This window comes from Lactuca virosa, chromosome 3 (assembly GCF_052849685.1).
Source record: "Lactuca virosa cultivar CGN04683 chromosome 3, Lactuca_virosa_CGN04683_v6, whole genome shotgun sequence".
NCBI lineage: Eukaryota > Viridiplantae > Streptophyta > Magnoliopsida > Asterales > Asteraceae > Lactuca > Lactuca virosa.
In genome coordinates, this window is record NC_136428.1 from 169,173,015 (window position 1) to 169,245,103 (window position 72,089).

Here is a 72,089-nt window from a genome sequence, read left to right on the forward strand (position 1 = left end):
GATAGCTAGTAATGATACTTTATATCATGATCCCCGACAGGTCACTCTATGATCGAGGGGTATATGCAAGTCGCGTATAATTTGGTGTTGGTGAAATCGTCGTGTGAGTGGCTGTACCCTAACCCCACTACTAGACATGGAACAGGAGTCAGGATGGAATTATTCGCTTTAAGTCTTTAGTACTTGACTATAATTAACCCTGATGTATACACAAAGTCGTCACAGCTCACCGGTAATGATCTTAAGGTCATATACGAGTGTCTTTGATTTGATTTGAACAAGGGAGTATTTTAACTACTTTTTGAAAGACGGTAATTTTAGCAAGCATACCAAATTCATTACAAACATATGGTACTTAAACGTTTTTGTTTGTTGGAAACATTAAAAAAGTCCTAATAAGGTTTCCTTGTTGCTCCTGCTGGTTTGTTCATCACACTCCTCCTGCTCCCCCGTCATTCTTCTCAGTTGGACAGTCTCTCTTGAAGTGTCCCATTCCACCGCATAGGTGGCATACTGGACTTACACTGGCATTGGGGACTGAAGCGATGCGTTGGGTCTGGGTCCTGCAGAAGCGGGAAGTATGTCCATTCTTGTTGCAATTTTTACAGTGCGGCACTCGGAAAACTGTTGGATTAGGTGTCTAAGCCCATAACTATAATTGGTATGTACTTGAATTGATAGCAGCACAGTCCTTTCGGGTTGCCCTCAACCTAGTAACTGGACAAGGAAATTATGAAATGAGAGATATTAATTTATAAGATTAATAAATTAATATAAATGATTTATTAATATGTTAATGGATTAATATATTAATTATAAATCATTATGCTTAATTAATAGTTAGCCAGAAATTAATCAGAATTAATTTTGGGGTTAAAAGTATTAATTATAAAGTGCAGGGACTAGTTTGGAATTATTTAATAGTTGAGTGGAAGGCTCCAGAACCTCCTTGGAAGGAGGTGGACGAAATCTATAGGGGAAACCCTAAGGATTTCGTCCAAGGGGTTTAGGATAAGGCCCTTGGGTTTGCTTAGGCCCTAAGCAAAGGAGCATTAGGGTTTTCCCTAAACCCTAGATCCCTCAGCTATATAAGGAGCCTCCTAGCTCACAATTTCGGCCATTCCTACCTTGGAAGAAACCCTAGGCGGAAAATTGCATACTCCCTCTCTCTCTCCTTCTAGTTTCCTTCTTGCTAGTTCTTGGGTGTGATTCCATTAGAGGCATTACATTTGTGGTGCTAAGCTTCCAAGAAGATCAAGATCAAGATCAAGAGGATTGTCAATTGTTTGCTATAACAATTGAAAGGTATGTAACTCTTAAACCCTAGTTTGTTAATTTCGAAATTAGCCTCTCTCCTCTAGGGTTCTTGTTTTGCAATTCAAAGTTATATGTTCAATAGTTAAAACATAGATCCAAAGTAGGTTGCATGTGAACTTAGGAATTGTTTTTCTAGTTTATTTGTTTTACCCAAAACCCATCAGTGGTATCAGAGCCATTGTTTGTTTTAAATTGAATTGCTATAATAGTTGAATTGCAAATTAGGGTTTATAGCCATTAACCCTAAATGCCAAATTTTCGATTTTAGGGTTTTGGTTCAAAGGGTTTTCGAAAAACCCTAGCCTCCATGAACCCTAATCGAAATTAGGGTTAGGGTTTTGGAAAACCCTAGCCTCCTCCCTTGATTTTTGAAATATGCTAGTATTTTTTGGGTTTCCTTGTTTTGGATAATAGTTGCCTTATTGGATAATTGAGAAAAATAAGGAAATTATCCTATCCCCATATTTTTGAAATCTATAAGGGATATGAATTAGGATTAAATTAATTGTTTAATTTAATTAGATAATCCTTACAAGATTTAATAAATTAGTTAAAAGTTAATTAATAGATAAATATTAAATCTAGTTATTTGGTTTATTTTAAATTTAAAATTAATGTCTTAATTTTCGAAATTTATATATAAACCTTAAAGTTTTAAAAAGTTTAAAACACACCTTATATATGTATTATAATTAAAAGTTTAATATTATATATGTATAAGAATATGGTCAGTCAAATCGCTAGTATGCCTCATTCACGAAGCTAGTCTATAAGGGGGGTATAAGGAAACTGCCTATAAAATGGTAGTTGAATGGGTGTCCACTCTCACCCACCGCTTCCTTGATTAGTGGAGGGTCGATAGCAGAACGGGTTTGATAGGACAACTACATCTCATTAAAATTATAATGTTATTAAAGAAAGTACTAGAACATTATTTTACAAAAATCCCAACTCTAGTTACTTTAGGAAAAATGTGAAAAGTATGCTAATCCATGAAATTGCACATTATGCTTTATTGGCCGTTAGTGGAGCGTGTGTGGTTAACCAGCACACTAAAAGGCACTAATAAAGAGTAGTAATGGGTATCTCATAATTGTCATTTTGATGGAGCATGTGTGGTTTACCAGCACATCAATAGTTAATGATAAAGACAATGAGGTTACCAAGCACATTTGCATGGTTATTCACATCTTGTTTGTGATCCTCGGCATCCCAGTCACAAATAGAAGAGCATAATCTGAGATTAAAACATGCCATTGAATAGTTTCAATGTATCTCAAAAGAATTAGGAATTTCACTTCGTTTATTTCGTCTAATGGTGGAATTGGTGAATCGTCATTCACCTACCTTTATGAAATTTACACTTGGATCTCGGCATCCCATTTCTAAGTTGTGAATCTTCATAGTTGGATCCTAACCTTGATATTATATCTTTGGGTTATTATATTAAGGTATCTTGAAATCTAACTAAAACTTTCTTTCTTTTTAGATGTCTACTCCTGGAAACACTTCTGCTTCATCCTCCTCCAACCACAACTTCTCTTTGCTCAACATTTGCTCCAAAGTCGTTATGGATGGCTCTAACTATAACGATTGGATGCATAACATCAAGATGGCGCTTCGATTTGAGGACAAAGAATATGTCCTTGAAAAGGAGCTCAAAGAGCTTGATGAGTCAAAAGCTACTCCTGAAGAATACGCTGCCTACAAGAAACATTACGACGATGCTACCAAAGTGGCATGCATCATGGTGGCAACCATGTCCCCAGAACTGCAGAGGTACTATGAGGACTACTGGCCTTTTGAGATGGACAAGGACTTTATGGAAAAGTACCATAAGCGAGCTCGTCAAGAAAAGTTTGAAGTAGTCAAGTCACTCATGGCTTGCAAGATGAAAGAAGGGGAGTCGGTTGTGTCTCATGTGCAAAGAATGCAACGCTACATAGAGCGTTTGGTCAAGCTCAACATTCACTTTGATGAGGAATTGGCCATTGACATGGTCTTGAACTCACTACCTGATTGTTATGGTCAGTTTATTCTAACTTACCATTTGAACAACACTGAGCAGACTCTGGCCCAATTGCACAACTTGTTGCAGACAGCTGAAGCAGGGATGAAGGGTAAAAGTATAGCCTCCACTCCTGCAAGTGCCCCTGTCTTGGCCATTGGACTGGGAAAGGGGAAAAAGAGGAAAGGTCCTCCTAAGCAAAACTGGAAGAGCAAGGATCAAGTTGGGTCATCTAGTAATGGCCCAAAGGCTAAGCCCAATGCTACCACTCCCCATGTTTCTGATCCAAAGGAGGCCGTTTGCTTTTATTGCAATCAAAATGGGCATTGGAAGAGATCATGCCCACAATATCTGCAAGACATTAAAGATGGCAAAGTAAAGCCATCTTCGGCAGGTATTTACACTATTTCTTCTAATAACTCATTATCTTCTCGTTCATGGGTCCTTGATACAGGATGTGGTTTTCACATCTGTTCTGATTCACAGGGGCTAAAGGAAAGTGAGGAGATAGTGCACCAGGTCGTAAGACAGTTGGGTGCAAATGGATCTTCAAGAAGAAGACAGACATGGATGGAAATGTGCACACATTCAAGGCTCGACTGGTTGCAAAAGGTTTCACTCAAACCCCAGGGGTTGACTATGATGAGACCTTCTCGCCAGTAGCTAAGATTAAATCTATTAGGATATTGCTCGCCATAGCTGCCTTTCACGACTATGAAATCTGGCAGATGGATGTCAAGACTGCTTTCCTTAATGGGAAGTTGGCTGAGGATGTTTACATGAATCAGCCAGAAGGTTTTGTTGATGCAAAGTTTCCCAATAGAGTGTGCAGGCTTGAGAAATCCATTTATGGATTGAAACAAGCATCTCGCAGCTGGAATCTTTGCTTCCATGAGAAAGTCAAAGAGTTTGGTTTCTCTAGAAGTAAAGATGAGTTTTGTGTGTATATCAAGGCTAGTGGGAGTATAGTAACTTTTCTGGTGTTATATGTCGATGACATATTACTCATTGGTAACGACGTTCCAACCTTGAAAGATGTTAAGTCTTGGCTTGGAAACTGTTTTGCCATGAAAGACCTTGGAGAAGCTGCCTATATTCTTGGGATTAGAATATTGAGAGATAGAAAGAAGAGACTAATTGGACTTAGTCAGAGCACATACTTGGATAAGGTACTAAAGAGGTTTAGTATGGAAAATTCCAAGAAGGGAGAGCTACATATCCAAAGCAATACCAAATTGAGTAAGACTCAATGCCCGAGTACAGATGAGGAAATAGCAGACATGAGTCGTGTACCTTATGCTTCCGCTGCCGGATCGATCATGTACGCTATGACATGTACTCGCCCTGATGTGGCATTTGCTTTGAGCATGGTCAGTCGTTATCAGGGAAACCCGGGTAGAGCTCATTGGATATCGGTTAAGAATATACTCAAGTATTTGCGAAGGACAAACGACTGGGTCCTTGTGCTTGGTGGCAATGATATTTTGAGAGTAGATGGTTACAGTGATGCCAGTTTTCAAACGGATAGAGATAACTTCCGTTCTCAATCTGGCTGGGTATTTTTACTGAATGGAGGAGCGGTTACTTGGAAAAGTTCCAAGCTAGATACGGTGGCTGATTCTACTTGTGAATCAGAGTACATAGCAGCGAATGAAGCGTCGAAAGAAGCAGCTTGGTTAAGGAACTTCATCGGAGATCTCGGAGTTGTTCCTACCATCCAGGAGCCTATGGAACTGTTCGGCGATAATGAAGGAGCGGTTGCCTTGACAAAGGAACCAAAAGATCATGGTAAAACCAGACATATCGACAGAAAGTACCATTTTATCAGACATAGAGTAGAAGAAGGCCATCTTGTAGTAAAGAAGGTGTCATCTGAAGATAACCCAGCAGATCCCCTCACAAAGGGTCTGAGTAGGGCTAAGCATATTCAACATGCTCGGAGCATAGGACTGAAAGATGATATTAGTTTTAGTAGTTAGATTAGTTTTGTTCTGAAACTTGTAACAAAGTAAATGTAATTGACTTTTGGTGATTAAATAATAAAGTATTGTTTATAAGTTTGGTTACTGCCTTTTGTCGATTGTTTGTTATTGTGTTTCATATTTTGCATGTTTTAATTCCCGAATAATTTGATTATTCAAACTCCATAGTCGCTCGTACTTTTGGAAGTAAGTAGTGAATTAAGACTGTCATGAACTGGATTGTAGATTGTCTAAGGATAGATATGGCAATAGAATTGTTGCAACGTTCATGAGTACTCAGAAATTGAGATTTGAGTATTGGATAAACCCTCGCTCAGAGTATCACATCATGGAATTCATCACGAGTAATACTGAGACGATAATATCTTATAATCTTAAAACGAAGATATATGAGTTGTAATTTACAAAGTCGGTTATACATTGGTGATATGAAAACACATCAGTAACTTGGTGTTATAAAACGTATTGTCATGTATAATTTGATGAGTAAGAGATACAAGCATATGAGTCAACGTTTATTCGTTCCTTTTGCCCTAACCGAAAAAGCGATATCTGTGGGCCCCTCGATGATTTGGTGTTGACTTATGTGTTGGGCCCAGCCAGGACTAAATTGATGTGTTCAATTAGAAGTCCTACATCATCACAAATCAGAAATCGGGAAACATAGATTCTGGACAAAGAGATTGATTACGTTCCATGTCTTATGTCTGGGGATATCTTGCAGAACGAAGGATTATATGATCACTTATCTAAGGACACGTAACTGACTGGGTCAGAGTTCAGCAGCAGCTTTTGGAAGCTACAATTTGCTGGTCAAATTTAGAAGGCATACTAGCAATTATAGTTACAGACTTATCCAAGTGGGAGACTGTTGGATTAGGTGTCTAAGCCCATAACTATAATTGGTATGTACTTGAATTGATTGCAGCACAGTCCTTTTGGGTTGCCCTCAACCTAGCAACTGGACAAGGAAATTATGAAAGGAGAGATATTAATTTATAAGATTAATAAATTAATATAAATGATTTATTAATATGTTAATGGATTAATATATTAATTAGAAATCATTATGTTTAATTAATAGTTAGCCAGAAATTAATCAGAATTAATTTTGGGGTTAAAAGTATTAATTATAAAGTGCAGGGACTAGTTTGCAATTATTTAATAGTTGAGTGGAAGGCTCCAGAACCTCCTTGGAAGGAGGTGGACGAAATCTATAGGGGAAACCCTAAGGATTTCGTCCAAGGGGTTTAGGATAAGGCCCTTGGGTTTGCTTAGGCCATAAGCAAAGGAGCATTAGGGTTTTCCCTAAGCCCTAGATCCCTCAGCTATATAAGGAGCCTCCTAGCTCACAATTTCGGCCACTCCTACCTTGGAAGAAACCATAGGCCGAAAATTGCATACTCTCTCTCTCTCTCTCTCTCTCTCTCTCTCTCTCTCTCCTTCTAGTTTCCTTCTTGCTAGTTCTTGGGTGTGATTCCATTAGAGGCATTACATTTGTGGTGCTAAGCTTCCAAGAAGATCAAGATCAAGATCAAGAGGATTGTCAATTGTTTGCTATAACAATTGAAAAGGTATGTAACTCTTAAACCCTAGTTTGTTAATTTCGAAATTCGCCTTTCTCCTCTAGGGTTCTTGTTTTGCAATTCAAAGTTATATGTTCAATAGTTAAAACATAGATCCAAAGTAGGTTGCATGTGAACTTAGGAATTGTTTTTCTAGTTTATTTGTTTTACCCAAAACCCATCACAAACCCCATTGTGATGGTAGCCACACTTGTTACACTTTGGGAGTGTTCCCATATATTGTCTGACCGATGCATGGGTGACAGACCTTGTGGCTATTGTCGAGGCATGAGTCGTGACTGCTGTTGTAATTACAGGGGAAGCCACGGATTGTTGTCTCTTTATGCGTTTTTGAGATAGGTTGCACTTCTTTTTGTCCCAAAACTCTCGTTTCTTGTTCTTAGGTTTGTGGCCTGAGGCGCCTTCGTTGGTGGACGCCCGCTGGTGTTTTTGATTGTTATTGCGGTTAGTATTTCCGACACCATCTCCGCGCCCGCTGGCGTGGTTAGCATTGAGTTGCGTCATGACGGCTGCCACGGCTGTCGTGACTGCAGCTTGAAAAGTAACATAGTCTATCTGCAGGGTTGGCGCGTTGCTAGTTGGTTGGTTACCTCTTGGTGAAGACATAATTTTGTTTCATGATGAAGAACGATTTCGTGAGTGGGGATGATTACCTCAAGTGCATTCTTACAATTTATATTCACATATATAAATTTCGCACATTGCTGCACTATTCTTAGTGTTTCTGCTAAACACTCCCGAGATGGAGTTACGGAAATGGGTAGAAGTAGGTTTTGTACGAATGTTACGTTTACCCATCCTAGTTACTATCTTTGCCAAAACACTCTTAGCTGAGGAGTTCTGATGGAATCCGATGTATTAGTGCTGGTATGATCACACCCTATAGGTCTACGAAGAAGGCACCTTTCAACCAAAATGTTTTAAAGGTGAGACGATAATGTGTCGTTAGAAAGGGCTATGCATCGTGTGTTATCTAACTAAGTTTATCTTAGTTCTAAGTGTATTGTATTTCGATTTTTATGGTTCTGAAAGCAATTCCTAATGAAAGTCTATAATAAACCCATGTATTTTAGTAGTTATGTATCCAAGTGAAACCTTGTAATTTGATCCAAGCTAGGTCCTTCTTACGACCACTTGATGTATGTTTAGTTGCATGAGTAAGACTTAATAGGCCTTTGAGCCTAATGGGTCTGCCGTAAGCCTATTTTGTTGATATGATTCTAGTAATTATGGTTTCAGAGAAAATTTTGACCTCGATGTAGGTCTACATCACATCCATGCAAGGAAAAGTTTTGACAGCAAATAGATCCCCCGATTGGTATAACCACTTAAATCGCAGTGTTGAGCTTACACATAGAAAAGAGTAGCGCCAACGCATACTCATAAACCTACTCTACAAGGTCTTGTGAGCAGCATGAACTCTATTCGCGACGATCCGTCCCTTGTGATGCCTGAGACAAAGTTGATGCACCTTGCAGCTCTGCCAATCGACGCTTGGCTACAACCATTCTCTCTTCGAGTGCCCTGCGTCTACCCTGTTACTCCTTTGCCTCCGCCCGAGCGGCGATAAGGTCCTTAAGAAGTTGGTCTCTGAAATAGCAGTCTCTTTCCAAGTCTCAGGTACGTGAGATGGTAGTGTCTGTAGTAGCGCGCAGTTTCCAAACTCGATTTGCAGTCTCCCTGTTTTAATCCCCGATGTTCGCGATCTGTCAGGTCTTCGCCGGGAGGGCTCTGTCAGTCGGTCCCCCGTGGTTGAGGTCATAGCAACCTCGTTGGTCTCCAAATGGTAATCGTTGTCCTTGCTGTCGACTCCAACCCTCGATCACGGTTGCCCAACGGGGCACAGGTCCGATGTAGTCGAAACGGTTCACGGGAACCCTGGCTATGTATGGAGGGTTGATCACCTCCAGCACCCCTTCTGATTCTTCTCATAACCATCCACCATTTCCCCTGGTTGGGAAAGTAGGGGTCGCTCGGTAAGTAGAATCTTGCTATGTTATACGTGCGAGAATAGGAGGGGTGGGAAGCATATATTAGTCGTATTCCTAGAAATACGTATAAGGGTTTGATCCTCATTAGTTACTTCTATAATGACATAGTGTATACTAATTACATATATAACAAAGATATGATAGACCTTCGAATAAGTGATCCTACCTTAGGTCCACATCCAAACAAGGAAAAGGAAGTAAGGCAATGACCACAGATTCTAAGTCTATGATCTCTAAGTTGTATATAACTTTAGAGTATCCACTTAGTGACTATAGACCTATTAATAGGGATCTGTTTAGTTTTCACATAAGTTATAATATTTCAAAATACTCCTATAGTATTTTAAATGTTATGTTTGGTTCTTAGTAACTTTCTTGTATGGGAAGTTTTTAGGCTTGTTGCTCACTACGACCATGCCCCGGCATACATTAGTCACACCTCGGATAAATATAGTTGATAAGACTATATTCATCCCAAGTCTGATTACATATCCCAAGGTCTACTCGTAGTGTCCAACTCCTCGTTTTACTTTTGTATTGTCCTAGATATGATACTATACTAGTATGTATATATGTACTCATACTTTTAACAAGAAACTATTTCATTTCTAAAAGTATAATTGTTTTGAAATTGTTTAATCAGAGACTTTTAGTCCCAACGTATTTATAGTTGTATATCTTATGTGGTTCGATATACTAAGTTCACTATAAACAATGCTCTGATACCAATCTGTCACACCCCCACACCAAGGATGGCGGAAACGTCCGGGGGTGGCGGACTTCATATATAGTATCACAACAACGAGTATAATAGTGATCAAAGCAATACAACCAATCATAAATATAATAGGAAAAGAATTACATGGTTTCAAGTGTTACATATTTCAATGATTGATTACAACATGAAATAAAAATAGCTGTTCAACGCCGCAGCGTTCCATCCTCAAAAGCTTGTGGTTACCTGGTTTCGTTGATTTCCTGAGAATACAAGTAGTTTTGAAAAAGTGTCAACAATTAAGTTGGTGAGTTCATAAGATTTTTAGATGAGGAGTTTGGAAACCGATCTTTGTAATGAAATGTGTGATACCAAGAAAAATCCAATATTATCCTTATAAAATGCATTGTAGTCTTAAAAGTCAAGACCAACATGTACAAGCATTTTTCCATACTTAAAGTAATTTATGCAAGTTTAAATCGACATAAACTCGTTTAATTTTTGAAGTAAAACCCGTAAATCTTATGTTTTGTTAATACCCCATGTGAGTGATGTGTAGTCTTTAATTCCAAGACCAAAAGTGTATAAGTAATATCCATACTTATTGATATAAAAGTGATTTTAAATCGACATAAAACCCTTTTTGATTTATAAAATCCCCGTAAACTTTATGTGTTGTTAACTCCCTATGTGAGTCGCTATAACCATACTATGACTAATGAACCTGCCACGACGTTTCTCAGGCGTCGAAATAGATAATGACACTTGTCACCCCAGAGCTGCCGGTCTAGCTGTTGCATGCAGCTCAGGTGTGGTTTGTCAAACCCAATATAGATCTATACACAACTATCACGTTCTCCCTACAAGAGACTCTGGTTATAACTACCAGGAATTTTAAACCGTACTCTAGGAGTACTAAAAAGAATGTCTCACAATTTACGTTAACAAGTTTACGTGTAGTGTGCGTGAGTGTAAAACCTTTTTCTGTGGGAATAAAACCTTCCGCAATGTGTTTGTTGTGTTAATGGAAACATAAACTATACCTATTATAGCTTATCAAAAACATTTTGTAATGGTAGAAATCTTCTTTGTATATGATGTAAACCTTTATAATGAGGTAAAAGACATGTAATATAAACAACATGTATTTATATATGATAATACACACCTTGCTCAGCAAGTTACAAGGTGTAAATGAGTTATTAACAATTTACTAGTTTTATCTTTTCTGTTCCTGTTCTTGGAATAATTATAGAAAAATCATACGGAGTCGAAAACTGATTCCGTAAATTTTGAGAGTTTAGACATTGTGTGTAGTTTGTTCATAATTTTTATTATGATTTTTAGGAGTCTATAACTGGTGTTTAAATGTTCATATTCACAGACTGGTCCGAATTCGTTTCTGAAATGATAGGCAGTTTTGTAAAAATCACCATAAATTGTAGAAAAATCGTATGGAGATGTACAAGTAGTCATTTTAAAGGTATGAACCTGAACTAGTTTCATATTAAACAGTTTTGAAAGATATTAAGTTTAAGATGGTCAAAACAGTCCGTGAATAAGACTCAACGTTTCTGATGAAAGCTGTTGTTTGAATTTAGTTAAGTTTTTGGTGTTTTAACTTGTATTCCCCCCCTAAAACTTGATGAAAACATGAAAATGTAGGGGTATGAACTCACCTTGAGTGAATTCAGTAGATGGATGATGAAGAAAAGAAGTGTTCAACTCAAGAACACTTGGGAGATGCTTGAAGATTTGAAGATCTAACAATAATTATGACGATATTTGTGTAAGCAATCCATGATTTGGATGAAATATAGTAGAATATCTAAGTGTAGGAGGAAGATACTTACCAAATGTGGAGGAAAAACTCAAGACCAGCCTTTGAATCTCGAATTTTAGAGAGAGAAAGTGAAATAGATGTGTTTGTTCTTCTTGAGAAAAAGTGAATATAATGGGAGGAGAGATAAGGATTTCTCTAGCTTTTGTTCAAGTTTATGGCTGAAAAATAGTGTAAAAAGGACAATGATTGACTAGGTATGGGTGAATAGTGACTAGGGATGGTCATGGAGTGGGTATGGGAGGTAACTTGTGTCCTTGCCCAAAGGATAAGTCAACACTCCACCTAAATATCTCACCTAATAGATTTTATTCTTGGACAAGGATTTTCCCCAAAATATAATTAAAAAATGAATATTTAGGGTCTCTTATGTTAAAATATAAGTTTGGGTGAAAATCCCGCGTTAAAATCACGAAAAACGGGCTTAAAACGAAGTCGTGGTCGAAAACCGGGCAAAGAGGCGAAGTCTGCGATGCTTCTCGGATTGGGGCCGAAGGTGCGAGGGGGAGGGACCGAAGGTCCGAGGTCTCGGTTCGGTCTGCTGAGCTTCGGTCCGAGAGGGTGTAGTTCGCTTCTGACAAGTTCGGTACTAAGAGGTTCGGCTCCTTAAGAGGTTTCGGCTCCTTAAGAGGGTTCGGCTCCTTAAAGCTGTTTTTCGCGTAAACTTCCGTTTTCGAGCGGTTTTCGACTAAATTAAGGGTCGGGATTCCCCGAGTGATTATAAAAAGTTGAGAGAGATTTTGAGAGAGATTTGGGAGAGATTTCACACACTTGGAGAGATTTCTCATACAGAGAGAGATTTGGGAGAGATTTCACATACTTGGAGAGATTTCTCATACACATAGAGATTTGGGAGAGATTTCACATACGTGCAGAGATTTCTCATACAGAGAGAGATTTGGGAGAGATTTCACATACTTGGAGAGATGTGGGAGAGATTTCACACACTTGGAGAGATTTCTTATACAGAGAGAGATTTGGGAGAGATTTCACATACTTGGAGAGATTAGGGAAGATTTCACATTCTTGGAGAGATTTCTCATACTTAGAGAGATTTGGGAGAGATTTGAGAGAGATTTCACACACTTGGAGAGATTTTTCATACAGAGAGAGATTTGGGAGAGATTTCACATATTTGGAGAGATTTGGGAGAGATTTCACATACGTCGAGAGATTTCTCATACAGAGAGAGATTTAGGAGAGATTTCACATACTTGGAGAGATTTGGGAGAGATTTCTCATACTTAGAGAGATTTGGGAGAGATTTGAGAGAGATTTCACACACTTGGAGAGATTTCTCATACAGAGAGAGATTTGGGAGAGATTTCACACACTTGGAGAGATTTCTCATACAGAGAGAGATTTGGGAGAGATTTTGTTTGCGACCTTTTTGAGTGTTTGGCTTTGTAACGCAAGGTTTTTACATCCCGTTAAGTCTCGTTATGATTGTTATATGCTCCCGAGGGTTAAGGAATAATGTTTTATCGAGTAGTTTCATCACTTGCCCTGATTAGGGTTTAGAATTTCCGAACACGTGAAAACTCTAAGTAATACTTTGTATTAAGATTGCGAGTTGTACAATAAGAAACATAATGGAAACCCTAATATACAAGGGTTAGATGAGTTGACCGGTTTGACTTGTTGACTTTAGTTGACTTTGACTTGGCCAAAAGTTGACGGTTGTCACATAATGGCATCATAAAGCATCATAAATCATTTAGCACATAAAAACAATTTAGGCATCTTACCCAAATAAGCTAGTGCTTGTGTCTATTCAGGTGTACTACCTAAAATATATTAGACACACTCCCCACGATCATCGCTTAGCATTCTAGGTTTAAGTCCAGAAATAAATCCGTCAGTTTGCTTAAACTAATGCTCTGATACCAAATATGACATCCCCATTTTCACGGCCAGAAAAGACTGATTTGTTTATGCTTATTTACAAATTAGAGTATCCTTTTTGAGAAATAGTATTGCGGAATTTGTTCCCATAAAACATGATAATGATATTATCAAAGCATTTATGATGAAATAAATTTTATTTATATTAAAACATTGGGATGTCATGGTCAATACAGAAACATAAGCATAACGAAATATTATAAACCTTATAGTAATTAAACTAGTGGCCTAATATTCCTTGAATCTCTCAGCAGAATGTATATTTCATATAGCCACCTGTGATACAATAAATTGAGTGGGTCGGGTTAGGAAACATGGTGAGTACATAGGGGTTTCAATCCCACAATGTGATAATAGTGTATAACTCAAACCTGTAAATCCAACTATTATCATTAACACGGATATATCATATCTCAAAAACAATTTATCCCATCTCGTCGATTCCCACGTATAGATCCTATACAACAATCTTACAAGATCTAGCCTAAAGGATCAATATGAACAACAAACTGACAACGCTGCTTTGGAAGTTCATGTTGTAAGCATTCTAACACTCCTATGGTGTACATGCAACCCTATAAACCTTGGATCTATGTTTTCTCTATTATACATGCAAATATTAACTATTCCAAGGTTTCATCCTAACTAGCATATTATGAAGCACCTATACTACAAAATTCTAGTTAGATGACACACCTTTTGATGTAGCTTGATGTCTTCAAGCTTTAAGAGCTTAGCCCCAATAGTTAAAAGCTCCATGGACCATCCATGAAAGCTTAGCCCAACCTAAATGAACTTGGCCCATTCCATATATATAAGAGTCCATATTTAATTAGTTCTTTTTGATCACTTAATTAATTCTAAATTAATTCTTGATCAATACAAATTAAATAATATGATTCCATATTAATATATTAGAACTTATAATATATTAATATAAATCATAAATATACTATTATCAAAAGACTATCCATATAAATTGTGTCGGTGAAGTGCAACCCAAATGGACCATACCGGGTCGGGTCAAGTACATACCAAATATAGTTATGGACTTAGACATTAATCCAACAGTCTCCCACTTGGATAAGTCTAAAACTATTATTGAGTATGACTTCAAAACCTAACTGGCAATCGTAGTTCTTAAAGCCGCCGTCGAACTCTGACCTTGTCAATGACTTGTCCATTAGATAAGGGATCATATATTCCTCCATTCTAGATCATATGGACTGACACATGGATTACAATCATTCTCTCTATCTATTTGTTGTTTCCCGATTTCCAATTTATGATGACTGACTGATTGAACAAATCAAATCAGTCCTGGCTTGGCCAAGCACTCACATGTGTCATCACTAAATCATCGAGGGGCCCACAGATATCGCTTTTATCCTGAAGGTAAAAGGAATGGATAAACTTCGACTCATATGGCTTGTTCTACTACTTGTTGAATCATACACAAAGGCACGTTTTATAACATCAAGTTACCAAATGCGTTTTCGTGCAATCAATGTATAACCAACTCATAGTAACAACTCATATCTCTAGGTTTGAAGAATATAAAATATTATCGTCTCATGATCACTCGTGATAAAATCCATGAAGTGATTCAAATGAGCGCGAGTTGAATCCAATACTCAGAACTTATGAGCACTCATGAGTGTGGTAGCACCACTTTGTCCACCAACTTGGACCTCTACAAACCAACCCATGACAGTCTTGATTCATATCTACTTCCAACATATGACCGACTGTGGATGGTTTGAATAACTTAATCATTCAGGAAGAGCGACTTAGTTATTCTGGAAGTCAAAACATGCAAAGTGAAACACAAGAATAAATGAATCAAATATGGTATCAAACCCTATGAATATAAATAAACACTTTTGTTTATCACCATACTGATTACTCATTATTCATGGTTTCAGTTTTATCAACTTTATACTTGAATTAAAAACACTAGTTGTCCCATGCTCCAAGCATGTACACTATGTTTTTCTTAAACAATAGCTTTGCCATACACCAAGTATGCACTCTATGTTTGTCTATGATCCTTACTTTGTGAAATAAACCAATTGAACATAATTTCAATGATTCTAATTTCACACTCCCAAATCCTTATCGAAAAATGTGAGAATTTCAAATTCCTATCATTTATCGAAATCTGTTTAGATTTTAAACTTATATGCACTGACCCTCCTGTAATGAATATGTACAAAGTCACAAAGACTTGTCAACAGTCATTATAAGTTATTCCAATGGAGATCAACTCCATGGAAACTAAGTCTCATATTCAAAGTACATTGCTTTGGACATGCTTCTTGCATTAAGTTTTCTAATCTTACACATATAACTTCCACTTATGGAGACAACTCCATATTCGCATTTTGACTATCACTTCTGAATAAGAGATGCCTCTTTTCAGAATATGTCAATATGGTCCTTCCAAAATTAGCACTATACTTCCAACTGTCCCTGAGCAACCAATCTTTGGTAAACCTCAGATTGTCCTCGACAATTGCTTAATCATTTTAGTCATATCCAATTCTAGACCTTTTCCCTTCTTAATGCCTCTGGGCATTTGGAAAAATTTAGAAATGACAAATATTATAGCACATGCAATCGATCCTGTACCCAAAGCAAATGGTACACGATTCATGATGTCACACATAAAGACATGATTCTAGACCAGTCTTTTGCTACAATATTTTTATTTGCCATGTTTTCAAATTTTGACTATGAAGAGGGATGCCGTAATCATAATCGAATTTTGAGAACGCAATATATAGAATTTCACTAAGTTGAACCAATCCAACATGAAATTCATATATATATATATATATATATATATATATATATATATATATATATATATATATATATATATATATATATATATATATATATATATATATATATATATATATATATTCTTGACTAAAGATGATTAAGGTCTCAATCTAAGCCTTTAGAACTGAAATGAAGTATATCCTCTCCCTTAATTATAGCAAAACAACTTTTTCAATCCCTGCAGCCTTACGAATTGAAACTTTTGTTTTCTATAATTAACATTGCTAACTAGCAACACTAACAATAATTATCATGCTCCCACTAACATGATGATTATTAGCATAACACTTTTGCTCCCACTAGCTTTGACATGTACTCAGAAATCAGCTGGACTTCTAGAAATCAATACTTTATTGACTTTCTTACCAAAGTTCAGATTTCTGATACGAGATGCTTTGATAAAACTTTATCAAAATCATACACCTTTCCTTAGATAGCATGCATGTGTGTCTAAACAATTTTAGAACTATGAAAAGGGATGTCGTAATCATAGTCTCAATTGTTTAGACCTTTTGCCATCTGCTTCAAATCTACTTGGTGGAAGTGTTTCCTCACCATCATTTTCATGAATCGGAGAGAAACCTTATGACCCTTAGATTTTATGGTGTATGTGTTCTTATCCATGTGAATCGTCAAAACCATAGTCACAAGACAAGGATAATGACAAATCCAAACTCATATGGACTGAACTTATGCAATCTTAACTTCTTGCCACCTGGCAGTACAGGTCCTGCCATTGCTTCCAAGTTGTTATGCAACCAATTGAGAACTTTCAGAACTCCTATGCAAAGCCAACTTTAACTGGAATGGGCACAAAATATGTCAACACGATAGGTTATAAACCTCAAGTCGTGTGCTAGTGAAGAACCTCAGGTTTTATTCTTGATTAGTTCTTGAAATTCTTTTTAGGATCTTTAAGACTCCCACTATCCTCTTGACATATAAGACTATCTTGCCAAATATTCAAGCGATAGTGCGGATTCTTTATCAAGACAAACACTTCACACAATTGGCCTTAGTTGGTCTGTGTTTTATCCAAAACATCACAACTTACCAATTTCAAATGTACAAGAGTAGGACACTTTTACTCTTACATTTGACAAGTGTTTTAAACCTTTCTTTAAGATATGTCACTCAAGTTACAATCTTGGAGTATGACTCTAAGAATTGTTTTGGAACGAAGTATGACTCATCTTCCTGATCTAACCATTTCAACAATTCATGACTCCTCTTCTTAGTCATAAGAATGCACTAAGATGACCTTTAGAGGACTAATTGTGATATGATTTCTAAATCATTTAGATGATCACAAACATGATACTAAAGTACTCTCCCATCTTTTCAGATTTGAGAAACTTTTATCTTTCTGCCTAATTTGATTCTTCCCATTCGTTCTGCCATACATTGAGACTTTTCCAATGTTTCAGAATTATACTTAGACTTGTAAGTATAACCATATTTACTAAACTTTAGTAAATCAAATAGTCTTAACGAGCTTTGTGGTGGACATGACTAGTGCACAAGAATGTGTACTCGATCCCTTTAGTCCTTCACTTGACTCACACATCCATGTGAACAAGTAATTAGTCTTGATTTTCCAATGCTTGAAAGTTCTCATTCATCATACTATTCAACTTGCATGATTCCAAGTTTCGGTCCAATTGAAACTTGGGTGATGAGGAACTTTCCTGATTTGGTAAATTTAGACACTACCATAAATGAAAGAATCAAATCCATTTTCCAATATTGCTGTCAGTGGAATCATATAAGCAACAATTTTCCACAAATGCCATTGTAAGGATACTTCAAATAAATAAAATTAAACAATTTTCTTTTATTTTAAAACTCTACGGAAAAACTTATCCTTACAATCCACATGGAAAATTGTTGTTATCTATTCCTTAGCAATATATCATAACTTCTTAAGCAACTTCTCAAAATTCTGATGCGATCGAAATCCACCTTCGCGATCAGAATCAACATATACTTCCTTTAAGATTTCTCTCTATTCTTTGATTCTTAAAACATCAACATGTGACCCAGTCACATCATGTAATGAGGATCTCAGAATAGAACTTAACAGAGTTAGATAATGGGCTCTACCTGATGTAGAGTCAAACTTATTGACTTTAACATCCTTAGGTAAATTTGGCAGCTTTGCAATCACCGCCCCTTCCTTTGGCAAAATAAACATATGGACCCTTTGGTAATGGGACTATCTCAGACTTAGCCTTTCTCTTTACCATTTGTTCAACCGGGTTGACTATGGCCAATCCCTTTCCATTGGGAAGATAATGCTTTTTCTGGATTTCCAGTGTCACCATTGTCACTGTCCATAAAGTTTTTGGGAAGTTGATCTTCTAATCAAATTTGCTTTACTATCGTTCCAAATCATTGCTGATTCAGCAGCACCAAGCAAATAGATATGATCATTAAGGTTCATGTCATAGTCTGTTTCATAGTAGTCCCAAAGGAACTCACTATGTGACTTAGAAAGTGATTGAACATCCAACTTTCTCAAGACTTTGACACCCAACTCTCCCGGCTTGTCAATATGTGACTTCATCTCTAAGATGTGATCACACATAGACCTTGCTTGCCATTAGGGCTTGAGTGACCTTGAACTTGTGGGTTAGGGAGAATAATTGGAGGAGGTGGAGGAAGAGAAGTATGACTTCCATGAGCCAAACTCGGGAAGTCATATTCATTAGGAAAGCTTGGTTTGGGAATATCATTGTTGTCTAAACCAGACATCAACAATGGGAGAAATTCACGTAAAGTTGATTTAAGTCCTTAATATAACACCCAATATGATATATTAAGGCTAGGACCCAACAAACTATTTTATAACTTGGAAGAGGGATGCCGTAATCCAAGCTATAAAATATTTGAAGGTAGGTGAATGACGATTCACCAATTTCCACCAAGATAAACGAAATGTATTATTAGGTTTTAATTGGTTTTGAAACTCCTAGATTCTTTTGAGATTCATTGAACTTTTCAATGGCATGTTTCAATCTCGAGTGTGCCCTTCAGGTTTTTTGACTGGGATGCCGAGGATCACAAAACAAGGTGTGAAGTAACCATGCAAATATACTTGGTACCCTTAATATTTACCCCTCAATCGATGTGCCGGTTAACCACACACGCTCCAACGATACTATGATAAACATTAAGTTACCCTTTGCCTACCTTGTTAAGTACAGGTTAGTGTGCCGGTTAACCACACACGCTCCACTAACAGCTTAAACAAAGTGCAAAGTGTAATTTCATGGATTAGCACTTTAAAAAAGAAAACTTTTGAGCTCCAAAATTTTATGACAAAATTTGTAACTCCTTAAAACATTTAGATCAAACTTTTAAAACTAATAAAATAATCATATCATTTTATCTTTTACTAAATTTGACCTAATTCAACTCATATAGCAAATGATTTAAATTTTACAAATAATTAGTTTTTCACAAAACAAGTAATTATCTTAAAATTTGATAAACTTCATGTTTTTTTCCTCTTTTTTTTCCAACTTTGACAATCAAACATTTGCATGAATATAATAGAAAACAACACATGGCTCTGATACCACTGTTGGGTTTTGAGCATTCTAACACTCCTATGGTGTACATGCAACCCTATAAACCTTGGATCTATGTTTTCTCTATTATACATGCAAATATTAACTATTCCAAGGTTTCATCCTAACTAGCATATTATGAAGCACCTATACTACAAAGTTCTAGTTAGATGACATACCTTTTGATGTAGCTTGATGTTTTCAAGCTTTAAGAGCTTAGCCCCAATAGTGTGGAAGCCTCAAATGGAATCACAAATCACCAAAACACCTTGGAAGAACTTGAGAGAATATGTATGCACACTAAAATCGGCCCACTCTTATTTTCACACACTTGTGCCAATTTTGTGAGCCAAGGACCCCTTTATATATTATGGAGGATTAGGGTTACATCCATGTAAACCCTAATACCCATGACCTTTCATTTACATAGGATCCATGGGTTAAAAGCTCCATGGACCATCCATGAAAGCTTAGCCCAACCTAAATGAACTTGGCCCATTCCATATATATAAGAGTCCATATTTAATTAGTTCTTTTTGATCACTTAATTAATTCTAAATTAATTCTTGATTAATACTAATTAAATAATATGATTCCATATTAATATATTAGAACTTATAATATATTAATATAAATCATAAATATACTATTCTCAAAAGACTATCCATATAAATTGTGCCGGTGAAGTGCAACCCAAATGGACCATGCCGGGTCGGGTCAAGTACATACCAAATATAGTTATGGACTTAGACATTAATCCAACAGTCTCCCATTTGGATAAGTCTAAAACTATTATTGAGTATGACTTCAAAACCTAACTAGCAATCGTAGCTCTTAAAGCCGTTGTCGAACTCTGAGCTTGTCAATGACTTGTCCATTAGATAAGGGATCATATATTCCTCTATTCTAGATATCATATGGACTGACACATGGATTATAATCATTCTCTCTGTCCATTTGTTGTTTCCCGATTTTCGATTTATGATGACTGACTGATTGAACAAATCAAATCAGTCCTGGCTTGGCCAAGCACTCACATGTGTCATCGCTAAATCATCGAGGGGCCCACAGATATCGCTTTTATCCTGAAGGTAAAAGGAATGGATAAACTTCGACTCATATGGCTTGTTCTACTACTTGTTGAATCATACACAAAGGCACTTTTTATAACATCGAGTTACCAAATGCGTTTTCGTGCAATCAATGTATAACCAACTCATAATAACAACTCATATCTCTAGGTTTGAAGAATATAAGATATTATCGTCTCATGATCACTCGTGATAAAATCCATGAAGTGATTCAAATGAGCGCGGGTTGAATCCAATACTCAGAACTTATGAGCACTCATGAGTGTTGTAGCACCACTTTGTCCACCAACTTGGACCTCTACAAACCAACCCATGACAGTCTTGATTCATATCTACTTCCAACATATGACCGACTGTGGATGGTTTGAATAACTTAATTATTCATGAAGAGCGACTTAGTTATTCTGGAAGTCAAAACATGCAAAATGAAACACAAGAATAAATGAATCAAATATGGTATCAAACCCTATGAATATAAATAAACACTTTTATTTATCACCATACTGATTACTCATTATTCATTGTTTCGGTTTTATCAACTTTATACTTGAATTAAAAACACTAGTTGTCCCATGCTCCAAGCATGTACACTATGTTTTTCTTAAACAATAGCTTTGCCATACACCAAGTATGCACTCTATGTTTGTCTATGATCCTTACTTTGTGAAATAAACCAATTGAACACAAATTCAATGATTCTAATTTCACACTCCCAAATCCTTATCGAAAAATGTGAGAATTTCAAATTCCTATCATTTATCGAAATCTGTTTAGATTTTAAACTTATATGCACTGACCCTCCTGTAATGAATATGTACAAAGTCACAAAGACTTGTCAACAGTCATTATAAGTTATTCCAATGGAGATCAACTCCATGGAAACTAAGTCTCATATTCAAAGTACATTGCTTTGGACATGCTTCTTGCATTAAGTTTTCTAATCTTACACAGATAACTTCCACCTATGGAGACAACTCCATATTCTTATTTTGACTATCACTTCTGAATAAGAGATGCCTCTTTTCAGAATATGTCAATATGGTCCTTCCAAAATTAGCACTATACTTCCAACTGTCCCTGAGCAACCAATCTTTGGTAAACCTCAGATTGTCCTCGACAATTGCTTAATCATTTTAGTCATATCTAATTCTAGACCTTTTCCCTTCTTAATGCCTTTGGGCATTTGGAAAAATTTAGAAATGACAAATATTATAGCACATGCAATCGATCCTGTACCCAAAGCAAATGGTACACGATTCATGATGTCTCATATAAAGACATGATTCTAGACCAGTCTTTTGCTACAATATTTTTATTTGTCATGTTTTCAAAATTTGACTATGAAGAGGGATGCCGTAATCATAATCGAATTTTGAGAACGCAATATATAGAATTTCCCTAAGTTGAACCAATCCAACATGAAATTCATATATATATTCTTGACTAAAGATGATTAAGGTCTCAATCTAAGCCTTTAGAACTGAAATGAAGTATATCCTCTCCCTTAATTATAGCAAAACAACTTTTTCAATCCCTGCAGCCTCACCAATTGAAACTTTTGTTTTCTATAATTAACATTGCTAACTTGCAACACTAACAATAATTATCATGCTCCCACTAATATGATGATTATTAGCATAACACTTATGCTCCCACTAGCTTTGACATGTACTCAGAAATCAGCTGGAGTTCTAGAAATCAACACTTTATTGACTTTCTTACCAAAGTTCAGATTTCTGATACGAGATGCTTTGATAAAACTTTATCAAAATCATACACCTTTCCTTAGATAGCATGCATGTGTGTCTAAACAATTTCAGAACTATGAAAAGGGATGCCATAATCATAGTCTCAATTATTTAGACCTTTTGCCATCTGCTTCAAATCTACTTGGTGGAAGTGTTTCCTCACCATCATTTTCATGAATCGGAGAGAAACCTTATGACCCTTAGATTTTATGGTGTATGTGTTCTTATCCATGTGAATCGTCAAAACCATAGTCACAAGACAAGGATAATGACAAATCCAAACTCATATGGACTGAACTTATGCAATCTTAACTTCTTGCCACCTGGCAGTACAGGGCCTGCCATTGCTTCCAAGTTGTTATGCAACCAATTGAGAACTTTCAGAAGTCCTATGCAAAGCCAACTTTAACTGGAATGGGCACAGAATATGTCAACACGATAGGTTATAAACCTCAAGTCGTGTGCTAGTGAAGAACCTCAGGTTTTATTCTTGATTAATTCTTGAAATTCTTTTTAGGATCTTTAAGACTCCCATTATCCTCTTGACATATAAGACTATCTTGCCAAATATTCAAGAGATAGTGCGGATTCTTTATCAAGACAAACACTTCACACAATTGGCCTTAGTTGGTCTTTGTTTTATCCAAAACATCACAACTTACCAATTTCAAATGTACAAGAGTAGGACACTTTGACTCTTACATTTGACAAGTGTTTTAAACCTTTCTTTAAGATATGTCACTCAAGTTACAATCTTGGAGTATGACTCTAAGAATTGTTTTGGAACGAAGTATGACTCATCTTCCTGATCTAACCATTTCAACAATTCATGACTCCTCTTCTTAGTCATAAGAATGCACTAAGATGACCTTTAGAGGACTAATTGTGATATGATTTCTAAATCATTAAGATGATCACAAACATGATACTAAAGTACTCTCCCATCTTTTCAGATTTGAGAAACTTTTATCTTTCTGCCTAATTTGATTCTTCCCATTCGTTCTGCCATACATTGAGACTTTTCCAATGTTTCAGAATTATACTTAAACTTGTAAGTATAACCATAATTACTAAACTTTAGTAAATTAAATAGTCTTAACGAGCTTTGTGGTGGACATGACCAGTGCACAAGAATGTGTACTCGATCCCTTTAGTCCTTCACTTGACTCACACATCCATGTGAACAAGTAATTAGTCTTGATTTTCCAATGCTTGAAAGTTCTCATTCATCATATTATTCAACTTGCATGATTCCAAGTTTCGGTCCAATTGAAACTTGGGTGATGAGGAACTTTCCTGATTTGGTAAATTTAGACACTACCACAAATGAAAGAATCAAATCCATTTTCCAATATTGCTGTCAGTGGAATCATATAAGCAACAATTTTCCACAAATGTCATTGTAAGGATACTTCAAATAAATAAAATTAAACAATTTTCTTTTATTTTAAAACTTTGCGGAAAAACTTATCCTTACAATCCACATGGAAAATTGTTGTTATCTATTCCTTAGCAATATATCATAACTTCTTAAGCAACTGCTCAAAATTCTGATGCGATCAAAATCCACCTTCGCGGTCAGAATCAACATATACTTCCTTTAAGATTTCTCTCTATTCTTTGATTCTTAAAACATCAACATGTGACCCAGTCACATCATGTAATGAGGATCTCAGAATAGAACTTAACAGAGTTAGATAATGGGCTCTACCTGATGTAGAGTCAAACTTATTGACTTTAACATCCTTAGGTAAATTTGGCAGCTTTGCAATCAACGCCCCTTCCTTTGGCAAAATAAACATATGGACCCTTTGGTAATGGGACTATCTCAGACTTAGCCTTTCTCTTTACCATTTGGTCAACCGGGTTGACTATGGCCAATCCCTTTCCATTGGGAAGAGAATGCTTTTTCTGGATTTCCAGTGTCACCATTGTCACTGTCCATAAAGTTTTTGGGAAGTTGATCTTCTAATCAAATTTGCTTTACTATCGTTCCAAATCATTGCTGATTCAGCAGCACCAAGCAAATAGATATGATCATTAAGGTTCATGTCATAGTCTGTTTCATAGTAGTCCCAAAGGAACTCACTATGTGACTTAGAAAGTGATTGAACATCCAACTTTCTCAAGACTTTGACACCCAACTCTCCCGGCTTGTCAATATGTGACTTCATCTCTAAGATGTGATCACACATAGACCTTGCTTGCCATTAGGGCTTGAGTGACCTTGAACTTGTGGGTTAGGGAGAATAATTGGAGGAGGTGGAGGAAGAGAAGTATGACTTCCATGAGCCAAACTCGGGAAGTCATATTCATTAGGAAAGCTTGGTTTGGGAATATCATTGTTGTCTAAACCAGACATCAACAATGGGAGAAATTCACGTAAAGTTGATTTAAGTCCTTAATATAACACCCAATATGATATATTAAGGCTAGGACCCAACAAACTATTTTATAACTTGGAAGAGGGATGCCGTAATCCAAGCTATAAAATATTTGAAGGTAGGTGAATGACGATTCACCAATTTCCACCAAGATAAACGAAATGTATTATTAGGTTTTAATTGGTTTTGAAACTCCTAGATTCTTTTGAGATTCATTGAACTTTTCAATGGCATGTTTCAATCTCGAGTGTGCCCTTCAGGTTTTTTGACTGGGATGCCGAGGATCACAAAACAAGGTGTGAAGTAACCATGCAAATATACTTGGTACCCTTAATATTTACCCCTCAATCGATGTGCCGGTTAACCACACACGCTCCAACGATACTATGATAAACATTAAGTTACCCTTTGCCTACCTTGTTAAGTACAGGTTAGTGTGCCGGTTAACCACACACGCTCCACTAACAGCTTAAACAAAGTGCAAAGTGTGATTTCATGGATTAGCACTTTAAAAAAGAAAACTTTTGAGCTCTAAAATTTTATGACAAAATTTGTAACTCCTTAAAACATTTAGATCAAACTTTTAAAACTAATAAAATAATCATATCTTTTTATCTTTTACTAAATTTGACCTAATTCAACTCATATAGCAAATGATTTAAATTTTACAAATAATTAGTTTTTCACAAAACAAGTAATTATCTTAAAATTTGACAAACTTCATGTTTTTTTTCCTCTTTTTTTTTCCAACTTTGACAATCAAACATTTGCATGAATATAATAGAAAACAACCCATGGCTCTGATACCACTGTTGGGTTTTGAGCATTCTAACACTCCTATGGTGTACATGCAACCCTATAAACCTTGGATCTATGTTTTCTCTATTATACATGCAAATATTAACTATTCCAAGGTTTCATCCTAACTAGCATATTATGAAGCACCTATACTACAAAAGTTCTAGTTAGATGACATACCTTTTGATGTAGCTTGATGTCTTCAAGATTTAAGAGCTTAGCCCCAATAGTGTGGAAGCCTCAAATGGAATCACAAATCACCAAAACACCTTGGAAGAACTTGAGAGAATATGTATGCACACTAAAATCGGCCCACTCTTATTTTCACACACTTGTGCCAATTTTGTGAGCCAAGGACCCCTTTTTATATTATGGAGGATTAGGGTTACATCCATGTAAACCCTAATACCCATGACCTTTCATTTACATAGGATCCATGGGTTAAAAGCTCCATGGACCATCCATGAAAGCTTAGCCCAACCTAAATGAACTTGGCCCATTCCATATATATAAGAGTCCATATTTAATTAGTTCTTTTTGATCACTTAATTAATTCTAAATTAATTCTTGATCAATACTAATTAAATAATATGATTCCATATTAATATATTAGAACTTATAATATATTAATATAAATCATAAATATACTATTCTCAAAAGACTATCCATATAAATTGTGCCGGTGAAGTGCAACCCAAATGGACCATGCCGGGTCGGGTCAAGTACATACCAAATATAGTTATGGACTTAGACATTAATCCAACAAAAGAAGCACCAGATGAGCGAGCGCATAGTGGGTCAGGTGTCCTCTTTTGATTATGATAGCCAGGGATTGTTGACCATTCATCGGAGATTGGTTTCCGTATCTGGCAGGAACTCGTCACATTCTAATGGAAGAGGTGCACAAGTTGAAGTTTTCTATTCCCCCAGGTGTGACTAAGATGTATATAGACCTCCAACTAGATTATTGTTAGCCCTGAAAGAAGTGGGATATGGTCTGGTATGTGGAGAGGTGGTTGACTTACTAGAAAGTCAAGACCGAGCATCAGCCACCTCATGGCAAGTTGGATCTGTTGCGTGTTCCCTTCACGAAATGGGAAGAGATCACGATGGACTTCATCACAAAGTTAGCACGGATAGCGTGATGCGTGGATTCTATTTGGGTCATCATGGATCGATGGAACAAGAGTGAGCCTTTTATTCCTATTTAAGAGAGCAACTCTACAGAGAAATTGGTAGATGTATATATCTGTGAGGTGGTGGCACGACATAGGGTTCCGGTATCAGTGGTTTCAGATTGGGATGTACGCTATACTTCCAAATTTTGGAAGATATTCCATAAGGATTAGGGTACTCGACTGCACTTCAACACGACTTTTCATCCTTAGTCTAAGGGACAGAGTGAGCGGACTATTTAGACTTTGGAGGATTTGCTTCGGGTATGTGTGCTGGATTTTCGCGGTAGCGAGGATATGTATCTTCCATTAGCTGAGTTTTCTTACAACAATAGCTACCACGCAAGTATTGATCGACTTCCTCTTGAGATTCTCTATAGGAAGAAGTGTGGGAACTTGATTTATCAGGGCGAGGTTGGTCAGCAAGTTATGGATAGCATGGAGGTGGTGCTCTAGATTACCGAGTTGATCCAAACAGTTTGTGGGACATTGCAGCCCGCGTAAAACCGGCAGAAGAGTTATGATGATAGGCGCCGATTGGATTTAGAGTTTCAAGCTAGAGATACGGTACTCTTGAATGTGTCACCTTGGAAAGGTGTCATCCGGTTTAGGAAGCAGGGCAAGTTGTGCCCCAAATATATTAGTCCTTTCAAGGTTATTGCCTGGGTGGGCAGTTTTGCATACTGTTTGGAGCTACCCGAAGAGCTTAGTCATATTCACAACACTTCTCACGCTTCTCAGCCGTAGAAGTGTTTCAATGATGACGATGTAGTGGTGCCATTGGTGGATATTTAGGTGGATAAGCGCATGAACTACATAGAGAAACCGGGTGCGATCTTCGATAGGAAGAAAAAGACTCTGCAGAACAAGGAGGTGGGTTTAGTGAAGGTGCAATGGCAGCACCGAAAAGGCTCAAAGTGGACATGGGACCCAGATGAGAAGATGAGGGAGCATTATGCAAAGTTATTTGCAGAGGTAGACTTTGAGGACAAAGTTTGATTCAAGTGGGGGAGAGTTGTAACATCTGTTTCTAGGTATTTTCATTTTCAACTTAAAAGTAACAAAATATTGCAAAATTGGCCGTTATGCTGGGTGTACATGAAGTGTACACTGGGCGTAAATCATTAAGTGGAACGCGGACTCCGTCGAGTACGTTGGGTGTACTCATACAGATACCGAACCCTAAACTTTAGGGTTGAGCCCCTATTAAAGGACCTTAAGTCCCTTGAGGCCTATCCATATTCAGACTCCAACCTCCTCAACCAGTGTTTTGCAGCCATACTCCTTGATTAACCTGTGTGAGTGTATTTTGTGTGTTCATGGTGTATAGTGAAGGAGTAGAAAATTTTCTTTGAGGATTGTTGTGGCTAGAGCTTGAAGATCTAGGGCTTTCATATCTTTTGCAAACTTCCGGAGGTATAAAGTTCCCACCTTTATGGCTCTGTGTCTTAGATCTAGACTAGCTTACAATATTTAAAGCTTTTGGTCCCATGCTTTTGGTTCTTATGAGTAAAATCTACTCCAGAGCTTCTTGTGGTCATATATTGTCATTTCTAAGGATTTAAGTTATAAAAATGGGGTCTTGATGGTTTCTTTTCACCCATGTAAGGGTTTGAAGTCATTAAAGGGTGATTTGGACCTAGGGCTTGAATTTAAGCTCCATTAAGCCATGAAAAAGGTTAAATTTGATGAATTTATCTTTTAAGACATTCCCTATACTAAGATCTGTGAGTTGGACATTTATTCTTTAGGTATTAATATCTTAAAAGTAGATTTTGGCATCAGTGGGTTTACGTAGGGCGTGTAATCCATGAGCACGCAACACGTAACGAGATTTCCTTATTTTCCATTTCTATGAGAGATTGGAACGCAGGACGTAAGGAGAGAGTACATATGGCATACTTCCAAAAGTGCACTTGGGCCATTCTTGGGCCTTGGGCCATATTTAGTTGGGTCTAGTTAGGAAAGGGTAGAATGCTCTTTGACCCTTAGTGAGGAGATTTTGTAGCAGCTGCGTGTGTCAGATTTCGTTCACCTTCAGATTGAGGTGAGTTTCCTCATAGTATTTGCGGGTCGAAGGAACTAATGTCGGCCCATTGGTTTATGATACTAGGATGCTAGTTGTAGGTGTGAATCTTGCATGTGTTTGTATGTATACCGAGCGGGGCCCGATGCCGGTGGGGCTTGATGAATGTGTTGGACGGGGCCACTACATGTTATTGGTAGATCTGTAGTGGGCAGGGACCGTTATATGTATGGTATGTGGTATTTTTGAGAAATCACTAAGCTTTGTGCATATAGTTTATGTTTATGGTTTCAGGTAGCTCTGTTTCGAAGGGGAAAGGCCTGACATGATGGCACCACATCCACCAACGTCTCGCTTTCTATGATTTTGATTTGTACTCTGATAACTATTTTCTACATTGTCACACTTTTATTGGCTTATGAAATGAATGTTTGAATGTTTTGGTTAACTTAAAAAAAATTTACTTAGTGTTTTTGAGACGTTACAACATTGCGGTTACATAATATTTTATCGTTTTTGTATTTTATTGAGCACATGAAACAATCACACACTAAAGCTCAAAGGGTAAGAAAATCACCTTATTTCATTGTTTGATAATGATGTATGAGTCTTTCCAATGTTTTGTTTTGCTTCATATATAGGAAATGATTGATAGCAATAGGATAAAGCTGATATGTAACAAGGTGAACCTACAAAATACTATGGGGACAACAAAGTGCAAAGGTAATTTCATATTTAAACCTTCTTTAAACTTGGAAGAATCACATGTATATTACATGTGATTCACATGTAAATTACATGTGATTCACAAAATCAATTACATGTGATTCACAAGTAAATTACATGTGATTCACAAGTAAATCACATTTAACTCACATATAAATCAAATTTAATTCACATGTAAAACATAAGTGAATCACATATGAATTACATGCGGTTCACATTGAACTCACATGTGAATCATTCACATATCACATATGAATTACATGTGATTCACATGTAAATCACATGTAAAGAACATATTAATCACAAGTGAATCACATATAAATCACATGTGATTCACATGTAATTCACATATTAATCACATGTAATTCATATTTAAATCACAAGTGGATCACATATGAATTACATGTAATTAACATATAAATCACATGTAATTCACATATGAATCACGTGTAAGTCACAAGTGAATCACATACGAATATGCATTATGTGTGAGTGTTCTTTGTTAATTATTTTTAAAATTTTCTTGTGATATTCGCATTTGAATCTTAAAAGATACAATCACATGTGAATGATATGATATATATTGAAGAAATGTTAAAATTTTCTTGTGATATTCGCATTTGAATCTTGTAGATTTTGAATACTTTGAGGAAAATATTGAAGAAATGTTAAAAGTGATAAATTGAAGAAGTTATGGAATTCTTGTCACGAATACATGAAAACTTTTTGAAAATTTGTAGCATTTTTTGTTTTCTTATCGTGTATTGAATAAAATCCATGTGTTGTTGTATTTATAAATTAGTAAATAAAATGAGTTTTTTATGATTTACTTATGAATGTTACGGTATAATAAATATGCATATATGCATATAAAATGTTAATTTTTTGGTTAAAAAAATTGTAGGTTTCTTTTTTTCTAAAAAAAATATTTCAGTTTCTTTTAATATATTGATTTTTAAAATTTTACTATTTTTTTTAAACAAAATAGTTTTAAAAAAAAACTATTTTTTCAATTCTTTTTAAGAAAAATAATATTTCCAATAACACAAAAATTAAACATTAAATGAGATTGGTAAAATAACGATGATACCCTTAATGAGTTAATTTTGATCTAATGTTCCACATTTAGTTCTCGGATTCTCAAGAAAGTATGAGTTCTCAACGGATTTCACTATATATATATATATATATATATATATATATATATATATATATATATATATATATATATATATATATATATATATATATATATATATATATATATATATATAGGCTTTGGATCCTGTGAGAAACAAAATGTTCGTCATAAATTGTGAAAATAAATCAAATGCATGTTTTTTGACGAAGCAAAGACATAAATCATTAGATGATACAAAAACAATATAATTTACAAAAAATCACCCGAAAAATGGTTCAAAGATTAATTTTTGTTGGGATTAGTCACAAAAATTGTCAAAAAAGAGAATGCTCGCCATAACTGCCTTTCATGATCACCTAAGGGGTTGATTATGATGAGACATTCTCAACAGTGGCTAAGATAAAATTTATTAGGATAATGCTCGCCATAGCTGCCTTTCATGATCATGAAATTTGGTGGATGGATGTCAAGACCGCTTTCCTTAATGGGAAGTTGGCTGAAGATGTTTACATGTCTCAGCCATAGGGTTTTGTTTATTCAAAGTTTCTCAATAGAGTGTGTAAGCTTGAGAAATTCATCTATGGATTGAAACAAGCATCTCACAGCTGGAATCTTTGCTTCAATGAAAAAGTCAAAGAATTTGGTTTTTCTAGGAGTGAGGATGAGTCTTGCATGTATGTCAAAGCTAGTGGAAGTATAGTAACTTTTCTAGTATTGTATGTTAATGACATACTGCTAATGGGAAATGACATTCCAATTGCAAGAAGTGAAATACTGGCTTGGAAAGTGTTTCGCTATGAAGGATCTAGAAGAGCTACCCATTCAAAGACATCCCAAATTGAGTAAGACTCAAAGCCCAAGTATAGATGAAGAGATAGTTGATATGAGTCGAGTTCATTATGCTTCGGCTATAGGATCGATCGTGTACGCTATGACATGTACTCGCCCTAATGTGTCCTTTGCTTTGAGCATGATCAATCGCTATGAGGGAAATCCTGGTAGAGCTCATTGGACAACAGTTAAGAAGATTCTCAAGTATTTGCAAAGGACAAAGGACATGATTCTAGTCCTTGGTGGCAATGATGCGTTGAGAGTGACTGGGTATAGTGAAGCTAGCTTTCAAACAGATAGAGACAACTTTCGTTCTCAATCTGGCTGGGTATTTACATTAAATGGAGGAGCAGTTACTTGGAAAAGTTCCAAGCAAGACACAATGGCAGATTCTACCTGTGAGTCAGAGTATATAGCAGCAAGTGAAGCATCAAATGGTGCAGCATGGTTGAAGAACTTCATCGGAGATCATGGGGTTGGTCCAGCTATTCAAAAACTAATGGAACTTTTCTACGATAATGAACCGAGAGATCATGGCAAATCAAGACATATCGACAGAAAATACCATTATATCATACATAGAGTTGAAGAAGGTCATCTCATAATGAAAAGATTCTCGTCAGAATATAATCCTACAGATCCTCTCACAAAGGCTTTGAGTAGGATTAAGCACATACAAAATGTCACACCCCGATCCTTGTCGGAATCGATCAAGGCGTGATATATTGTTCAAAGTCTCATGACAACTAGGTTATAATGTGATTAGATTCAATTAAGTACTAAGTATGCAAACAAGATCCACAACATACAAGTACAAATACAAATGCAAACCACATTTATTACATCAAATTTAAATTGTCTTGTGGATTTCTAAGGCACAACCTATTTTTCATCATTCTTCATTCTTCAAATCTGCATCATGGGTAAAAGCAGATCAACTACGAGAGTTGGTGAGTAATCAAATTTTAGTAGAGAAAATTGTGAAGTTGAAACATTTATAATTTGAAATCTGTTTTCTTTTGAAGTCGCCAAACAATTGTATTTGAGATAACGGTTTATAAATCAAAAATTGATTAACAATTGATAACAACAACAATAAGTCCTCACCCTATATATATACATATGTATATATATAAATATATATAGGATGGAGCATCTAATCATCATACACACTCAACCACGTGTGATCAATCACCTTAGCGTCCCAAGGCGGGGTGGTCAACCCAATAGCGCTATTATTGTCCATAACGTACCTCAAGAATACGGGCATAGTCATGGAGATTAGACTAAAAATGGTAATGCACTACAAGTACATGTAGCGTAAACAAACAATAGTTATACAATTAATGACCCACGTATAAATGTCCCAACAATGTCTCAATTGTGATAAAACAATAAAATGAAGTTGGAATATATTAGAACCACATGATACACCCCAAAAGTATTGAAAATTATAAAGTATGGGGTAGATTACTCACTTTAGTCCCAAAACGAAATGCGTGTGTCGTACGATAGACGATTCGGGTCAAAATGGCGTAGAACCTAATATAATTAATAGTTTTGGTTTAGGAACTGCTAAACAAGAATGGAGTATTAATACAAATAATTACACACGTATTCTTATATTAGATGAATTAACAATAATTCATTTTGATTATAATATTAAGGTATTTATTTGTTAAATGAATTTTAAATTGAATTACTTACTTTGCATAATTAATTTATATTTTCAATTTAGGCCAGATTTTAATAATTTCTTATTAAAATAATAACTTGCCCATTTATAATTATTTACAGATTTTAACAATTATTTATATGAAATAATCATTAAAATGCATTTTTACATGCTTAAATACTTAGGAAAATAGTTTTAAATAGTAAACAGTATTGAAAAATTATGAAATTATTAGGAAATCGTTATTTCATACAATATGAATTACTGTAAAATTTATATATTTTTCTGAACTGTTTTAGTATTTATTTAATATTTTAATGATTAAACAACACAAAATTCGGGAAAAATAGTAAATGATTCTCAAAAAATCTGTAAAATTAACCATAGTTTTATAACATGATGTAGAGCCCAGTGTATAAGTTTCAGATATTTGTGACTATGGGAAGTATTTTTTATATATTTCATTATTAATTAATCAATAAAATCATAAATAATAGTAAACAGTAATATAAATGCATGAAACTTCATATATCATGTTTAATCAGTATACAGGTCATCCCAGAATTTTCTCATAATTTATTGAATGCAACAAGTATTTTATGTGAATTATTGCCCTACTTTATTGAAATAATTATGATAATTCAATAAAAATAAGTTATTTTCTGAAAATTTCCAGAACTTCTTATTTTATTGATGGTATTCTGAGAAAAATCAGGTTTATGAAAAAAATGAGTTTTAGATATTTTGGTGGATTTAATTTGTTTCTTGTATGAATTTGAAACTTTTAACAACATACCTTGATGAATGCTTCAAGAGGGATGAAAATTTGAGTATAATAGATTGTTCTTGGATGGAATATGAGTATTCTTGGAGGAAATTTCGAGATTGAGAGTGAGAGAAAGAATAGAGAAGATTTAAGTGGTGAAGAGAATAATGTGTTGGGAGAAAAAGGAAAGGAAAGTGGATGGGAGGTGTGAGTGGGAGACCATGGGAATAATCTTTTTGCTTTTGGTGGTCTTCATAATTTCCCACTAACACAAGCATCTTTTACATAATTAATATATGAGTTTTATAAAATTTAAAGTAAAGTTTATAAAAAATAGAGTTTTATAAAATTTAATGTAAAGTTTATAAAAATGGAGTTTTATAAAAGATAGGTTATTATTTGATTATAACAATCTACTTTGATTTGAAGTTTAATTAGAGAATTCAAGTTTGATTCTTTTAATTTAATTAGAGCATTATACTTTGATTTGATTTTAATATGGTATCATAATTTACTTTGATTATAGTTATAACGTTGTACAATACTATGTTGCTATTAACGTCAAGTTATATCATATTGTATGGGTTTTGATCCTATTAGCGTCAAGTAATCTTGAGTAGGGTTTATTAAATTTCCAATTGGGTTGGGTTGACCCGAATCCATTTTAGGCGGATGTCACAGTCTCCCCTACTTTAGGAAATTTCGTCCCGAAATTTAAGAAGAGAGTACCTTAAGAGAAAAGTTGTGGGTATTTGGTACGCATATGATCCTCACGCTCCCATGTATACTCAGGTCCACGTGCCGACTGCCACCTGACCTTAACCAGGGGAATGCGACTTCTTTTGAGTTGCTTTTCCTTTCGGTCGGCAATTTCCAAGGGTTTCTCGGTAAATTGCATTGTCTCGTCGATTTGGATATCCTCGAGAGGAACATGAAGGTTCTCGTCTGCTAAACACTTCTTGAGGTTGGCTATATGAAATACTGGGTGAACTTTCTTAAGCTCTGTTGGTAGATCCAACTCGTAGGCTACTGGTCCGATCCTTTTTATGATCTTAAACGGGCCTACATAGCGTGGTGCCAATTTACCCTTACGTCCAAATCGAACCACACCTTTCCATGGGGACACTTTTAACATGACCATGTCACCTACGGTAAATTCAAGCGGTTTGCGTCGCTTGTCGGCATAACTCTTTTGTCGGCTACGAGATGCGAGAAGGTTATCGCGAATCTGAGTGATTTTGTCGGTTGTTTCCTGGATAAGCTCAGGACCAACGATTGGAGAATCCACTGTTGCGCGAATCACGTGGGACTCACCGATTTCATGCCAGCAAATAGGAGATCGGCATTTACGGCCATACAATGCCTCAAATGGTGGCATCTTGATGCTAGAATGATAACTGTTATTATAGGAGAATTCCACCAACGGTAAATGAGAGTCCCAGTTTCCTCCGAAATCCAAGACACACGCCCTCAACATATCTTCGAGTGTTTGAATTGTCCTCTCAGATTGACCATCGGTCTGAGGATGATAGGCGGTACTGAGATCGAGGCGGGTTCCCATGGCTGTTTGAAGTGATTGCCAAAACCGAGAGAGAAATCTCCCATCACGATCTGAAATGATGCTGAGAGGAATGCCATGCCGACTAACTATCTCGTTGATGTAAATCCGAGCAAGTTTTTCGACTTTGAAATTTTCCCGGATGGGAAGGAAATGAGCGGATTTGGTCAAACGGTCAATGATTATCCAAATGCTGTCGTGTCCTTTTGTGGTACGGGGAAGTTTGGTTACGAAATCCATGGCGATCGCTTCCCATTTCCACCTGGGGATTTCTGGTTGGACCAATAGTCCAGAGGGTCGTTGATGTTCTACTTTGACCCTGGAACATGTAAGACATTTGGCCACGAATAAAGCAATATCCTTTTTCATTCCCGACCACCAATAATTGGTTCTCAGGCCATGATACATCTTGTCAGTGCCCGGATGAATGGAATATCGGGTTTTATGGATTTCTTCCATCAGGAATATGCGAAGATTGTCACGATCTGGGATCCAGATGCGATCTTGATAATAGAAAATACCATCAGATTTGGTTTCCAACTCCCCATCAATTCCCGTGGGCATGTCATTTTCGGTAATTGCCGAGTGTTGGGCTCCTCGAATTCGGTCGCTGAGATTGGACAAGATAGGAGAACATATTAGATGAAATGCATGGGCATGTTCTTTTCGGCTTAACGCGTCGGCTACGACGTTTGCCTTGCCCGGATGATAGCGTATTTCACACTCGTAATCATTTAGGAGTTCGACCCATCGTCTTTGCCTCATATTGAGTTCCTTTTGATTAAGAATATGTTGCAAGCTCTTGTGGTCGGTGAAAATTACGCATTTAGTGCCGTAAAGGTAATGCCTCCAAATTTTAAGAGCGAAAATCACGGCATCGAGCTCCAAATCATGAGTCGTATAATTCCTTTCGTGGATTTTGAGTTGTCGTGATGCGTAAGCTATAACCTTTCCCCTTTGCATCAAAACACAACCTAGACCGAGATTGGAGGCATCGCAGAATACCACGAAATCTTCGGATCCTTCAGGGAGTGTAAGAATCAGAGCGTCACACAAACTTTGTTTAAGGGTTTGGAAAGCGTATTCCTGCTTGGGTCCCCAATCAAATGGTGTACCCTTGCAAGTGAGAGAAGTAAGCGGTAAAGCAATCTTTGAGAAATTTGAAATGAAACGCCGGTAATAGCCGGCTAAACCAAGGAAGGACCGAATTTCCTTGGGGGTACGGGGGGCTTTCCAATTCTGGACTGCTTCAACTTTTGCGGGATCAACTAAAATACCCTTGTCACTTACAATATGACCAAGGAATTGTACCTCATTTAACCAAAACTCACATTTCGAAAATTTGGCGTAGAGCCGATTTCCTTGCAACGTTTGGAGAGTTAGGCGAAGGTGTCTTTCATGCTCTGCCCTTGTCTTTGAGTAAATGAGGATGTCATCAATAAAGACGATAACAAAACGGTCGAGATAAGGTTTAAATACCCGATTCATCAAGTCCATGAATACGGCAGGGGCATTTGTTAGGCCGAAAGGCATAACGGTGAACTCGTAATTACCATAGCGGGTTCGGAAAGCGGTTTTGGGGATGTCTTCTTCCCGTACTCGAAGTTGGTGATAACCCGAGCGAAGGTCAATTTTTGAGAAGCATGAAGCTCCTTGAAGCTGATCAAAAAGGTCGTCGATCCGAGGTAACGGATATCGGTTCTTGATGGTTAATTTATTTAACTCCCGATAATCGATACACATACGAAACGAACCATCTTTCTTTTTAATGAAGAGAACCGGGGCTCCCCAGGGTGAAGTACTAGGGCAGATAAATCCCTTATCGGTTAGTTATTGGAGCTGACTTGCCAATTCTTGCATCTCGGTTGGAGCCAACCGATATGGAGACTTGGCTATGGGAGTAGCCTCAGGAACAAGATCGATGCGGAACTCTAGCTCACGTACTGGAGGGAGTCCAGATACGTCATCGGGAAAGATGTCGGGAAAGTCTCGTACTATCGGAATATCTTCAATCTTCTTTTCTTTGACCTTTGTTTCCACCACATGGGCTAAGAAAGCCATGTATTCTTTTCGTAGATATGATCGAGCTTGAGTACATGACATAAGACTAAGCTTTTTCGAATGAGTCTCGCCATAAATACGAAGACTTTGACCGTCGGCGAGAGGAATACGAATGAACTTATCGTAACATACTATTTCAGCATGGTTTTGGGATAGCCAATCCATTCCTACGATGATGTCGAAGCTACCAAGTTCCATAGGAACTAAATTGACAGAAAATTTATGACCGGAAAAATCGAAAGTGCAATCTTGGATGACTGCATTGAGTGAAACGTATTTTCCATCGGCGACTTCTACGGTAAAGTACTCATTAAGAATCGTGCGAGGTGTGTGAAGTATGGGCTCAAATTCCAAAGACACAAAACTTTTATCGGCACCTGAATCAAAAAGTACTGACACGTAGCAGTTATTTATGAGAAACGTACCATTTACGACCTTGTTATCGGTCTTTGCTTGGGTTGCGGTAATGACAAAGGCTCGGCCTTTGGGAGCTGGAACCTGCATTGTTGGATTTGCCTGGGCTTGGGTGTTGATGATATTGACTAACCTAGGACACGCGTTTTTGAAATGGGTGGGGTCACCACAGTTGAAGCATGTTCTAGTTGGATACCGGGTTTGTGTTTGCTGATTTGAGGGTAGATAGAGTGGTCGCTGAGTTTTTGGTGCACGACATGTGTCCGCCAAGTGGCCATAGCGACCACAATTCGTACAGAGGCGACACGGGCTAGTGGTCATATGGTGATAGTTACAGTGGTTACAGAGGGGGTGAGGTCCGGTATACGGCTTTTTATTTGGTTGGGCTGGTGGGGTGACTTGGGTGATAGGAGTAGCAGGGGTAATAACAGCATGGTTGTGGTGATGACTTTTCCGCTTCTTTTTGTCATGTCGGTGGGAGGACTCGGACTTGACAATTTGGGGGGTCTCAGGGGTCGACTTTTCAGTTGACATCTTTGAACCCTTGCGTGGGAGGACACCATCGTTCACATTGTCCTCGTTGAGTTGACCTGCTATTTCAATGGCGGATTCTAGGGTAGATGGCCTGCTGCTGGTCACCGAATCACGGATCTGGCGTGGTAACCCTTTGATGTAGCGGCATATTGCAGTTTTCATAGGTTGAACCATGTGAGGTAGGAGTCTCGAGAGATCATGGAATCTATTGGTGTAGGTCGCGTTGTCGCCTCCCTCCTGTTTCAGATTCCAGAATTCATCCTCGAGAGTTTGCAATTCGCTGTCAGGGCAGAACTTCTGCATCATGCGTTCTTTTAGTTTTGACCAGGTCATTCCCAAGGCAACAGCCTCTCCCTTTGCCTGTTTTTCTAGGTTCCACCATGTGAGAGCATGACCTAGGAGGCACCCTGTAGCATGACGGACCATCAGGTCCTCAGGACACTCGCTATGGATGAAAGTACTCTCCATTTCTTCAATCCATGTGAGGAGTGAGGTGGCACCATCGGTGCCTTTGAAGTAAGGCGGATTGCAGTTACGAAAGTGCTTGAACGAGCAACGAGGAGTTGTTGCTGGAGCTTGTGGCTGAAGAGAATGAAGTTGGGTTGCAATTGTTGGGATGACGTTTGCTACCTCCTTGGCGACCAGGGCAGCTAGCCTTCTGTTGTTGCGAGCAGCGTATGGGGGTCGTAATGCCATCTACGAGAAACACGCATATGGACTTGTGAGTTATTTGTAAATTGATTATGGAAATAAAGTTTTTAGACATTGTTGGGTAAAATAATTGTAAAACACTTGTTGGGCCATGGTTAGGAGTGTTGGGCACCTTTTGGGCTTTCCATGGTTACTAAATGTGAAACATGTAGCACTTGCGTGGGCCCCCACAAAACTAAGTTTTCACATTTCTTTCCCACTTCTAGGCCCATTAGGGAACTTAATAGTCCAATGAGTTGGCCATTTTGGAGTGTATCCTTTCGGATACGTTTGATAAGGTCGGGTATTTTGATGGCTCAAAAGTAATGTGAATGACGCGCTTTGGCCTATAGGTTTGGGAACTCTCGCCTTTGGTCCCCAGATAAGCAAACTGGTCCCTCGGTTGATTGGGATGTATACGAATGCTTACCTAGTCAGGACTTTCGGGCTACCGGCACCTCCCCCTTCCAGTTACTACGCGTCCATTACTATGATCCTACCCAACTAGAGTGGATGACTTTGAATTTCCTATGAGCTCTAAGGAATACATATATGTATATACATTTTGTTAAACAACATGAGTATGTGTGTGATTTTCAGAGAAAGTGGAGAATATTCACAAGTGTATGCACACATATAAGTGTCAGGAGTAATACGTATGCACATAAGGGAGCAATTAACACACAAAGGTATTCCTAGGATTTTCTAAGTGCGAATTGCATACAGTTGTGTGTGCATTTTATAAACTAGCATACGAGAGGACCCTAGAGGCTATAGACTAGGTCAAGGCAATTAACCTAATTCCCTATAGTCAAGGGCTCTGATACCAATCTGTCACACCCCGATCCTTGTCGGAATCGATCAAGGCGTGATATATTGTTCAAAGTCTCATGACAACTAGGTTATAATGTGATTAGATTCAATTAAGTACTAAGTATGCAAACAAGATCCACAACATACAAGTACAAATACAAATGCAAACCACATTTATTACATCAAATTTAAATTGTCTTGTGGATTTCTAAGGCACAACCTATTTTTCATCATTCTTCATTCTTCAAATCTGCATCATGGGTAAAAACAGATCAACTACGAGAGTTGGTGAGTAATCAAATTTTAGTAGAGAAAATTGTGAAGTTGAAACATTTATAATTTGAAATCTGTTTTCTTTTGAAGTCGCCAAACAATTGTATTTGAGATAACGGTTTATAAATCAAAAATTGATTAACAATTGATAACAACAACAATAAGTCCTCACCCTATATATATACATATGTATATATATAAATATATATAGGATGGAGCATCTAATCATCATACACACTCAACCACGTGTGATCAATCACCTTAGCGTCCCAAGGTGGGGTGGTCAACCCAATAGCGCTATTATTGTCCATAACGTACCTCAAGAATACGGGCATAGTCATGGAGATTAGACTAAAAATGGTAATGCACTACAAGTACATGTAGCGTAAACAAACAATAGTTATACAATTAATGACCCACGTATAAATGTCCCAACAATGTCTCAATTGTGATAAAACAATAAAATGAAGTTGGAATATATTAGAACCACATGATACACCCCAAAAGTATTGAAAATTATAAAGTATGGGGTAGATTACTCACTTTAGTCCCAAAACGAAATGCGTGTGTCGTACGATAGACGATTCGGGTCAAAATGGCGTAGAACCTAATATAATTAATAGTTTTGGTTTAGGAACTGCTAAACAAGAATGGAGTATTAATACAAATAATTACACACGTATTCTTATATTAGATGAATTAACAATAATTCATTTTGATTATAATATTAAGGTATTTATTTGTTAAATGAATTTTAAATTGAATTACTTACTTTGCATAATTAATTTATATTTTCAATTTAGGCCAGATTTTAATAATTTCTTATTAAAATAATAACTTGCCCATTTATAATTATTTACAGATTTTAACAATTATTTATATGAAATAATCATTAAAATGCATTTTTACATGCTTAAATACTTAGGAAAATAGTTTTAAATAGTAAACAGTATTGAAAAATTATGAAATTATTAGGAAATCGTTATTTCATACAATATGAATTACTGTAAAATTTATATATTTTTCTGAACTGTTTTAGTATTTATTTAATATTTTAATGATTAAACAACACAAAATTCGGGAAAAATAGTAAATGATTCTCAAAAAATCTGTAAAATTAACCATAGTTTTATAACATGATGTAGAGCCCAGTGTATAAGTTTCAGATATTTGTGACTATGGGAAGTATTTTTTATATATTTCATTATTAATTAATCAATAAAATCATAAATAATAGTAAACAGTAATATAAATGCATGAAACTTCATATATCATGTTTAATCAGTATACAGGTCATCCCAGAATTTTCTCATAATTTATTGAATGCAACAAGTATTTTATGTGAATTATTGCCCTACTTTATTGAAATAATTATGATAATTCAATAAAAATAAGTTATTTTCTGAAAATTTCCAGAACTTCTTATTTTATTGATGGTATTCTGAGAAAAATCAGGTTTATGAAAAAAATGAGTTTTAGATATTTTGGTGGATTTAATTTGTTTCTTGTATGAATTTGAAGCTTTTAACAACATACCTTGATGAATGCTTCAAGAGGGATGAAAATTTGAGTATAATAGATTGTTCTTGGATGGAATATGAGTATTCTTGGAGGAAATTTCGAGATTGAGAGTGAGAGAAAGAATAGAGAAGATTTAAGTGGTGAAGAGAATAATGTGTTGGGAGAAAAAGGAAAGGAAAGTGGATGGGAGGTGTGAGTGGGAGACCATGGGAATAATCTTTTTGCTTTTGGTGGTCTTCATAATTTCCCACTAACACAAGCATCTTTTACATAATTAATATATGAGTTTTATAAAATTTAAAGTAAAGTTTATAAAAAATAGAGTTTTATAAAATTTAATGTAAAGTTTATAAAAATGGAGTTTTATAAAAGATAGGTTATTATTTGATTATAACAATCTACTTTGATTTGAAGTTTAATTAGAGAATTCAAGTTTGATTCTTTTAATTTAATTAGAGCATTATACTTTGATTTGATTTTAATATGGTATCATAATTTACTTTGATTATAGTTATAACGTTGTACAATACTATGTTGCTATTAACGTCAAGTTATATCATATTGTATGGGTTTTGATCCTATTAGCGTCAAGTAATCTTGAGTAGGGTTTATTAAATTTCCAATTGGGTTGGGTTGACCCGAATCCATTTTAGGCGGATGTCACACAAAATGTTATGAGCATTAGATTGAGAGATGACGTTAGTTTTAGTAGTTAGATGATTAGTTTGAAACTTTTAACAAAATAAATGTAATTGCATTTTTGTGATTAAATAATAGAGATTATTTATGAGTTTGGTTACTAGCTTTGTCAGCTATTTATTCTTGTGTTTCGTTTTACCTGTTTTACTTCCTAAATAATTTAATTATTCAAATTCCACAGTCGTTAATACTTTTGGAAGTAAGTAGTGAATTAAGACTATTATGAATTGGATTGTAGATTTCCTAAGGGAGTTAGACATGGCAATTGTACTACTAAAACATTCATGAGTACTTAGAAATGGAGATTTAAGTATTGGACAAACCATGCTCAGAGAATTACTTCATGGATTATATCACGAGTAATTTTGAGACGATAATATCTTATATTCTTGAAACAAAGATATATGAGTTATGATTTACAAGTCGGTTGTGCATTGGTGTTGCATAAACACATTAGTAACAAGATGTTATAAAACACAATGTCATGCATGATTTGGTGAGTAAAGGATACAAGCATATAAGTCAAAGTTCATTTGTTCCTTTTGCCATTACGGGAAAAGCAATATCTTTGGGCTCCTTAGTGATTTGGTGTTGACTTATAGTGCTGGGCCCAACCAAGACTCAATTAATGTGTTCAATTTGAAGTCTTATGTCGTCATCACAAACCAAGAAATCGGGAAACAAAATTTAGAAAATGATATTGATTCTAATCAATGTCTCATGTCTATATGATATCTTGCAGAACAGAGGAATATTTGACCACTTATCTAATGACCCATGTCTGTTTAGATCAGAGTTCGGCAGTTGCTTCGGAATGCACACTTTGCTGTTTAATTTGATAGTGGTAATTTAGTTATACACTTATCCAAGTGGAATACTGTTGGATTAGGTGTCTAATACATTAACTAAATTATTATAAACTTAAATTATTAGTAAAGTCCTTTTGGGTTGCCCTCAAACCTTGTAAGAGACTAAAATGCTATTTGGAGAAAGAGATTGGTTTATTAATTTATTATATGATTAATAAATTAATTAGAAATCAAAATAAATAATTTATTAATATGTTTTGAGAAAAATATATTAATTAGAAATTATATTGTTTGATTATAAATTAATCAGAAATTAATTGAAATTAATTTTGAGATTAATTGGAATAACTAAAAGGGGAAGCACTAAAGGTGACAATGTTAAAAAGTTGAACATTAAGCAACTCTAGAATGTCCCTAATGGGGGAAGAAAATTCTAGAGAAGTTCTAGAGTTTCTAGAGCCTTTCTTGGGCTCTAAGGAAACTTGAGGGGAAAAGAAAAGGGATAAAGCTTATCCAAGGAAACCTGCCTTATCCAAGCCCCCTTGATCACCTATATAAACCCTTCACCACCTTCATATTTTCGGTCATCCAATATACCAAGGAAGAACCGAAAATCCTCTCCATTCTCCTCTCTCTTCAATAGCCTCCAACTTCTAGTGTTTGGGTGTGAGCCATTAGAGGCACGAGATTTCTGGTGTTAGTTTTCTGAAGTTCTACAAAGAGGGAATTCAAGTTTATTTAAAATAATAAATAAAATGGTATGTTTTTGTAATAACCCTTCTCAATTTCAAAAATAGTAATCTACTTTAGGGTTCATGAATTCAAATTGTTGTTTGCAAATCATAATGAGAACATAGATCCATTAGGGTGTATGCAAACTTAGGGTTTTATTTTTTTCTACCTAAAATTATGATTTTGTTATGTATAAAACCCATCATTTGGCTAAATTTTTCTAAATCATGTTATTTTTATATCATATATTGATTCAATTACTTGTTTCTCCAAAAGAGATGCAAATATTTCATTTCTTATGTTTCTCGCGAAAGTTTTGTTTCTCAGCTATATATATATATATATATATATATATATATATATATATATATATATATATATATATATATATATATATATATATATATATATATATATATATATATATATCAGTTTACAACTCTATCTACCTATTTTTACCATCAAACGCACATTAACTTTTCTATTTTTCTCTCTATATTTCATTCAATTTATATTATAAATGGATCCCAACAACCCCACCACAAAATTCAGTCTAAGAAAATCTTGTTTTTCTAGTTCAACCATCATAACTAGAAACAATTTCAACTTTCGATTCGTCTATTTTGATTTATTGTCCCCAACTTGATGTCCCTATTCAATTTCTTTTACAATTTCAACGTCAAAATGTTCAACAATACCATCCCTTGCATTTTTCAAGTATTACCCCCAACATTATTAACAATTTTATGACTTTTCACGATCAACATACACTAACCCAGCCCCGTAAAGCCAAACTCAATCCCATATTGTGCCACACCACCAAACCCCACCTTACGACCCTCAAACTAAAACCCTCGACGAATCGGATGACGACTTTGTATGGGATACTCAACCCCTTTACCCCAAGATATCTTAGAGGACCAACCCCTCCATAACACAAAGGAAAAGAACTGTCGACAACTAAAACGAAGTCCCAGCCTCAATGGTAAACTCTGAGGGAAGAATTATTCACACAAGTGTGGGTTGACATATCCTAGGATGCAAAGGAAAGAAGTACACAATCAATTGACCATTTCTTACTATGTATTACCAAAAGATTTCTCATAAAAATAACGCAAGGTGAATATTGTAGTAAACACCATCTGAATATATAGTTTTTAGATATCGCGAAGACCGGTACAAAGATAAACAAGTTGTACAACAACCTAAAAATCCCAAAGAAAAAAATGGACGAAGTGATGAAGAAATTCTTTAAAAGGCGTATCACTAGTTTCGCGAGGACAACAAATGAAAGCTATTCAAATAAAATGACTATTGAAACGTTTTATTTAGTAGTTTGAAACTGGAAGAATTCAAAAACAAACTAGATGAAGTGGATGGAAGGAAAAAAAAACAAAAAACGGTCATTAATGGTTACAAGATTTCTTACACATGGGAAAGGGAAGGAGTCTTCTTCAAATGTATCGGGATTCAGCAATGAATCGGAGGAAATCAGAAAAATGTCAACGAGCTTCGAACAATATAACTTGAATTTTTCTGAACGTCTGATATTTGAAAAACAAAAATTGCCAAAAAAAAAAAAGTGCCAAAAAAGACAATGCATGGAAGATATAACTTTTTTTAATTCAAAAGGGCGACCATCTTTAGGTAGACTACAGGTTTTGATGATGAAAGAGGAATTTAAGAGAAAATATTTGTATTAAATTTGATATCGTACCTTTTTTAGTTTCGTTTTCTCTAATTCCTTTTCTTTTATTTTTCAATTATATACTTTTCTATTTTCAAAGAATAAAATATTATGATTCTTATTAATTTTGTATTTACTAACAATTTATTTATTTGATTAAAATTACTTATTAGCAAAAATTCAAAACAATTTTGTTGTAAAAAATAAGATGAAGTGAATCCTGAGAAAGAGTGATCGAAAAAAAATAAAATGGCACCAGATGGTAGGAAAATATAAAATATGAAAAAAAAACACCACACCCTCCCACCTATATGTTCACTGATTTGTTTAACAAAGTTTATTTACCAAAATATTATCTTAAATAATGTGTAACTTTCATTGCACTATGTACAAGTAAGTATATAGTAGCATTTGGCCCTACATATTTTCACATGATGCATCATATCATGTCATACTGTTGTGACAATTGTCATCTTATTGAATTGCAAATTTGACTCGTCTTGAGAAGTTAAATGCTCTTTAAACTTTTGTGAAAACACACTTGCTACATGTAACTATGTTATTGGTTTATTGTTGGGTCCGCCTGTTTGAAGAATAAATTAGAACATTATTGAGAAATTTTTTTGTCATTAAAGTCAAATAAGCTATTGTAATTTTCTTTTATATATATTACGTTCTGTTTTTAGGGTTGTTTAACTATTCTAATAATACTTTATTTATTTTCATAGCCTTTGATAAAATTTATGAAATATTTTACTACAATGAAAATACTTCTTTAAGATTTTTGGGTTTTTAAGTTAACATGTGGCATAATATTCTTTGTAAGGCTAGGGGAGTGGTGTTCGGTTCACGGAGCTCCATCTTAGCCTACCAAAAATAGAGAAAAGTTTTTCGATGGTTACAGATTGGGGAAAATGAAAAATAGAGAAGAAAAGAAAAGACAGGAGAAAATGACTATTTAAGGTAACTAACTGTTGTGTTTGTTTTCATTTGGTCAATTTCCTTTTTTTTGTACTCAATATATCATCGCACTTGTTGTTTGTGTTCCCCATAACCCTTTTGACCGGTTTTTGACCTGTGATAGTCGGTCAAAAGGTTATGGTGAACACAAACAACAAGTTTGATGGTATATTGAGTACAAAAAAAGGAAATGGACCAAATGAGAACAAACTCAATAGTTGGTTACCTTCCTGAGTCATTTTCTCTGAAAAGTTAAATGAAATTAAAGTTGCAAATATCAAAGACTGCAACCTTTTTTGGCTATAACGTACATGAAGACTGTTTCGGAGGGGTAACTTCGTTAAAACATGGTCTATGTTATGCTTACTGTGGTTAGCTGTCAACACCTCTTTGAAAATGATATGATTGTGTATGAGCGGTATATTTATCAGCATAAACGTTTACCTCAAGGTATATTATGGTGATGTGTCTGCAAAAGCTATATGATATTGTACATATTGATGTTGTATCTTATCCCATTAATTCGATCTTAAAGCTAAGTAAACTCAAAAATCACAGCACTTGTGATTTCACTCGTTTGTATACTTGTCTAGAATCCATGATACGATAAATCATTTGATTGGAAATGTAAATGTAGTCATGAAATGCACCTGCTTAGTCAAGATTCCCCTAATAAATATTCAAGTGTATTACAAAGTTGTACATGTATGAATAATGTTCTTTCGTGGGTTATGTTTTGAAGAGAAGCAAAAATGAATCTCATAATGTCATTAATATCAGCAGAAATGACGTGGGATTTGTTGTAAATGAGTAAAAGGAAAATGAATCAGGAGGGTAACCAACTGTTGAGTTTGTTCTCATTTGGTCCCTTTTCTTTTTTTATACTCAATATATCTTCGAACTTGTTGTTTGTGTTCACCATAACCCTTTGATCGCCTATCACAGGTCAAAAGCCGGTCAAAAGGGTTATGGTGAACACAAACAACAAGTTCGATAGTACATTGAGTACAAAAAAAGGAAATAGACCAAATGAAGACAAACGTAACAGTTAATTACCCTAAAGAGTCATTTTCCCAAAAGAAATAAAGAATGTATGGGGGAGAAGTGAGAAGAGATGCTCTCTCTTTCATTTTCAAACAATTGTTGAGTTAAACCATCGAGTTAGTGTTTACAAATTACGGAGTCTCTGCATAGCCTAATAAAAAAAGGATATTGTAACGCTCTTACCTAACATGATTTCTGTCATTTCCCATTTTTCCTCTTTTAGCAAAGCAGCCTTGCCTGGCTCCACTTGATTACAAGGTGGTACTATCTATTTTAGGCAGGTTCTTTTCCCATGTTCGAAATTCCAAAACCCAAAATAACATTCTTTAGTGACTTGTACATTATGTATTAACATATGTACGTTGTTCTTTTGCATTCCAAGTCTTGAGAAAAAGAGGAAATATGTGATTTTGTGAGGTGACATTAATATGTCATTTTGGGTAAGGATTAGGTATCGATTAAAGTATTTAATTTGATATTGTTGTTTATGATGTGTAGAAAGAGAAACGTGGTTTTTCTAATCATGGAGTTATGTATTAAAAATATAAAAGCGTTTGGAACTAATTTAATTGGAGAAAAGTAGGGAAACTTGTGGTGAGTGCATGGAAAGTCGTGGAGAGGGTGATTAGTTAAATAATATAAGTAGGTTAGAATATCTGAATATGTGTGTTGTTATAGGGTATGGGGATGTGGCTTTCTTTCAACCATATGTTCTCTAGCTCCTTTTCGTGCATTCTTTATTAAGAAAATGGCATGGCCCAACATCTAAATGTCAAGTCCTTTTCATATCTGATATTTTTGAATGGCAAAAGGAAAATCAATGTCTAAAAAAATCAAATCAGATTAGCCCGGCTTGATTGGTAGACCGGAATTTAGTAAAGACAACTAAGTTTTAAAATACGACGAACTAAAGTGTTGCTATTTATTTGTGTATGATGCATGGAAAAACCACACTTCTCCCGCTCCAACTGTGAAGGCATGTAATTAGAATATATTTATGATAGGGTGATTATTGTAATTATTTGTAGTTTTAGATAGACGCCCTTTCCCTAATTATGAATTTATGATAATCATCCTTGTATATATTCCGCAAACTTATTGGCAAACCTATTAAGACGAGACGGTATGGGTCGTATTTTGCTTGTTATCGGTGACGTGGACGGCCTTAACGCCGTCGTAAACCCCCCCCCCCCCCCCAACTCGTTGCAGCTCGTCGCGGTGGATTTCGTGTTCGTTACCACCGGGTGAAATGGGCAAAAATTGGACCCTTTTTTATTTCAAACGTTTGACTTAATAGAAAAAAAAACTTTAAAATTAATTATTTTTTTCCTATATAAATACTTAATATCTAAACAATTTTTTACACATAACTTCTCTCTTTCTCTCTGTATAATCTCAATTATCTTCAAAAAAAATTATGGATCCTTTCGACTCGTCCGATGATTTAGTAAACTATATTATTAAACTGTAGTTAATTTATGTTTAGGTAGGAGTTTTTTCAATTGAGATATAATGCTAGAGGTAGACGAGGGTTTACAACATTGCAAAAATGTGTTGCGGCCATTCGTTTGATGGCTATGGGGGAGTCACCCAACACCATGGACGATTATATGAGAATGTCTGAATGAACCGCAAAGAAGAGTTTGTATACATTGTCAATGGGTGTTGTTGAAACATTTGGAGACATGTATTTGCGGAAACATTCGTTGCATGATTTTCAAGAATTGTATGCGGCGCATGAAGAACGTCATGGGTTTCCTGGAATGATCGGAAGCATTGATTGCACACACTGGAAATGGAAAAATTGTCCGGTAGCATGGAAAGGGAAATACGCAAGTGGTCATCACGAATCACCTTCGTTGGTTTTAGAGATTGTTGTTTCTCAAGATTTATGGATTTGGCATGCATTTTTTGGGGTTGCGGGTTCGAACAACGACGTCAATGTTCTTGATCAGTCGCCAATATTCGACGATCTTTTGAATGGAAACGCCCCGGATGCTCCTTTCACGGTAAATGGAAACGAATACAAATATGGGTATTACCTTACAGATGGAATATATCCTCAGTATTCCACATTCGTGAATGCATTCTGCCACCCGGTTGAAGAACGAGACAAATTTTTTAAGAGAAGACAAAAAGGAGCACGTAAAGATGTGGAACGTGCTTTTGGAGTGCTGAAGGCGAAGTGGCATATAGTTGAACATGCAGCACGACCATTGGATTTAGAAACTCTACGATATATCATGTATGCATGCATCATAATGCATAACATGGTAGTAGAAGATAAATGACGAAATATTGCACACTATATCCCAACGGAGCCTAGACACTTTCAGTTTCAACCAGGAACAACATAGTATTTGCATCGAGTCGTTGACATTCAGGATGCAAATAAACACAAACAACTTCGAGAGGACTTGGCAGATTATATCTTCTATGGTAACAATAACGATAACGAATAGCGTTTAGTTTTTAAATTTTTTTTAACGAATAGCGTTGTATTTGTTTTTTTTTTTTGAATTGGGATGTTATGTGTAATTTAATTTCTATGTTATTTTTAATTTTTAGAAATTATTTTTATTATATGTGATTTATAATTTTTAAACATGTTTTATTTATTATGTTATATTTAAAAAATATTTGTTTAAATTAGAAAAAAAAATTCGAAAAAAAAATAAAAAAATAAATTATAAAGTGGAAAAAAGTTTGTGTTATAACAAGTTACAACATGGTGACCATTTCCTCACTTGGTGTTATAACACCATTGCTGATGTGGCCCTAAAACCAAAATGATGTTATGACTAGTTGCCCACACCCAATGCTCTAATGAAAAATCGTGGAATCTTGGGGAAACTTTATAGACTCAAATAAATGACATTAAATAAGCTCATTGATTGATTTTTGTAAGCAAGTGTCGAATTTTTTATTTTTTTTAGAAACGGTGAATAAAATTTAAATGACCACGAGATTAGCAAGTAACTAGTCGGGCCAAGAAACAAGTTTATAGTTACATATTACAACAAAGAAACGGAGAACAACACCAATCAATCCATTTAAAATTATCATGGTTTCCCGTATATTTATACCGAGAATACGTCAATGAAATTACTTCGTCAGCTACCGTGGTGGGGGGTTGTATCAGATTGTTGTATATTTTATTGTTTCTCACCTTCCATATTCGCCATATAAGACAATAGAGTATGGTGAGTAGCGTCTTACGCTTCCTTGGACAATTACCCCATCTTGCACCAAATTCCAAGAGTTCAGCCACACTTGTAAATTCTTTTTAAGGAAGTCGATACCATTTAAAGAGCCATTCAAGTATCGTCGAAGCAAAAGAACATCCAGTGAGTACATGGTCTACCGTTTCCTCACCTGCATCGCAAAGCTTGCAATAGTTTGATGGAATTTGAACTCCTCTTTTTGCAAGGGTATCAGCTACCCGAATTCTACCCAGTTTTGCTCTTCATACAAAGCATGACACTTTCAGCGGAACCGTTTTTAGCCACTCTATCGTATCACCACCTCTACAAGCGACTTTTGAATCCACAAGTCTCCTAGCTGACTCTACTGTGAAATCACCATCTGGGTTGAGCACACATAGAAATTTGTCCGGTCCTGTAGGAAAATATGATTACATAAAAGTGAATTAAGGTTTGTAGGAAAATATGATTACATAAAAGTGAATTCAGGTTTGTTAGCTCTAACTAGGCTTGTGCAAAAGTGGGTGTAGATTTCCACGCCCATTTAAAACCACTATCTCCTCTCCTTTCAGCTATATAACATGATTTGAGCAATTCAAGTGAATAAAGCACCGGGAATTGATCTTGTAAAGTATTGGATCGAATCCATCTGTCTTTCCAAGAGAGTGTGATGTTCCCTGATATGACATGTTGCTTGAAAATGTCACCAGGAGATATGCCTAGGCTGTCGAGGTCATCGAGGGATTTGGTTATGTTTTGCAGACACCTGGTAAAGTTTTCTTTGCACATTTGTTCCACGGTTTCATGTCAAGCTTATGTAGTCCTTGAATAACTTTACACCATAGGGAGTTATTTTCATTCCGAAGTCTCCACAACCATTTGACTAGCAGTGAGATGTTTTGAGCTTTGAGTGAGCCCACTCCTAGTCCACCTTCGACTTTTGGAGCTAATAGCTTTTCCCATGATATCCAGTTTATTTTCCTTGTGGTATTCGATCCTCCCCATAGGATATTTCTTTTTATTTTCTCAAGTTCTACGATGATGCAAGATGGTGCTTTTTAAAAAAAACGAGAGATAATATGTAGGAAGGCTTTCGAGAACGCTTTAACTAATGTTACCCGACCATGGAATGAAAGAGTTTTAGCTTTCCATATCAATAACTTAGAATAAAATTTGTCAATAATAATGGGTTTCCAATACGAAAATAGTGGTTTGACTTTAGCGATGAAATTTCCACCGACCCAAATCTATGGGTAAAATGCCCTTTGAAAATTTAATGACGGAATGTGGCGTCGCCTACTCCAATAAACGATGTTTTCCACTACTTACGAAACCACCGAAATAGCCACAAATTTGTCGTGGTGTAGCAATGGATTTCCCACGAAAGTGTTATAGCGATAGGTTCCCATAGATATTTAATTGCATCTTTAGTTCTTTACCATGGATTGATATTTAGTGAAATATTCCCCCATTTGTTTTTCAACATATTTTCAGCGGATTGCATGTAATCGATATATAGCAGTTCGCAGTTAACATATTTAAAAAATATATTAAAAGTTTAAAAAAAATCCATATATATATATATATATATATATATATATATATATATATATTTGTAATTAATACAGAATAATATAAAATAACAAACAAACACCTTCATATTTTTTTCGTATCAAATAAAACAGTAAAACATTAATCTAGAAAGTTTCATAATTTCTTATTACGTTAGAGCTTAAGGTGATGAAATGGATGGACACGTCATTAATACATAATTAGTTGCATGTGTCTATGTTAATGAAAAATGTGGTATTAAGTAACATATGTAGTTTGTAAGAATGGAGAAAATGCATGAATTTAGAATCACCTACAATGACCAGGAATGCATAAAGGGACAAACAAATAAAATATTAGGACTATTGAAATGGTAGAACATGAAATAAAGAGTTGTTGTATATTCAGGTTGCTATTATATGTATCCTCTTATTCACATAAAAAATCAAATATAATGGTATACACAGATTCAAACACTCATATATAGGGTACAACAAACAGTTGTGACGGTACGTATAGAATTATAAGAGTATTTTCTCCTTGAATAGGTATCTTGAATATTGACCAATATATATAGTACAAAGACAGAACAAATAACGTAACAAACTATCCTAACATATAGCGATACAAGAAATCGTTTGTAATTATTCTAAATTATCTCTAATACCCCCTTCAAGCTGAGAGGAGGCGGACCAACACAAAGTTTGGCATAAAATTGCTCAAACAAGGGACTAAAAAGACTCTTCGTAAAGATGTCGGCTAGTTGTAGATGAGTTCGAATATACCGAGTGACCAATTTAGCTGAAGTAACAAGCTCTCGAACAACCTGATAATCGATGTCAATATGTTAGGGACTTTGACTGAGAAACAAATCATTGTTGTTATCGCATAAAAGAGCGGGTATTAAGGAAGGAAGAGCATGGAGGTCACTTAAAAGATTTGTAATCCAGACTATTTCAGTAGCAGTGTTTGCCAGAGCACGATACTTAGATTCATAACTGGAACGAGAAACAGTAGGTTGCTTTTTGGCACTCCAAGAGACTAATTCACCACCATGGAAGATGGAGTAGCCATAGGTGGAGCGTCTGGTTTCAATACAACGAGCCCAATCAGCATCAGAGTAGCCAAGTAATGATTGAGACTTGGGATACTGAAAATGCAGACCATAAGAGATGGTGCTTTTGACATAGCGTAAGATTCGATTGATTGCTTGAAAATGGTCAGTTGTAGGATTATGAAGGAAATGGCTAAGTTTATTGACTACGTAGGAAAGATCTGGACGAGTAATAGTCAAGTACTGTAGTGCTCCAACTAAGGATCTTTAGAGTGTAGGATCAGTGAAAGGAGTGTCATGCGATGTAAGAACTTGAGCCGTTGACAAGGGTGTAAAAACTGATTTTGCATCAAGTAGATCAATACGGCTGAAAATATGATGAGCATATTTAGTTTCTGTGAGAAACAAACTATCAGCATTGTAAGATACTTTAAGACCAAGAAAGTAATTTAGGGGACCAAGATCTTTAGTGGCAAACTCCTTGTTGATACGCTGAATAAATTGCTTGATTAAAGAGAGATCATTACCTGTCAAGATAAGATCGTCAACATAAACAAGCAAATAAAGTAGGATACGCCCTTTCATGAGTATAAAAAGAGAGGTATCTGCACGAATGCAAACGAAACCAAGACTTAAAATAATGGTGCTTAAACGTTGGAACCAAGCCCATGAAGCCTGCTTTAAGCCATAAAGTGTCTTCTTCAAACGACATACATGATGCAGAAACCTTTGATCAATAAAACCAGGGGCCTATTCCATGAAGACTGTGTTGGTAAGGTTGCCATTTAAAAAGGAATTTTAGAAATCAAGTTGATGCAACGGCCACCGATGCAGGACTGCAAGAGAGATAACAATGTGAACTATAGTTGCTTTGAAAGCAAAGCTAAAGGTGAGAAAGTAAGCTTGACCCGGAATCTGAGTGAAACCTTGCAGGACAAGATGGGCTTTAAGACATTCAATGCTACCATCGGACTGAAACTTAGTTCTAAAGACCCATTTAGAACTAACTATGTTGGAAGAAGTGGGACGAGGAACTAATTCCCAAGTGTCATTAGCCTTTAAATCATCCATTTAAGACTCCATTGCCATGAGCCAATGAGGAGTTTTAGCTACTGATTAAAAACCTTTAGGTTCTTTTGTAGCAAGGAGAGCACGATGAAGAGGATGACCAGCAAGAAAATATAAGTCAGCAATGTGCTTGGGCTTAAAGATGCCATATTTGGCTGGAGTAGTCATAGCTGGTCGTGGCATCGGTGGTGGAGTAGGTTGCGGTGGTGTTGTCCTCGAACACGATCTGGTTGTCAAAGGAGAAGCTGGTTCAACAGCGTTGTAAGGTGCTTTTGGTGAGTCATGGAGAGACTGATTTGTGCATGTAGGACATGCATGCGATCCATTGGGAGGTGACGTTATTACGTATGTGGAGATGATAGATTATCGGAAAGGTGGAGTGACATGCATTGAAGTATTTTGATGAAGTGTAGGCTCATCAAAGTTGGTAAAAACCAATGTACCAAGATCAGAGGATGATTTATTTAAAAATGGAAACATATTTTCATCAAATTGAGCATGTCATGTGGTGTAGATGCGATTCGTAGAAAGATCAAGGCACCGATAGCCTTTATATTAAGTGCTGTAGCCAATGAAGATGCAAGGAATACTTCTTGGGGCCAATTTGTGAGCCGGGTAGTTTTGCAAATATGGAAATACCCTACAACCATAGGCTCGAAAAACGTCATAATTTGGAGAAACACCAAATAAAGTTTCAAACAGACTTTTGTTTATGAGCACTTTGGATGGAATACGATTGATGATGTATGTTGCCGAAGAGAAAGTGTCAACCCAAAGTGATGCTGATGCACTAGTGTTAAATAACATAACAAGACCAGTTTCAGTTAGATGGCGGTGTTTACGTTCAGCCCCTCCATTTTCCTAAGGCGTATAAGGACACGATATGCGGTGGTGCGTACCATTCATTGAGTGAATGGTGCTAACATGATGATTTAAGAATTTTGTGCCACCATCTGATTGAAAAGTCTTAACCATGCAATAAAATGGGTATGTACAAAGGTTAAAAAGGTTTTTAAAATAGCATAAAGATCTGATTTTTCCTTGAGTGGATAGAACCAATGAACCTTGAATAATTATCAATAAAAATGACATAGTAAACGTAACCATCAGTAGACGTAATAGGAGCAGGTACCCATAAGTCACAATGAATTAATTCCAACACATGGGATGAGCATTTTAAGTTATGATAAAATGCTAATCGTTTACTCTTGGAAAGTGCACTTGATGAACAAACAGCTGGTTTTGGTAAATTAGAAGTAAAAGACAAACATCCACATGTTTTCAAAAAAGAAATGTTATCAAAATCTGCATGTCCTAATCTAGTATGCCAAAGTTCATAACAAGCTTGAGGGAATTTCTTTCGTAAAGTAAATAAAAAAGCCTTCTGTCCTCGCTCAAGCACATATAAACCTTGACTAATGCTTCCCTTTACTAGAACCTCTTTCGTTTCTCATTTCTGAATGTTAAAGAACTTGTTAGAAAAGCGAACATCCACTGGTGAATCATTAGTTAATTTGCTAATATATAGCAAACTCTTGGTAAGATGTGGCACAACAAGAACATCTAAAAGCTTGACATTGTTATTGATTGAAGAAGTACCAATACGATAAATATGAGAAGAATTACCATTACCAAAAACAACTTGATCCTTTCCTGAATAAGAAGAAGACGAATCCAAATGGCCAGTTGAGTTCGTCATATGTGGGGAGGCTCCGGAATCAACAAACCAATCTGGATTGTTAACATGGAATTGAGAATGAAAACCTTGAGCAAGATTTTCATCAATGGAGGAACCTTTGGTGGCATATGTAGCAAGATCATGACACATGTTTTCATAACGACCATTTTTCGGCAAAGCAGGCAAAATGGTGGGCGTCTCCCACGACCACATCTACCAGAGTAGGCACCCCTCAAGTTTCCAGATCGGCCACAACTGGATGGTTGGTTGTTACAATGACTTTGTTCAGTAAAGGAACCAGGTGGCGGTAAGTTGGTCGTGGAAGCAAGAAAGAGTTCATGTCTTTCATCTTGAAACATTAAATCAGTTAGAGTAGATCGAGGGCGGACAACTCTTTGAGCCATAGAAAAGGTTTCAAACGAGGAACCAAGGCCATGTAAAAACCAGTGAAACTTGTCACTATCACTGACAAGATAGCCAATAGCACTTAATTGGTCGCATATAGCTTTGAACTTGCATCCAAATTCATCAACTGTAGATGTGCCTTTGTTCAATTTTAGAAGAAGTTCTTGAAGGGTTTGCATGCGTTCTTGAGAATCATGGCAATACATACGCTCAAGAGTTTTCCAAACGTCTCTGGAGGTTTGAAGACCTATAGTCTGAAACATAGCTTCCTCAGACAAAGAAGATTTCAAGATGAGCAAAACTTTTTGATCAGTTTCTTTCCAGGTAGAGAAGGCATGACCGGGGGCAGATTTTCCCTCTGATTCGATGATTGCAGCATGATGAAGAAGGGTACCATCGACATGATCAATCAACTTATGAAAAGAAAGAAGTGGTAATACCTGATTACGCCATAAGAGATAGTTGGTTGAGTTGAGTTTAACCATGAGCAGATAAAGTATGGTGGCAAGGGGAAGAGAAGCCTCTAATGTAAACATGATTGACAGGGGCAGAAGAAAGAGGCATGTGGGGGGGGGGGGGGGGGGGAATTGTTAGGGTTGGATCATAATCTTCTTTGATACAATATAAGAGTATTTTCCCCTTGAATATTGACCAATATATATAGCACACAGATAAGACAAATAAGGTAAGAAACTAGCCTAACATATAGAGATACAAGAAATATTTTCTAATTATTCTAAATTATCTCTAATAAGAATTAACCTATATTAAGTATGAAGGAAAAGTATGGATGAAAAGTGAATAACTAATGCAAGTAATGCAAAAGTTTTTTGATAACAACGAATGAAAAGTGAATAAGCTATGCAAGGAATGCAAAAGTGTTTTTGGATAACGATTAAGATAAATCGTGATTCGTATTATGTTAAGAAATATTACATACGATCTTTATATATATATATATATATATATATATATATATATATATATATATTGTTAGAGAAATAAAATTATGTATCATCTAATATAAACAATGTAATATTATATAATAAACTTAGTCTAGCATTCCCCCGCAAGCCAAGGGCGGGGAACGACCTGTATGTTGGATTGTAGAGAGAGAAATCTTTGGGAAGACATCGGCTTTGTAAAGATATTAGTGATTTGATCAGTAGTAGAGATGAACTAAACATGTAATTGACCAGAAGCCACTCATTCATGAAAAAGTGAAAATCCATTTCAACATGTTTAGTGCATGCATGAAACACAGGATTGACAGAGAGATAAGTGGCTTAAACTATAACGTCCCCCTCTGGCACGTATCACAATATTGTCCATTTTGGGCCACTCGGCAAGAACTTTAAATACGAGTACGCCCTGTATTCTCCTTGTGTTCGACCAACGTACTTAGTGGGGGCCCCATCCATTTTTAATGATCTATGCCCTGCGTACAAAATATGTACACCTAGCGTAAATCAACATCTCAAAAATCCCACTTCTATTTCAAACGGATATAACTTCATCGTTTCAACTCCGATTTCGGCGTTATTTATACACACGAAAAGGTATTGAAGAGCCCCATAATCCTACGCAATTACTTTTGGCTTATCGCAAACCGAACTAAAACCATAATTGATGCAAGAAGCCCGATCTATAACTTTTACCTTTCAACCCTTTGACTCCGAAACACAAACTGAGGGGTTTGATCTCATAACTAATATTATCAACATCCAATATGGTCTAAACCTTATTCCCTTGAATCCCAAGGCCTTTACTTGATGCACTTATTGTCCATAATCCCGAAATAAGAAACCTCTCGATACAGGATGTTACAACTCTCCCCCACTTAAATTGGATTCCGTCCTCAAAATCCGTCTTGGTTAGGAACTCTGATACAACGCCACATATTTTGTAAGCTCCCTCTAACCATTTCGAAATGATGAAATATTATAAAGAAAACTCGAGAGACAACTCAGAAACCCACATTGCCAACAAACAACCCAATTGTTGGAACCTGAAAGTGAACCTCTAGCAATCTCTAACCTTTGGAAGTTCCGAAGTCAGTCTTAGTTCCGAAGTAGAATATGGTCCGGAGTCAGTCTATGGTCAGAAGTGAAGTTGGTGTCCGGAGTAGCGTGTATGTTCGAAGAGAATATGTTTCAACATTGTGCATCCGTCTACAATAATTGTTCTTGTCGTTTTCCTTGATGTCACTTTACATAAGACTTAGTTTATTTTGTTAAATGGATAATTAGAGTGTCAGGAGTAACTACTTTATCCAGTCCTGTGTATGTAACTTGGTTTGTACGATGTAACTCTTCCTCCTATATAAGGAGTGTTTAATGACAAGAATGAATGACATAGTGTTCCTCCAAAGATAGCTATATTTGAATTTACTTCACTTGCATCTTTCTCTCAAATCAAACTCTTTCAAACATTCTACTTGTTCAATTATTGTATTTACTTTGATTATTATAATTACTCCATATTTAATACTTAAAGTACTTTGTTGATTCTCATCTTCAGTCTTTATTGGTCTTGTTAGACTTGACTGGACCAGTTAATCAAAAGCAGACATTGATCTTAAGTATTAATTTAAGGTTTGAGTTTTTGAGCCTTGTCCCTGCGTAATCAGATCCTTGTTCTCACAATTGGTATCAGAGCTTGATTTGTTGTCCTTTGAATCCATAAGAACAGATTATAGTTGATTCGAGATTACCTTGGTATTTCATTCATTTCTGTGTTCAAGATAAAAGTTCTTCTATATACCACTTTTGCTCAAGATAGCTTAGCTTCAATGGCCGCTTCTAATTCTCAACAAATGTATTCAATGCAAATAGCAAATAGTGTGGGTTACCCTACTCGTACTCCACTTCTAGTTGTTAAAGAGTTTGATCACTGGAAAGTCAGAATGGAAAGATTTTTACTTGGAAAATAAAAAGGTGAAGCTATCTAGAGATCCGTTAAAGAAGGTCTTCATGTTCTAGTTCTAACCATTGTTAGAGATGCTGCTGCCGCTCTCATGGGACAGGATGATCAACATCAATCACCTCTCACTGCTGATGACATCGAAAACCTGCATGCAGATCAAGTTGCCTTTTTCGAAATGGTGTTTGGTGTGCCACCTTCTCTCTTTAAGCACATTAAACTGTGCAAATCTTCTAAAGAGGTTTGGGACACACTTCAAGACTTGTTGGAGGGATCAAAAACATGAAGCATAAGCGCCTAACATCCGTTGTCAACGAGTTCGACACCTTTACTACAACTCCTGGTGAATCTATTGCCTCAACTTCAAATAGATACCGAATCGTCGTCAACAACATGACAACTCATGGGATAGTCCGAACTCCACTTGAATACAACCTCAGATTCATTAACATCCTCGGAAAGGGATGGGGAAATGTAAAATCAGGTGTTCAGAGTAATGGATCTCTTAAAAAGTTGAAGCTCTACCAACTGTTTGATGAGCTTCAAGGTCATGAATCAAATGTTGCACAAACCCTACGTGAACTCACTAGAGGTCCTCTAGCTCTAGTCAGTTCCTATGATCCACAAACTCCGAACCTGACCGTCTCAGACCCTTTCATTGTTGTTGTTCCATATATCCCTCCTGTTTAACCCTCACCTCCATTCATACCGTCTCCCACAAACACCAACTATCAATCAATGGGTGACATTAACCCTAAAGAAATGGACTCCAAACTTCGTTTCCAACAAGAGTTTGCTTTGCTTTTCATGAGATACAATCGCCCTTTAAACAAGCCATATCACCAAAATAACTGTTTCCACGATCCTCACCAAAATAATCCTCAATCATTCAAAAAACCTTAAGAAAACCCACCTGCTTTCAAACCTAACCTTCCTACACCAAATCACACCTCAGAATCTTCACAGACTCCGAAGTCAGACAAACCCAAAATTATGTATCACAAATGTGGTCATGCAAATCACTTTGCCAAAGACTGCTTAGCTGAAGTCCCACAAAAACCCAAGATCAAGGATTCTACTTACTATGCACGTCGAGCTCAAGAAATGGCAGAGACTGAAAAGGCTTTTGTTACAACTGTATCAAGAGATGTGGAAGGATATTGGTCTTTTGGAGATGATGATGATGTGATTACTGGAAGGAACATGTGGTTTATGGCTAGACAAACAATTGCATGTGATAAAGGTTATTGGTCGTCCGGATCAGAGGATTACTATGAAGATGATGAACCAAACTACTGCTACATGGCTACCAACGATCCACCCGGTAGAAGAATCATTCAACAGGTAAAATCTATGATTACTGATAATAACTTTGATTTGTCTCTTTGCGAACCATATCTAACATAGATTCAATCAGATTTGAACATCATTTACAAAGCCTATGAGTCAGCCATAGAAGCCATTGAGAAGATGGAGAGTGAATTAAGTCGTCTTAGATTATGTTTCGAGGATAAGAAGTTAAAAATAGAGTCTTTAGAACGAGAGCTTGTAATGTCAAAAGATGAATGTATCATTCTTTAAGACAAATGTGAAATTACTTATTTTGAAAGAAATGTTTTAATTTCTGACAACAAACGTCTCAATGATAAAATAGTTGCTTTGCATAATTCCATTGACATTCTTGAAGCAAATGAACGGATGACTCACAATTTTCGTCATCCTTGCTCAAAAGCTCCTAGTCTCGGAAGCGAGTTTCCGAAACCTATTGCTCGTCCCTTGAAGGAGTTATAAAACTTAACTTTTATGGGATACATTCCGAACATCAAACATCCGGACACCCCTGTCTCACCTTTGTCACCCCTTCCTGAGACTTCTGACGAATTTGCATCATTAGTTCTTGAGTTTCAGCCTATAGTTGTCAAGTGTCCTGATTACACGCATTTTCCGCCTCTGACAAACCTGGACTTGAATCGGACCCCGAAATCCTACTCTAGTATTCCAAACACTGTAATTCAAATTCTGAACCACATCCCTCCTAACAACTGTGTTGTTGAGGAAATCTCTCTGGAGACAACTGGACCTGGTACCTCTGAGTGTGTTTGGGCATCTTTGGATAGTAACGTTGATAATTCGCCAAAATCATGTGATTCTGACCCACAAGTGATTTCCAAAACAAATCTTATGCCAATCAAGCATGTGTTTAACAATCCTTCTGTAGGTCAAACTTCCAAATCCTCATTTCATTCAAAAAAGAAACCCATGTTGAATAGGAAAGATGTTGTTGATCCTAAGGTAGAAGCCCGAAATGCACACAAAAGGAAGCTAAGTCAAGACAAAATTCTAGATTCCTTGAGAACTCCCAAAAGAGTGTATCTCGGACTACCAACCCTCCAACTAAGTGTCACAACACCTTCGTACCCACTAAGATTCTCAAAAGGCCATCTAATCCTCCCAATCCGGTAGAACATAAGAAAGTGGTCAGCCCTACCCCAAAAAAGCCCATTGTAGGCACTTAATCTGTCCGAACAAACTCTCCTCGGACTATTTCATCTGTTTTCATAGCGAAACCTGATGGTATAATTTTCAAACCTCAACAGCTTTCAAAACCAAATGTATCATCAACCAAAGAACAAGTTGTTAAGAAAACAGTTTCTCAAAAATCATCAAAACAAAATATTGTATGGAAAGTACAAAATCATAAAGATGAAACTGCAACTCCAAGAGATACAGTGTTTCCCACTGCTCTGGAAGTTGAGTGTCCGAGAAAAGTTGTTCCGAATCCTCGTGTAATTGAGTATGATTATTGGATAGATGAAAGAACCATGGCCTTCTGTTTGTTTCCTAAGGAATCTCGGAACAAACCCTCCAAAACACCTGTTACTCAAAAGTCACAACCGAAGCCTAAGACTCGTGCCTTTGTCCCCAAACCTAACTCCGAGCCTAAAAACTCCACAACTCACTAATTTTGCAGGCACTCTGTGCTTCGGAGCAAGAAACAATATGGTATATTGATAGTGCTTTCTCCATGCACATGATGGGGTAGAAGGACTTTCTGCGAGATCTCAAACTTTCACAAAATGCTGGCTACGTGACGTGTCAACAACTCCAACTCTCAGATCAGAGGTTTTGGCATCCTTACAAATGGCAACTTTTCCATTTCAAACGTGGGATATGTAGCTGACTTGAAGCATAGTTTGATAAGTGTGGCTCAATTCACTGATGCAAATCGACGAGTTGAATTCTGCAAGAAACACAGCTATGTCATGTCAGAAGACCGGAAGGGATGTTTAATCAAGTCAAATCGCAACAAGAACATGTATCTCTTGACATCAACATGATCATTCTCAAGCCCCAACTCTTCTTACTCTCAAAAGTTGTTCCCGACGTCAGTTGGTTATGGCATAGAAGGCTTACTCATTTGAACTTTAGATATATGAATGATCTTGTTTCCGGTGAGATGGTAAGAGGTTTGCCACTCCTCAAGTTCGAAAATGATCATTTATGTGCTGCATGTGAATATGGAAAGCAATCGAAGAAGGGTTATCCCATTATCATCAAAAAATCTATCTCGGAGTCGTTAGAACTTCTGCACATTGATCTGTGTGGACCCTCAACAGTAGAAAGTTTGCATCATAAAAAATACATTCTTGTGATTGTGGATGACTTTACTAGGTTAACCTGGGTTTTTTCTCATCAAACCCCCAGTAAGGCGAATCCGAAGTGACAATGGCTCGGAATTCACAAATTCCACCATTGAGAACTTCCTCACCGAGAAGGGTATTGACCATAAATTTTCTGCTCCATACACTCCACAACAAAATGGTGTAGTCGAACATCGCAACAGAACACTTGTTGAAGCTGCTCGATCCATGCTTAACTTTTCAAATCTTCCACTCTATCTTTGGGCTGAAGCTGTTTCAACTGCATGTTTTACTCAAAATAGGAGTATCATTAATTGACGCCTCAATAAGACACCGTATGAAGCCATGACTGGTCGGAAGCCAAGTATCTATTTTCTTCATGTTTTTGGATGTAGATGCTTCATCAAGAACAATCGCAATCAGCTTACAAAGTTCCAACCCAAAGCTGATGAAGCTATCTTTCTTGGATACTCTGCTAAATCAAAGCCTTATCGAGTTCTCAATCGGAGAACTCGTGTTCTGGAAGAAAGCTTTGATGTTACCTTTGACGACAATTTCGTTCGGAATTCTAGCCCAACCCATGTTACAACTCATATAATGGAGCCCGATGCTCCAGCACCAGGATGTCCAGTCCAGCGAACAATCTATGAAGTTGATTTTGAAACCTTGTTTGGACCCTCAGAAACAGCTCTTGATTCGGAATCTCGAACAAGACAAACCTCATCAACCGAAGCTCCGGTTTCCCAAAATGTTTCAGGTCCAACACCCAGTTTTCCTACATTTTATTCTGAACCTTTTCAACCGTCTTAGGTTGAGGGGGAGAATGGTCAACCTTCCCTTGAATCAAATGTGGATGGATTCCAAGATCCAGCTACTGAATTCGATTCTAATCCTATCAACAACGATGATGATGCAAATTTCTTCGATTTCCCACCTGACGACGATGTCAACCTATCTCGTTTAGACGTTCAGGGGGAGCATCATCCACACGTTCAAACTATTCAGGGGGAGCAACGGAACCCCATTGTTGATATAGGATCCTCTGCTACACAAGAGCTTCTGAGACTACATGTTTGGACTAAGGATCATCATCCTAATCAAGTTATTGGAAATCCAAATGCTGGTGTACAAACTCGTTCTACCAAAAGTGTTCAAAATGAATGTCATTTCTTGGCGTTTATTGTTGGATTAGGTGTCTAAGCCCATAAATATAATTGATATGTACTTGACCTGATAGTAGCATGGTCCTTTTGGGTTGCCTTCACCGGAGCAATTTGATAGGATGGATATTTGAGAAATAGGTTATTTGTGATTTATTAATATATTATATGAATAATATATTAATTGAGAAATCATATTATTTAATTGGTATTGATCAAGAATTAATTTGGAATTAATTTAGTGATCAAAAGAGACTGATTAAATTTACAGGCACTGATTTTGTAAATCAGTGATACTTATAGTTTGGGCTAATGATCCATGTTGATTAGGCATGGACTAAACCTATATGAGAGTCCATGAAGGTTTAGTCCAAAGGGCCATCAAATGTGAAGAGCCATGGTGAATTAGGGTTTACAAGTTAAAACCCTAGGAATTCTACACTATAAAAGTAACCCGTAACACTCTAAAATCGGACACAAGTATTCCAAGGTGAAACCCTAGACGATTTGGTGCTTCCTAACCTCTCTATTATAAGCCTCCTCTTGATTTTGGTGTTTGTGACTTATTTGAGGTATCACATTTGAGGTACTAAGCTCTTCAAAGGTCAAGAACTACAAGCTACAACAAAGAGGTATTCATCTAACTAGTTTTTATGTTGTATATTTCCAATTGCATGCTAGTTAGGGTTTATGCTTTGGATAAAATGAAATGACATGTATAACTTGAGAAAACTTAGATCCAAAGCATTTAGGGTTGTATGTGCACCATAGGATTGTTATTGTGCTCAAAACCCTTCAGTGGTATCAGAGCCTAGGGTGTTTTCTGTTATATTGATGCAATTGTATTGTTTTCAAAGCTGGAAAAAATACATTTTTGGCCTCTGACTGCTGGACTCGACGAGTCCCATGAGCGAACTCGACGAGTTGGTCCAACTTGATGAGTCCATGCCATGAACTCGAGGAGTTGGATCGTCTGCTTGCAGATTTTCGAGTTTTTCGGCCAGTTTTGGATTAGGATCATTAGCACAAACTGTTTTGACTGTTAAGATTCGTTTTTTATGATAAGGTAATGATTATCCTCATCCAATTGAATGATGATAGTCAAATTTTAAGATAATTACTTGATTTTGTGAAAAACTAATTATTTGTAGAATTTACTTGAATAATCTTGCTATATGAAATTAGATTAGGTCAATTTTTTGATATAGTTAATTATATGATTAATTTAATTATTTTCAAATTGACCCAAGAGTTTTGAAAAGTTTCAAAACTTGCCCTCAAGTTTTGGAATTTAAAAGTTGATTAAAAGGTTTTAATTTTTTGAAATATTTAAATTCTAAACCCTAGAGTTTTAAAAGTATAAAATTCAACCCTTATACTATTATAATATTAAAAGCTTAATAATTATAAATATGTATAAAACAGTCAGTCTTACCGTTAGTAGGCCTCATTCACGAAGTTGTTCTATAAGGTGTGTATAAGGAAATTTCCTATAAAATGGCGATTAAATGGGTGTCCACTCTCACCCACCGCTCCCTTGACTAGTGGAGGGTCGTTAGCCGAACGGGTAAGATAGGAAATTAATTCTCATTAAAAAGCATAATGATAATTATAAAAGTAATTAAATGTTTTTCATAAATTCTCAATCTTAGTTACTTTAGGAAAAATGTGAAAACGGTGCTATTCCATGAAATTGCACTTTGCACCTTGCCAGGTCGTTACTGGAGCGTGTGTGGTTTACCAACACACTAATTTGGACTAAAAAAGGTGACAAAGGGTAGCTCGATGTTTGTCATAGATCAATGGAGCGTGTGTGGTTAACCGACACATTGATTAGGTGATAAATGACATTGAGAGTACCAAGCACATTTGCATGGTTATTCACACCTTGTTTGTGATCCTCGGTATCCCAGTCACAAACTTGAAGGGCATAATCTAGATTAAACATACCATTAAAAATGTTCAATGAATTTCAAAAAACTAGGATTTTCATAAAACTTAATTTTTTTTAAATTTTAGTTTTGGGTGGTGAAAATTGGCAAATCATCATTTACCTCCCTTCAAATAATTTACAATTAGATTACGACATCCCTTTTCTAAGTTGTGAATTATTGTGTTTGGGTCCTAGCCTTAATATTTCATTTGGGTGTTATATAAAGGAATTTCTATCTAATGAAACTTGTCCTTTTTTTTCCATATGTCTACCTCAAACAACACTTCATACTCAAACTCTTCCGGCTCTTTCTCCCTCATGAACTTATGTGGGAGGGTCATTTTTGATGGGTCGAATTTCAATGACTGGATTCGAAACATTCACATGGCCATTCGATACGAGGAAAAGTAATATGTCCATGACAAAGAGCTAAAGGAGATTGATGAAGAAACTGCTACTCCTGAGCAACTGGTTGAGTATAGGGCTCATGAGAAGGACGCGACAAAGGTTTCGTGGATCATGTTAGCCACTATGACTTCTGAGCTTCAAAAGTCCTACGAGGACTTCTGGCCTTTCGAGATGCACCAAGATTTGATGGAAAGGTACAACCAGAGTGCTCGACAAGAAAGGTATGAAATCATTGCCTCCATGATAACAACAAAGATGAAGGATGGAGAGTCTATCACGGACTACTTGCAAAAGATGCAAAGATATGTGTCACACCCCCAAACCAGAACGGCGGAAACGTCCGGGGGTGGGTGACTTCATGTCAAGTATCACAACACATGCATTATAGTAATCAAAGTACAACAACCATTGCATTAATAATGTATAAGTTTTTACATAAGTGTTCAAACACTAGATGTTCAACATCAAAAGTAGATATAGTAAAAGACAAAAGATGCAACACGATACTAGGCTATCTTCTCAAAAGCTCTATGAGTGTACCTGTCTACCGGATTCCTGAGAATACAAGTTATTTTGAAAGAGAGGATCAACATTTAAGCTGGTGAGTTCATAAGCATATTTATAACTCAAATCCGTTTTCTCATTATTTGATAAAGTAAACACGTTTTTCCCCAGAAAATCCTATATTTTCTGATGTATTATATGGTAAGTGAAAGAGTGAAAGATTTTGTGTTCTTAAGTGGTATATTGCGTAATAGTTTACATAAAACCATAAAGAAAAGGCGTTTTCCAATATGAAAATAGTATTCCGTATTTATACTTTTAAAATACTGTATTATAGTTTTATAAAGATAAAACTATGTGAAGTTTTACTTATTCATACAGTAATCATTTTATTCAATACCAAACTGTGAGTTATTATAACCATACTAGATGACCTAAGATGGCCTAAACGTGATGTTCTTCAGGCGTCGCAAATGCTACAACATTTGTCACCACAGGTCTGCCGACCTAGCTATTGCAAGCAGCTTTAGTGCGGGATTGTCAGTCCCGTATAGATCTATACACAAGTGTCACGCTTTCCCTCAAGGAGATTTTGGTTATAATTTCAGCACTTTTGTTGGTACTTGGAAAAGTACATGAAGGTTGCCTCACAAATGTTATATTGATGATTATGTATAGAATATTAACAAGTTACTATGTAATAAATACTCAGTAGGTCAGTTTCATAAACTATATAAGATATAGTTTATATGGTTGATTTCTGATTAATGTTTTCTACTCATTTTTCGTTAAGTATTCTATTTGCTTTCTGTTATGTGCTTTGAAATTTAAAACCAATGAATGAGTTCTCTAAACTATACCTATTATAGTTTAACTGTTGGTAAGAATCGATAATACTGTTATTTCATGAAGTTCACTATTTGTACCATAATAGTACCAAACAGTTTGAAAACCATTTTATATTCATATAAATGTAATAATATTTATATAATTGTGATTAATTAGACCTTCGATCATATAACTTTACCCCAAGCCCACAACCAAACAAGGAACATGAAATGAGGTCAAATTATATATTCTAAATCTTTTAAATCCAAATTATATAATTTACACATATAAATATGTAATTTTTGATAATTATAACAATTTAAAAACTTTAAAAACATTTAAAAGCATTTTAGATATTAACACAATTTTAATTGTGTTCAACTGGTATTCCCCCCTAAAACAGTTAAAAATCATAAAAACGTAGGGGTATGAACTCACCTTATGTGGGTAATTCAACTGAAGATTCAATATAGGATGATAAGTTTCACGAGTGAAGTCCCGAGGCACAAACGAGTCCTATTTAGCATATTAAGACATATATATACATACATTTAGTGAATCTAACCCCAAAAGTGTAAAGGAAACAATCTATGGTGTAAGAAATACTTACACAAGAAGTGTTAGAATCGAAAATGGAAAGATGAAAGGAGTTCACGGCCCATATATCTTGAAGATCTTGAGTTCACCGCCCATCTAGGTGTTTACGGCCCAAGAACAGCTTGTTTTCTTGAGTTTACGCCCCAACTAGCTTGAAGAATGATGAACACTTGAAGTTCTAAGTCTATTCTAAGTTGAATCCAAGAGGATTTCACAAGAAAAGCAAGGAAAGAAGACGTTTCTCTTAGTCTAGAGGAGGGAGGAGGGTTTTTGGCTGATGATACTTGAGAGAGAATGGATGAATTCACGGCCAGAAGTGAAGAAGTGAAGGATAAAATCGATCAACATATATATATATATATATATATATATATATATATATATATATATATATATATATATATATATATATATGGAGGAGTTCACGGTCCGAGGAGTTCACTGCCGAGGGTTCACGGCTCCGAAGACTATTCACGGCCGCAAACCGAAGTGAGTTCACGGCTCGGATGAAGAATGATGCGAGGTGTTCTCGGTCTCTAGTGTTCCACTTTTTAAACAAAAAACACCTTCGGTACAAGGTTTATACACTTAAAACCTATTAATCTAGCCATATAAGATAATTAAAGAAATGAGTTTGACCTTTACACGATACGTTTGACTTTTACAAGAATAAGATTTTTGGGTTGTCACAATATGTGGACCGCTTGTTAAAGTTGAATGCCATTTTCGACGAAGAGTTGGCTATCGACATTATCCTACACTCTTTACCTTCTTGTTATGATCAGTTCCGAATGACTTATCATATGAACAAGGAGGAAGTCACTCTAAGAAAGCTTAAAGGCCTTCTAAGAACTGCTGAAAGTAGTTTGAAAGGCAAGTCTGTTGTACCCACTCCTACTACTGTTGCGCCAGTACTGGCAATTGGACATGGTAAAGGGAAGAAAAGGAAAGCTCCTAGAAAGAATCACAAGGGAAAGTCTCATGATGGATCCTCTTCTAGTGGGTCCAAAGGTGGTTCTGCTACTCCATCATCCAATCTAAAGGAAGCAGAGTGCTTCCATTGTCATGAAAAAGGGCATTGGAAACGAAGTTGTCCTAAATACTTACAGGACATTAAGGATGGGAAGATAAAGCCTACCTTCATAGGTATTTATGTTGGATATAGTGTCTAAGTCCATAACTTTATTTGGTATGTACTTGACCCGACCCGGCATGGTCCATTTGGGTTGCATGGCATTGCAATACTTGGATAGACTAGATGAGAGAATAAGGCACTTATGATTATTAATATATTATAAGTTCTAATATATTAATAATAGTATTATTTAATTAGTATTGATCAAGTATTAATCTAGTATTAATTTGGTGATCAAAGTGAGACTAATTAAATATATAGGGTTGATTATGACAATCATCAATTCTTTTATGGTGGATTAATGATCCATGGTTTATGGGTTTGGTTATAACCATATGGAGCTCCATGGATAGTCCATGGGAGTTACAAACCCATGGGTCATGAGAAATCAAGAGTCATGACAATTAAGGGCATTCATGTGTAAACCCTAATTATGACAACACTATAAAAGGAACCCTATGGCTAGCAAAATGGTGACCTAGTGTTACTAGAGAGGGCATAACCGATTTTGAGTGCTAGAAGTATTCTCTCAAGTTATTCCAAGTCTTGTGGTGTTGTGTGAAGCATTTGAGGCACAACATTTGGGGTGCTAGGCTCACAAAGTCTTGAAGGAATCCAAGCAACAACAAGGTATGTATTTCTACTAGTTTTATGTTCTATGTAATCCCCATGCCATGCTAGTTAGGAAATAACCTTGAAAAGAAATTTGCATGTATATAGAGAAAACATAGATTCAAGGTTATTAGGGTTGCATGTACACTTAGGAAGTGTTAGAATGCTCAAAAACCCATCAATTTATACTATTCAATCTAACAAATCATCACATGCTAATTCTTGTGTCCCTGATACCGGATGTGGTTTTCACATTTGTTCTGATTTACAGGGTCTAAAAAGAAGTAGGGATGTGGAGCATGGGAAAATGAACTTGATCATGGGGAATAGGAAAGTGTCGCCTGTCACCAAGATTGGAGTTTATTCTTTATTGCTTAGTAATGGGTTAGGGCTAGATTTGAACAATTGTTGCTACTCGTCAGATATGGCGAGAAACATTATCTCTTTTCATGGTTTGTATAAACAAGGTTTTAGATTTTCATTTAACAATGAAATTGGTTCTTTTAATGCTTTCTATAATGATAAGTTTTATTTTGAAGCATTGCCTTGTAATGGTGTATATGGAACTATGATGGTTGTAGACAACTTAAGAAATAATGTATTGCATATTGATTCGTCCAATGGTTTTGACAAAGCATGCTTGTGGCATTGTCGTCTTGGAAATGTCAACAGGAAGCGCATAGCCTAAATCCAAAAGGATGGAGTGTTGGAGTTATTTAACTTAAAGTCGGATGACACGTGCGAATCTTGTTTGCTTGGAAAAGTGACAAAGTCACCTTTCACTGGTACTTGTGAAAGAGGTGAGGGTTTGTTGGATCTCATACACACTGATGTGTGTGGGCTCTTCAGATCTGCCACAAGGGATGCTAATCGCTTCTAAGTAACATTTACCGATGATTACAGAAGATATGGATATATCTACTTAATTAGGCACAAGTCGGAAACCTTTGAAAAGTTCAAAGAGTTTAAGCAAGAAGTAGAGAATCAATTGGGCAAGAAGATAAAGATGCGCCGATCCGATCGAGGTGGTGAGTATGTTAGTATTGAGTTCCACGACTATCTTAAGGAATGTGGAATTGTTTCACAATTGACGCCACCTAGGACACCGCAGCTAAATGGTGTGGCTGAGAGGCGCAATCGGACCTTGTTGGACATGGTTAGTTCCGTGATGAGTCGAGCTTCGTCACCTATCTCATTCTGGGGGTATGCCTTAGAGACTGCCGCCCATATCCTTAATCTAGTCCCAACTAAGAAGGTTGCCAAAACACCTCACGAAATGTGGACAGGGAAGGTTCCCTCATTAGCGCATATCAAGGTTTGGGGTTGCGAGGATTTCGTAATACGATAGACTCACGACAAGCTCGAACCTCATAGTGAGCGTTTTATTTTCATTGGCTACCCACAGAAATCCTTTGGATATTTGTTCTATAGACATAGTGAGAATGTGGTCTTCGTAGCACGAAGGGGTGTC